This window comes from Thalia democratica, chromosome 2 (assembly GCF_965202585.1).
Source record: "Thalia democratica chromosome 2, ktThaDemo2.hap1.1, whole genome shotgun sequence".
Taxonomy (NCBI): Eukaryota; Metazoa; Chordata; class Thaliacea; order Salpida; family Salpidae; genus Thalia; species Thalia democratica.
Window position 1 is genome coordinate 12,661,710 of NC_139166.1, and position 60,948 is coordinate 12,722,657.

Below are 60,948 nucleotides of genomic sequence, written 5' to 3' on the forward strand. Positions count from 1 at the left end.
AAACCAAAACAGCTCAAAAACAAAAGTTAGAAATATATTTTAAGAATTAAAAAATAGTCTTAATATCACAACTCCAATTATTTTATCACAAAAGCTAAGAAGTTATTTGCTTTATTAAGCTTTCTGTTGAAATTATAAAAATTTTGCGTACCTACTAATAAATTTAAAAAAATTAGGAATAATCTATGTAAATCAAACGTTTAAAATTGAACTTTTATTAAAATAACAAGTAATAAAAACTTTTAAATGATATTTTTTAAATGCTTAACTGTCTGTTTTATAAGTTGTGAATTTTATTATTAAAAAGTTTAATATTAACTAGTTTATAATTGAAAAACATACTAGAGTTGCATAAGAAGGTTTAAGAGATAAAAAGTTACTTATTAATATACCAATTTGTAATTATTAGTTTTAATTAAAAATATAAATAAATAAGTTTGTTTAGTTTACAAACGAACTTTATGTTTCTTAATTATACACATTTAGAAAAAGAAAAGAAATTTTTCAAAAGTTTCTGCTGTACTTTCTCGACAATAAAAATAAAATGTTGTAGGAAACTTGTTTATTGTTAAGAAGAAAATATTAACTATATAAAAATAATACTTGCCGCAATCAAAGAGTTTCCAATTGACAAAAGGACATTTTGAAATTTTTATTTGTATTAACTAGATTGTATATGCTGTTTTTACATGATTGTTATGTTCTTACTTAAACGAAAATGTTCTTAAAAAACCTATAGACAGTAAACTATTTTTTTTTAAACTAATTTGTTTTAATACAGTGGTTTGAGATATAACAACTAACGAGGAAAATATTCTTGCAACTATTTATCAAAATAAAAATTTTGAAATATTATTACAAGTTTATATAATATATTTTTTAATTTATATGTAATTTACAAAAATAAATGCTAATTTATGAAACTAAAATTCGTTTAGAATCAGTGAAACTTATGAGTTTATATCTTTTTAATAACTATTACCGTATAAGAACTATTCTGATTTTTTTTTTATTAGTTTTGTTTAAAAATACTTAATTTATTGATTACTTCTAAAATGTTTAATAAATACAAAAGTATTTATAAAAGTTAGACTTCAATATTTTGAATTTTATCATACGTCTTAACTATACTAGCTAACTATTCAAAACAAATTGTAGTATTTGTTAATTTTTGACATCCGTTTATTTAACACAATAATAAAAACACCAGAAATCCAGCTGCGAACATTAACAATACAAGTGTTATCTTTATGTAAAAATCAACAAATAGATGAAGATTTGCAATCACAAAACACAATCATGCATCGATAAACCAGAAATATAAATTATATTTAATTAAAAAACTTCTAATAAAGCACAATATAAATTTAAAGCAAAAAATTTATGGTAGCAACAAAACTACTTTAATTGTTGACTATTGATGACCGCTTACTCCGTCATTTTCACTGTAGCTTTGGTAATTTAGCACAAGAAAATCTGTAAACATCCTGGGTTGCCTCGCAGACGTCTTCCGACCACACGTCATTTTCTACGTCATAAAGAATAACCGATGCGTCTCCAGAACAGAAAAAAACAACCTTGCTTCCAAATGAAGTGACGTCACTTCTGTAAACATTTGACAAAAAATCTGCAGGAGGCTTGCGCAACAATACGAATTTGCCGCAACAAGCATCGAAAACTTCGAAACTATTTAAAAGAAGACCGCCAAACACGAACAATTTGTTCTTGTGGGCAACCGATTTGTGGAACACTCTTCGTACGACCATGTTGGGCATGTTTGTCCATGTATCAGCAATGTGATCGTACGCCTCGACACTGTTTAATCTTCCATCGTTGTTGTTGCTTCCACCAGTGACGAAGACTCTTCCTTCGAACACGGCGCACGATGCGTACTTCCTCTCCGAGTTCATTTTGGCAGCTTCCCTCCAAGTTGAGTTCGCCGTGTTGAACTCGAGACAGTTTCTAATTGTGTTTCTAGAACAGTAGCGTCCTCCAATGCAATATATTTTATCAATAAACGAACACGCACTAAAATAAACACGGTCGTCATACATTCTACTCACAACGCTCCAAGTGTCAGTGGCAGGCGAGTACCTTTCAATAGGCGTCACCGGGTCCCATCTATTTTTGTCCATGTCATAGCGATTGTGGTCACCACCCAGCGCGTAAATTTCACCCTTGATGCATAAAACATCGTGATTTATTCGCGCATGATTCATTTCTGACAAGTTGCTTACTTTGGAAAGATTGTTAGCGTCAACAGTAAAGCAATCTTTGAGAACTTGATAATCTCTTCCAGAATCTGTTTCACCGCCGACAACAACAAAGCTAAAACTATCTTGGCTACAGTGCCTGCTATTAGACAAAGCCTTGCTAGATTTAAACTTTTTCTTGTTTCTTATAGTTTTCTTTATAGCGTCAAGACACTCTGAGTCCTTGACTATCCACATATTCTTGTCTACCATATTGTTCAAAGCAGGTTCTGTTAGCAATGAAAACCGAACTCTTTGCAGGAGATACTTCGCATGTTTACTTCGCTCAATACTTTTATGATTCAACCAGGCATTCATTGCATTGAATACTTGCAGCTCCGAATCAATCAGTAACTCAGAACTGTTTAATATTGCAGCTACAGACTTAAAATCTAACTCAAGAAAGTCTTCTGAATCAGCAACAGTTGTAAACCAACGTTCAATGAGGCGTAAAGAAGTTTTGAAAATTTCTTGGATACTAAAAAGTTTTGAGATGGAAAGCCACTTTAGAGTATTTAAAACTGAAACTTTTATTTTTACTTGTTTGCTAATTTGGTTTGCTGTTCTTTCATTCAACAAAACTTTGTTCACTTTTAAAAGTTTTATACTGAGTTCTTCGTTAGCTTTCTTATTTTCTGAGAAAATTTTGACAATTAGTATTATTAATTTCCAACTTTAATGCTTTAAAAGTATTGAAAATAATTAAACAAACGTTTATATAAACTTTTATTTCAAGTACTTAAAGCCATAGTTAACCAACGACCAGTTATTGTATTAGTTTGATGATATATTAATAATATATATTTAATTAAACTAAGAAGTGTTTAGTAAAACTTGTAAAACTTTCATAAGCACAATAAAATTCAATCATTAACTTTATTACATATTTTCTTCTAGTTATAAAATATAGATATTTTCAAAGGTAGTTGATTTATTTTTTTAATTGATGAAACAACTATAAATCTTTATCATTAAAACCTATATCATTTAAAAAATAATTATTAAAAATTTAGAGTTAACTAGCGCGACGAACTGATAGTGATTTATTTATTATTTAGTTTCGGTTGGTAGTAAAACAACAAAAATCTTGAACATAACTACAACAGACCTTATATGAGATAAAAACTTTAAAGTTTATCAGTGCATTTTCTAATCATTTATCAATTAAATTGTATTGTTTTAAAAATACAATTGTAACTCTGCGATATGTAAAGTAATAATTTTTGTGATACATTTTTAATTCTGTGTAAAAAACTAGATTTTAATGATACTTTTATTTTATATTATGTACAATATTAATTTTTTATTATATTTTTTGTTTTAGGTTAATATTAATTTTTACTTTTTTTTTAAATCGACCCCTAACGGCTGGTTACTCAGACTTTAGAGATTTGGTTTTTTTATTAAAATCAATTTTTCAATTTACAAACAAAAAATAATATTTAAGATCATCTTAATACTAGTACTTCACAAAAAAATATTTTAAAATCTTAATAGAAGGTTTTTATTGAAAATTTTAAATGCAATTTTGCTTTAAACCTTTAAATTAAGAAATATCTATCTTCAGTAATAAACACATACATTCAAAGAGTAACTGTAATTATTTATTTTGTTTGTTAAACCACTAACACTTTATAACTCAGTATTTTGGAGAAATTTTTTTAGGTTTATACAGTATTTTAGTTAGTTTTACTGTAATTGTAAGTTTGAACATTAATGACAATTAGTTAATAACTTTAAGTTCTATATCTATTTTATAAATTACTTTAATAATATAATAACTTGATTTTAAATGTAAAAAAATAACAATTTTTTTTTTTCGAGCTTTATCTACAGCGTAGATGTATATTTATTTCTTAAACAAATTGATTATTTTGGCTCAAGCCTAAAGGTAAAAAAAATAAACTTTTTTGTCCTCAGCTTGCAACAAATTAGAGGAATATATAGCAACTACAACAGCTAGATTTAAAAATTATTTTCTAATTAATTTAACAATGACCTAAAGCCTATCATTATGTTTGTTTCAAAAATGATGTTTTAGTTTCTACACTTTTGAATGTAGTTGAATTGCTATTATACTTTAGTGTTATAATTTAATTAATTTCAGTTTATATAAAAACCACCTAGATTCACCACACCAACTTTCTGCCTGGTATTTTCTTTACACAGATCGAGAAAACCAAGCTTTTTGTTTTTTGCGAAAATCTTCTCATCAGTTGTTGATGAAACTAGTTTTCGTTTCACTATACTTTTGCTCATAATTTTATTTTAAAGTCTGCAATATTAAATACTATTTAACATAGAATAACCTTATAGTATTGGTTGCGTACACTCAATATATTAATAATACTTACCATAATTCAATTCAACCTTTTTTTAACTATTATCTTATAAATACTTAATGCTACTTTGGTCTACTTTAAAATAATCAGACAGACAGTCTGAATAATGTATCTATTACAGAAAACAACCACAATACAATATACAAAATCCCTATTTCAAAATTTAAGTTATTTTATAAATAGCTTGGAAATAAATAAAATTCAATAAGTTTTAGTGTAGTAAACTATACAATAATTAAAGATTTTTTATATATTTAAATCTATTTATGAGACTGAAATTTAAGACTGAAAACAACTAACTATAGCTTATATAAAAACTGTTAGTGAGCAATAAACTATGTAAGGTTTAAAAAACTATTAAAAATTTGAATCTAACTCAAACATTTAAGTATAAACTTTATTTCTAAACAATACCTACAATAAACATGCAACCAAATAAGTTCAAATTGAACTGTTTTAGTAGATCCCACTCTCAGCTACACATTACACAACTAACTGCACAAGTATGTGTATTTGTTGAGTTTTTTCTGGAACTTCGTCAGTATATTCATGCCTCACTAATCCTCGTTCTGATTGGCTCATTAGGTTGTGGTTGGGTGGTTCAAGAGTTGACTTCCATATATGGTCATTGTGGTCTGACTCTACATACTCAAACAATGAATAGTTCAAGTAAATTAAAAGCATTTTCAAAACAGTAACCAAGTACTTCATAATAATAAAAATGGGTAAAAATAATAACCATTAGTCTTAGGAACAATATCTAAGTTAGCCTGTGTTTCACAAACGAGCATGAAATCTGAAAAATATTAAAACTAGCCTAAGTACGCCTTAATTAAAAATCCTAATTATCCTGAGTGCGGACCAACCCTGTTTTTCAAACCAACTACATGCCTTTGCTTAATTCTTACTAACTTGAATTTCACACACTAAACAGTTGGTTAGGAGCAGAAAAAAATTTTGGCTAAACTTTAAGTTAAAGTTAGTCCTTTAATAATAATCAAAGATAGAAAATCGAAATTAAACTAACACACTTATTCTGGGCTGATACCATATTGTAAATTTAAATATCTTACAATGCCTATGACAACGTTATTCTAAATAAATATTTCAAAATCAGACTTAATTATTTAAATAACGTGAGAAAAAAGACCATATTTATAGTACATTCAAGAAAAACAAGTAAAAAAATAAATAAGTTATTTACATTGCCATATCAACCTAATATACTTATATTTATATCAGGGTTACTTTAGTTTGAATCACAACCTTATTTTAAAATGACAGCAGGAGTTTAATGGTATGAATTAGTCAAACAAGCAACAAAGTAAAGTAATATTTGAAAGTGATAATCACTAAAATTCAATTTTGTTATAATTTTCAGCTATAATGCAAAGAACTTTTAAATTTTATTATCTTTTTTCTTTTTCTTCTTTGAAGTAAAAAAGTAAAAACATTATTTTGTTTAACAAATATTTTTTTGTTTCACAGGAAATTAAAACTTTACTTGTCATTGTGAGATTAAATCTTCAAATAGTTCTAAATAAAGAATCAATTTTTAGAGCCAAGACTCAAGGATGTTAGTAAAATATATAATATGATTTCTATTTTTAATCATTATAATATAAGTTCTGTTAATAAAATTGTTGTTAACTCTTAGAAAGTGAATTTTTAAAAAATTGAAAACTTTTGTTGCATTTTTGAGTTAAAATAAGTAAATTATTGATTTTTAAATGAGTATAATTATCAGACTGACTTTTCTTAAAACCAAAATGATTAGCACGAGTGACCTAAATAATAAATTGGTAAAATTCAACTAGGCAGGGTCATCTAGGGTTTTTTAAAATATCCGAAAAATAAACTGTTAAAGCCAGAAGATAAACAATATAAATAGTTTATCAGTACTACCCAAAAACAACAATATGATAACAAAAGGAATTAGGATCAAAAACAAAAAATACATTTATTAAGAAAAAATATTTCAATATCATCAATGTAGACTGAGGATTTAAGTAAAATATCATAGTTTGCCTAAACTAAAAAATTCATTAAACATTATAGGATAGCCAGAGATTTGAGAATTTTTAATCTAACTTGAGAGTGTGATGACTCTGAGTAATACTATATCTTTAAACTGAAAATTACCAGGGTTTCTTCTGTTTAAAGCAAAAAGTTATTCCGAGTGATTAAAACCTAGCCTCAGTTAACCAAACTAGTTTGATTTATACTGAGTTTTTTTTTATTAAAAAAGAAAAAAAGTAGTAGAATATGTAGTTAATCAAGGTTAGTAAGCTTAAGTTGTTATTGGTAAAGTGGTAAAATACCTTCAGGAGCATATAAAAGAAATAATGTTTAATATTCATGTTGTATAAAAAAAAGTTAACATAAAGTAAAAAATAAATGAAATCATTAAACTTGAAATTACTTGAAACTGAAACTATATTTTTACAGAGAAACTTTATAGCTTGAAATCATTATTAAGGCTTTAGAATTTCCAGATTGAAAAAGAATTTTAAGTGTGTATTAAAAGTTATTTTTTTTATTTCCAAAAAGTTAGTTTCAGTTTTAAGCATAATGCTTAAATTGTGAAAATATTACTGAGATATATATAAAATTAAGCTTTTTAATTCTTTACTTATTCCATATAATTTTAATAAAAAAGATTATGTAAAGATGTTTTTTTTTTTGAATTATTAATTGTAATAAGCATTAATAAAACAAGTTAAATCTTAGAAAATAAATCATATAATGAAATTTAGTTATTTGAAGTAAAAACTGAAAATTAACACTATCCATTTTCATTTTTTTTATTGGCTTTAAGATTCAAGTTCATGATTGTTGCTGGATTAATGAAAAAATTTACCTCGAACAAATCTATCCACATAAGCTTTGAAAGTTTTAATAATATTAATAAAACTGAAATGGTCAACAAATAAAAAAACGCAACACCAGGGCTAAATTTACCATTAAAAGTAAAAAATAAATAAAAGCCTCAAAAAACTTCTACTTTAGCAAAGTTTATAAAACTATACTTAATTACTTTGAAGTTCATCTTTGTTAAAAGTTAATTTTACAATTACATTCAAAAATTCAAGATTGTTTTTTTTATTATATAATTTAAAAATATAGATATAACATATAAACATATAAAACATATAAAATTGTTTTAAATTTAAATTTCCCAGTATTTGGGTTTAAATATTTATATATGCATACTTTAGCTAAGTAATGTAACTTGAAACACATTTTGAATACTGAATGTATTGTTTATTGAAGGACAAATAAAAGCGCTCAAAATGTTTAGTCCTAAGACCTGGTGCACTAAAAAACCTTTCGGTTATCGAGTTGCACACCACTTCGATACCTTTTAACGTCTCGTCAAGTACAGAAAATAATTTTAATTTTCTGTCCTGGATTTCCAAAATTAAGATGTCCTTGATTTTCAAACTTAAGTTGTTTTATTTCTCATAACTTATACCAAGTCCACTTACTTTAAGTGCTAAAATTAGACTGAACTGACAAAAGTACTACTTTAAACAAAACTGATATTTAAAAGTTAAACCTGCTCTTCTTGACTATTCATCAGGACTAAATTGCCAAAACAAATTCGAGTCGTACTTTTCAATTATCAAAGTCTGTTATATAAAATTTTTACTTTTGAGTAATTTAAAAAAAAAAATACAAAATTAACAACAACTCAAGTTTATAAAAACCAAAATACTTTTATTTTTGATTATGTAGTTTAGTGAAAACAAAAACTTTTGTAACACCCTACAAAACAAAGAAGTCCTGAAAAAATAAAAACAACAAAATTGTAGATCACATTGTAATAAAAATGTAAGTAGAACATAAATAAAATTGTTAGATTAGAGAGTTTAAATGAACAACGTCATTTATTAGCAATAATGTAGCCTGGTAAGGTTGTAGTTACACAAAAAATAAATAGGTGTGGACGCTGATCGAATCCATGTTTGATCAAAATAGAAATGTCCATGTTCGAGTAATTAAAAGGCGGTTCTCCACAGAAGTATCGCAATCATACTATACAGCAGGGTTTCAAGAATGCCAAATTTTACTCTTTTTACTGAACACTGAAGGCTTAATTGATGTTTATATGTTAAATTCAAACAGTCACGTTCCAGTGTTTTAACAAAAACAAATGTAAACTATACGGCAATTTTTCGTAGCAGTATACAAATTCAAACACTCAGGAGTAGGACATACTTGCCATAATAATGTTGCACTAGTTCTAGCTATCAAACTAAACGTTATGTTTTGTGATTTTTTATTTAATCTCAAAACTTGAAGCCTATTGTTCTTTTTTAAACATGAGTAAAGACAAAGAAAAATACTAGGATATATTAACAACAATATTTTGGTCGCTCAAAAACTATTAGACGCAATACATAATTTCAATTTTTAGCTAGTTTTTAAATGAAATAAATAGTTAGTTAAAGAAAACAAACATTTATTTAAGAAGCAGATACCATTATTTTTCTCAGTAAAAGATAATGTATGAAATAAAAGTAGATCAACGATAATTTACATATCTTTTACATCACCTTAATGTAACGTAGCTGTTATTTAATGCAATTACTTAACTTCTTAGTAAGTACTTTATATCTTTTTCCTTTAAAACTATGTTCAAATTAATAACATAACAAATACTTTGATAATTAAACTTCAATTTAACTTTCGCATTCATTCTATTAAAAGTTTTATATTATTAAAGACAGGCAATTTTTAAACAAATACAAAATACTCACTTAGTTTAATTTCACCAGTGTTTGTTTAATAGGTTTTGTGCACAGTTCGCAGAACTCAGTTTTTTAATGTTTTCTACAATAACTGTCACATTGTTGAAATGTTGATAATTGTTTTATTTGTTCTTAGATGTATCCTTCAACATATCAAACTCAAGTTACCAACCATACAACAAACCAAACTCACCAATTTTATACGTAAACTACAACTCCAACCACCCCCGACAAATACTAAAACAACTACCCGAAACAATAAACAGAAGACTAATAAAACTATCTAATAACGAAGAATCCTTCAACAATGTAAAAAATGAATACCAAAAAGCATTAAATTCGGCCAATTATAAAAACACCTTAAAATACGATAAAACCACTTTACCAGAAAGAAATAAAAAACAAAGAAAAAGAGACATAATATATTTCAACCCACCATTCAGTCTAAATATAAGTTCAAAAATAGGCAAACAATTCTTAAACCTGATTACTACATCATTTGACGAAAACCACCCATTCCATAAAATATTCAACCGAAACACAATCAAAATATCTTACAGTTGCACAAATAATTTCAGAAGTAAAATAATAGCTCACAACAACAAAATATTAAACAAAAGCAATATAGACGATAAAAGCACCACAAAAGATAAACTTTGTAATTGCCGTAAAGAACCTTGCCCTTTAAATAACGAATGCCTAGTGTCAAATATAATTTATAAAGCAACAGTAACATCAAATAAAACAACAAAGCAGTATATAGGGTCGACAGGAAATACCTTTAAACAAAGATACAGAAACCACAAATCATCATTCAACAATATTAACAAAAGACACACAAAAGAACTAGCGAATTACATATGGAACTTAAAAGATAACAATACAGACTACAAAATTAAATGGGAAATATTAAACAGGACAAAATTAAAATTCAATACTAAATTCGGCTGCAAACTATGTAACTTAGAAAAAATAGAAATCGAAAAATCAGATAAGAACGTAACACTAAACAAGAAAAGCGAAAGACAAAACATATGCATCCATTATCAAAAATACTTTTTTAACAAAATTAAAACCAACTGAATATTAAAACAAAATAAAATCGAAGCGGCAAACACGAGTATTTTATAGCATTTTATAACATTTTTCCCAACAGCTTAAAAAGTTTTTCTAATAGCTTAAAACATTTTTCCAAAATAACCTTTTTAAACTTTCCTAAAAAGCATAGAATAACATTTACAGCGTATTTCAAATTCAACTAATCGTACAATAAACTGTACCATTACTACGTCATAATTACTATAAAAAATTCTAAAATCGAAATTTCTGTTCATTATTATAATAAACTACAACTCACTGAAGATCACATGAAATTTTACATTTCAATGTGTAAAACAGCTGTATGAATTATAGTTTTTATATAATTAAATAAATAAATATATAACTTATATATATATATTTATAAGTATACACATAATTGTAATTTTTCGATGTATAACTATTCAGTTTAGTCTGTTATAATATATTTTATTTAGATAGCTAAATTTACTAATTAGTTTATCCATTTTTTTGAACATTAAAAAGATTTATGTTAATTTTTAATATTGCATAATTAACGAAAAACTATATTACAACAAACTAAAGTAAGTATGGCATTGACGCTAAAAACTTACATATTACATGTATTCAAAACATTTTAAATACTTACAGTTTTTAGTTGCATAAAAAACCACAAAAAGCAACCAAATTCAAACAAATTATTAAAAACTGATTAGTTAAAACAACAAACAGAGTAAGTTATTTTGTTCCAAATGCACGTGTTAAGACCTTTCTGCTTTTGAATAGAACAAAAAGTAAGGATTTATAATCCGACCTGCAAACCAATTCAGTTGTTCGACTTGACTGCCATCAATCATGTAAATAGTCATGTCGTAGAACAAATACCACTGATTTCTAATTTTACAACTCGACATGTAGTGGCCAGAGTTCGAACTTTCTCCAATGCGATAACAAACCGCCTACAAATTGTATTCCGTTTCTGTACCTGTTTCAAAGTATTCATTCAACTTGAAACTGAGAGGGAAGCTGACCTCTATTTTGTTCAAACTTTCATTGCTATACAACAGTTGGAAGACTAACACCGGTGGAAAACCTATTACTTTTGTAGTTTCCAAAGCTTTATCACAACAGCTATTCTTCTTTATTCCTTGACAGTATAATTTAATTTCTTCGTCTTTTTCGAAGTCTTTCACAAGTTCTTTCAGACTAATGTGACTACAATTTAAAGAAAAACCAAGCCGAAGATGGTCACAGTCTTTTTTAACCCGGTCTCTCGGTCTTGGATTGTTACAGTTTTCGTCAAATATGTAACCAGACTCAACTTTGCATTTAAACAAGTTTTTTGCTTCATCACCAAAACTGTCGCGTAGTGTCATCAAAAACTGGTCTGCATCTTGCTGTTCACTGTTATTAAAGTTTTGATACTCTTCTTTTTAATGCTTTAATGAAATCTTCTGGATCAATTGCTACCTTATCACCTTTCATTTCTTCAACTTAATCCGCGAAATTCTTAGCTGAACTGCCTTCTTGCAAAACAACCTTATTTTGTTCGAAACAGTCAACTAACTCCACCGTGTTAAGCATGCATTGGAGCATGGCGTTTATGTAGCAGGTGTTGGTATAATAAATCATAAATAATACTGCAATCCGCACACACCCCTTACTTTAGTGGTTAGTTTGCTTAAACGTTGCATGATTCCAGCGTTCCGCTCATTAGTTCGCCATATTTTTGGCTGTGCAGAAATATCACCAAGATTTTTCGCTTTTGGACGTTTACCTGTGTTTTTACGAGAAAAGCCTCGTCGTTTCGCTTTTGTTGCTTGGACATTTGGACGGGTTCTTCCAGTACCTCCTATCTCAATACCAATGTTTTCATAATCATCAGACGCTACAGCTGTATTAGGACTGAACAGAAGTTCCTCAATAGCACAGACAACGTCGTAGTTGCCATTAGACTCTGCAAACGCGCACAAATCCCTAATTGCTTCATTCAGATTGTTTTCGTTTTGTTTTTTTGATTTTTTCGCTATCATCTCGTAGGTTCTACTTCTATTCTTTAACTTGTACTTGACTTTCAAGTCTTTAGCCCGGCCTAAAAGCTCAAATATTGCAGAAGCTAGGCTGCTTTGAGTTTTGCAAAACAGATTGAACTGCTCAATGACATTTCCTGGAGCGCAACCAAAGATAACACCGTTGTTGACTAACTTTATTTCGTCTAACAAAGCCGCTTGTTGGGTTGTTTTTGGGTTCTTACTTTGGTATGAACTTTTTGCCATTACTTTAAATTCACAAATACCTGATAATAATAAATTAAAGTTTAAGATGTTTCTAACTGCATGACCATGTTGGACATTTAGGTGAAATTATACTTATTTCACTTCAACTGTCCAAGTATCGATGCATGCATTAGAATAAATTTTAAAACTTTTAATTAAAAATTCTTTTTAAAAGACAACTTTCAAATAAATAATAACAACAGTTCTTTAACTTATATTTTAAATTCTACTCGATATTTTTTGATTGAAAAAGGCAAAATAAATACAATTTTGTATTCATTAATTGCCGTGTGCAAAGCCAGGTGAGTATGTAAGCTGGCTATTAAAACCGTACCGAGACACCTGCAGATTCCGACATGCATATTCCAACATGCCGAAACACTTGCAGATTCCAACATGCCAAGACACCTGCAACTGTCAACATGTCAAGCCACCTGCAACTGTCAACATGTCAAGCCACCTGCAAAAGAGAGAGTAAAAATGTATGAAAACGGTGAAGCACATCTACAAACAGGTTACTGTACCTCAACTACCCTACGGAGCGGACCTAGGCCGCTTCAACGGGGCGACTCTTCCTTTGTGGAAGTATTTGCAGCTTTTCACGTGAGATTTCGAGGCCGGAGACGTGAATGGCAGTACGATACAAAATAGTTAGCTTGGGACTGCGCGGCCGCAAGGTTAACTACAGAACGATATAAAACAGCTTACGTGAGACTTCGAGGCCGAGACGTAAGCTGTGGTACGATATAAAACAATTTTGATAGGATTTCTACGTTCATAAATGTCGTATTTTCCACCATTTTTCGATATTGAAGTTCGTATAAGATTAATGTCTAGAAAATTTAAGTGTCGCGCACCATTTTGTAGGTTTTGTTTGTGAAGGCAATAAATTATCGATAGTTTTTGTTGTTTATTTTATTACTAAATTAAGTTGCTATACCTATTTATACCCGTTAAAAATAAAGATATTTTAATATAACTTTATTTTACATATAAATAAATATGGTATACAATAACCAAAACAGACTTTTCTTTTTCGGGCTTTATAAAAAACTTAATAAAATGCTAGTTTTAGCTAATTGGTATATTTACCATAACGCCACGGTTATTTAACTATGTAGTAACATATTTTTATTATTAATAAAATCTGTATTAAAACCACGGTTACATGACATTTCAAATTCTTACAAAACTTTTAAATTAAAAAATAGTCATGTAGGCCTAATTACTAAGATTTTTCTTAAATATGATTAAAAAATATATTTAAAACTTTTCTTCAAAATAATCAAAGCTTTAAGAATTTCAATAATCTAAATTTGAATTATCAGTATTTTAGCTCTAAGCCACTTAAAACAATTAACTTTTGAGAAAAATATCAACTGTAATCATAAAAGGTTTAAATCATTCAAAAAAATTAAAATTACCAGAACATAAATTAAATTGGTATCATTGTTAGTTTTTACGTGAAAAGCATTTTCAAACAAATAAACTTTTAAAAGAACTTAATAGAAAACTTTGGGTTTTAAATATCAAATAAATTTTGAGCTTCATAAAAATATTAAACTTTTATACAATTTTACTTTGTATGATATGAAGTAAACAAACATAATCCTTAATGATACTTGAAATTTTAAAGACACTTAACATCAATTATTAAGCGTTTTAACTAGAAATACGAAGAGTGAAAAATACCCTAAATATATTTTACATAGTATTAAGTTAAAATGATCATGGTTGCAAATATAGAATTAGTTTATTTTAAGATGAGTAGTTTTATCATTAAAAGCATTTTTTTAATTACTTCACAACTTATAGTATTATTTAAACATTTAGTAATAGTATGTATAAAACCAAAACAGCTCAAAAATAAAAGTTAGAAATATATTTTAAGAATTAAAAAATAGCCTAAATATCACAACCCCAATTATTTTATCACAAAAGCTAAGAAGTTATTTGCTTTATTAAGCTTTCTGCTGAAATTATAAAGATTTTGCGTACCTACTAATAAATTTTAAAAATTTAGGAATAGTCTATGTAAATCAAAGGTTTAAAATTGAACTTTTATTGAAATAACAAGTTATTTAAACTTTTAAATAACATTTTTTAAATGCTTAACTGTCTAGTTTATAAGTTGTGAATTTTACTATTAAAACATTTAATATTAACTAGTTTATAATTGAAAAACATACTAAAGTTGCATAAGAAGGTTTAAGAGATAAAAAATTAATTATTAATATACGAATTTGTAATTATTAGTTTTAATTAAAAGTATAAATAAATAAGTTTGTTTAGTTTACAAACGAACTTTATGTTTCTTTATTATACACATTTAGAAAAATAAAAGAAATTTTTTTAAAGTTTCCTGCTGTATTTTCTCGAAAATAAAAATAAAATGTTGTAGGAAACTTGTTTATTGTAAAGAAGAAAATATTAACATTTTTAAAATAATACTTGTCGCAATCAAAGAGTTTCCAATTGACAAAAGGACATTTGGAAATGTTTTATATAAACTGTATATGCTGTTTTTACATGATTGTTATGTTCTTACATAAACGAAAATGTTCTTAAAAACCTATAGACAGTAAAGTTTTTTTTTTTTTTAACTAATTTGTTTTAATACAGTGGTTTGAGATATAACAACTAAAGAGGAAAATATTCTTGCAACTATTTAATAAATAAAAATTTCGAAATATTTTTACATATTTATATGATATATTTTGAAATTTATATATAATTTGCAAAAATAATAGAAATTTATGAAACTGAAATTCAGTTAGAATCAGTGAAACTTATGAGTTTATATTTTATATTAACTATTACCATATAAGAACTTTTTTGATTTTTTTTATTAATTTTTTTTAAATACTTAATTTATTGATTACTTCTAAAATCTTTAATTAATACAAAAATATTTATAAAAGCTTAGACTTAAATATTAGGAATTTTATTATACGTCTTAACTATTGATAGCTAATTATTTTAAACAAACTGCAGTTTTTTGTTAATTTTTGACATCCGTTTATTTAACATAATAATAAAAACACCAGAAATCCAGCTGCAAACATTAATAATAAAAGTGTTATCTTTATGTAAAAATCAAATAAAAGATGAAGGTTTCAAGTATTATGTATGAGCAAAAAAATTTCAAAGCTATAATAAATAATATATATGTTAGCTTCGAAAACATTGCAATGGTTTATGTGTAGAATTAAACAAAGAAGTTTTAGGTTTTAGACTTTACCAACGAGAAGTTTAGGTTATTTATAAGGTTACTAAAAAAAACAAATTCTTCCAAAAAACACAATCATGCATCGATAAACACAAAATACAAATCATATTTAAATAAAAAACTTCTAATAAAGCACAACAAAAATTTAAAGCAAAAAATATACGGTAGCAACAAAGATACTTTTATTGTTAACTATTGATGACCGGTTAACTCCGTCATTTTTACTATGGTTTTGGTAATTTAGCACAAGAAAATCTGTAAACATCCTTGGTTGCCTCGCAAACATTTTCCGACCACATGTCATTTTCTACGTCATAAAGAAAAACCGATGTGTCTACAGAACAGAAAAAAACAACCTTGCTTCCAAATGAAGTGACGCCACATCTGTAAACATATGACAATAAATCCCCGGGCGGCCTGCGCAACAAAACAAATTTGCTGCAACAAGAATCGAAAACTTCGACACTGTTTGTAGGCCGACCGCCAAACGCGAACAACTTGTTCTTGTGGGCAATCGATTCGTGGAACACCCTTCTTTCGACCATGTTTGGCATGTTTGTCCATGTATCAGCAATGTGGTCGTACGCCTCGACGCTGCTTAATCTTCCGGCGTCGAAATTCTGCCCTCCAGTGACGAAGACTCTTCCTTCGAACACGGCGCACGATGCGTACTCCCTCGCCGAGTTCATTCTGGCAACTTCCCTCCAAGTCGAGCTCACTGTGCTGAACTCGAGGCAGTTTCTGGTAACGTTTCTAGGATAATATCGTCCTCCAATGAAATATATTTTATCAATAAACGAACACGCACTAAAATAAACACGATCATCATGCATTTTACTCACAACGCTCCAAGTGTCAGTGGCAGGCGAGTACCTTTCAATAGGCGTCACCGGGTCCCATCTTTTTTTGTCCATGTCATAGCGATTGTGGTCGCCACCCAACGCGTAAATTTCACCCTTGATGCATAAAACATCGTGATTTATTCGCGCATGATTCATTTTAGACAAGTTGCTTACTTTGGAAAGATTGTTAGCGTCAACAGTAAAGCAATCTTTGAGAACTTGATAAACTCTTCCAGAATCTGTTTCACCGCCGACAACAACAAAGTTAAAACTATCTTGGCTACAGTGCCTGCTGTTAGACGAAGCCTTGCTAGATTTAAACTCTTTCTTGTTTCTTATAGTTTTCTTTATAGCGTCAAAACACTCTAAGTCCTTGACTATCCACATATTCTTGTCTACCATACTGTTCAAAGCAGGAACTGTTAGCAATGAAAGCCGAACTCTTTGCAGGAGATATTTCGAGTATTTACTTCGTTCAATACTTTTATGATTCAACCAGGCATTCATTGCAGTGAATACTTGCAGCTCCGAATCAATTAATAACTCAGAACTGTTTAATATTGCAGCTACAGACTTAAAATCTAGCTCAAGAAAGTCTTCTGAATCAGCAACAGTTGTAAACCAACGTTCAATGAGGCGTAAAGAAGTTTTGAAAATTTCTTGGAGACTAAAAAGTTTTGAGATGGAAAGCCACTTTAGAGTATTTAAAACTGAAACTTTTATTTTTACTTGTTTGCTGATTTGGTTTGCTGTTCTTTCATTCAACAAAACTTTGCTAACTTTTAAAAGTTTTATACTGTTTTCTTTGTTAGCTTTTTTTTTTTCTGAGAAAATTTTGACAATTATTACTACTAATTTTCAGCACTTAATGCTTTAAAAGTATTAAAAATAATTAAACAATCATTTACATTAATATTTATTTTAAGTAGTTAAAGTTATAGTTAATCAACCACCATTATTATACTAGTTTATTGATATATAAATAATATATATAAATTAAACTAAGAAGTATTTAGTAAAACTTGTAAAACTTTCATAAGCACAATAAAATTCAATCATTAACTTTATTACATATTTTTTTTTAGTTATAAAATATAGATATTTTCAAAGGTAGTTGAATTATTTTATTTTAATTGATAAAATAACTATAAATCTTTATCATTAAAATCTATATCATTTAAAAAATAATTATTAAAAATTTAGAGTAAACTAGCGCGACGAACTGATAGTGATTTATTTATTATTTAGTTTCGGTTGGTAGTAAAACTACAAAAATCTTGAACATAACTACAACAGAACTTATATGAGATAAAAACTTTAAAGTTTATCAGTGCATTTTCTAATCATTTATCAATTAAATTGTATTATTTTAAAAATACAATTGTAACTCTGCGATATGTAAAGTAATAATTTTTGTGATACATTTTTAATTCTGTGTAAAAAACTAGATTTTAATGATACTTTTATTTTATATTATGTACAATATTAATTTTTTATTATATTTCTTGTTTTAGGTAAATATTAATTTTTACTTTTTTTTTTTAATCGACCCCTAACGGCTGGTTACTCAGACTTTAGAGATTTGGTTTTTTATTAAAATCAATTTTTCAATTTACAAACAAAAAATAATATTTGAGATCATCATAATACTAATTTTTCACAAAAATAATATTTTAAAATCTTAATAGAAGGTTTTTATTAAAACTTTTAAATGCAATTTTGCTTTAAACCTTTAAATTAAGAAATATCTATCTTCAGTAATAAACACATACATTCAAAGAGTAACTGTAATTATTTATTTTGTTTGTTAAACCACTAACACTTTATAACTTAGTATTTTGGAGAAATTTTTTTAGGTTTATACAGTTTTTTAGTTAGTTTTACTGTAATTGTAAGGTTGAACATTAATGGCAATTAGTTAATAACTTTATGATCTATATCTATATCTAGTTATCTAGTTAATAACTTATCTATCTATATCTATATCTATCTAACTCTATCTCTAGATATCTAATTTTATATCTAATTTATAAATTAATTTAATAATATAATAACTTGATTTTAAATGTAAAAAAATAACAATTTTTTTTTCGAGCTTTACCTACAGCGTAGATGCATATTTATTTCTTAAACAAATTGATTATTTTAGCTCAAGCCTAAAGGTAAAAAAAATCAACTTTTTTGTCCTCAGTTTGCAACAAATTAGAGGAATTTAGAGCAACTACAACAGCTAGGTTTTAAAATTATTTTCTAATTATTTTAACATTTACATAAAGTCAATCATTATGTTTGTTTCAAAAATGATGTTTTAATTTCTAAACTTTTGAATGTAGTTGAATTGCTATTATACTTTAGTCTTATAATTTAATTAATTTCATTTAAGATAAAAAAACCCATCTAGATCCACCACATCAACTTTCTGGCTGGTATTTTCTTTACACAGATCTTTTTATCTTTTGCGAAAAACTTCTCATCAGTTTTTGATGAAACTAGTAATCGTTTCACTATAATTTTGCTCATATTTTTATTTTAAAGTCTGCAATATTAAATATTGTTCAGCATAGAATAAGTGTAAGGTATTGGTTGCGTAAAATCAATATATTAATAATACTTACCAAATTTTTTTACTTACCTTTTCTAACTATTATCTTATAAATAATAAATGCTACTTTGGCCTACTTTAAATAAATCAGACAGACAGTTTGAATAATGTATCTATTACAGAAAACAACCACAAAACAATATACAAATACCCATTTTAAAATTTAAGTTATTATATAAATAGCCTGGAAACAAATAAAATTTAATAAGTTTTAGTGTAGTAAACTATAAAATAATTAAAGAATTTTTATATATTTAAATCTATTTAATAGACTAAAGTTTAAGACTGAAAACAACTAACTATAGCTTATATAAAAACTGTTAGTGAGGAATAAACTATGTAAGTCTTAAAAAACTATTATATATTTTTATCTAACTCAAATATTTAAAGCAATTAGAAATACAATTTAATACAAACTTTACTTTTAAACAACACCAACAATAAACATGCAACCAAATAGGTTCAAATGGAACTATTTTAGTAGATCCCACTCTCAGCCAAACAATACACAACTAATTGCACAAGTGTATGTAGTTGTTGAGTTTTTTTTGGAACTTCGTCAGTATATTCATGCCTCACTAACCCTCGTTTTGATTGGCTCATTAGGTTATAGTTTGGTTGTTTAAAAGTTGACTTCCATATATAGTCATTGTTGTTTGACTCTACATACTCAAACAATGAATAGTTCAAGTAAATTAAAAGCATTTTCAAAACGGTAACCAAGTACTTAATAAAAAAAAACTTGGGTAAAATAACAACCATTAGTCTTAGGAACAGTATCTAAGCTGACCTGTGTTTTACAAACAAGCATGAATTCTGAAAAATATAGCCTGAGTACGCCTTAATTAAAAATCCTAATTATCCTGAGTGCGGACCAACCCTGTTTTTCAAACCAATTACATGCCTTTGCCTAATTCTTTCTAGCTTGAATTTCACACACTAAACATTTGGTTAGAAGCAGAAAAAATTTTGGCTAAAACTTAAAGTTAAAGTTAGTCCTTTAATAATAATCAACGATAGGATATAGAAATTAAGCTAACACACCTATTCTAGGCTGATACCATACAGTAAATTTAAATATCATACTATACCTATGACAACGTTATTCTAAATAAATATTTCAGACTTAATTACTTAAATAACGTGAGAAACAAGACCATACTTATAGTACATTCAAGAAAAACAAGTTAAAAAAATTAATAAGTCATTAATGCACTTTCCACGTCAACCTAATGTACTTTTATTTATATCAGGGTCACTTTAGTTTGAGTCACAACCTTATTTTTAAATAGCATAAATCAGTCAAAACAAGTAACAAAGTAAAGGAGTATTTGAAAGTGATAATCACTAAAATTCAATTTTGTTATAATTTTCAGCTATAATGTAAAAGCAAAGAACTTTAAAATGTCATTATCTTTTTTTTCCTTCTTTGAAGTAAAGAAGTAACAACATTATTTAGTTTTACAATTACTTTTTGTCTCACAGGAAACTAAAACTTTACTTGTCATCATGAGATTAAATCTTCAAGTAGTTCTAAATAAAGAATCAATTTTCAAAGTCAAGGATGTTAGTAAAATATATAGTAAAAAATTGTTGCATTTTTGAGTTAAGATAAGAAAATTATTAGTTTTTAAATAATTACTTTTATCAGACTGACTTTTCTTGAAAGCAAAACGATTAACACGAGTGACCTAAAAAATCAATTGGTAAAATCCAACTACGCAGGGTCATCTAGGGTTTTTGAAAATATCTAAAAAATAAACTGTTAAAGCCAGAAGATAAACAATATAAATATTTAATCAGTAATACCTCAAAATAACAATATGGTAACAGAAGGAATTAAGATCAAAAACAAAAAATACCTTTATCAAGAAAAAATATTTTAATATCATCAATGTAGACTGAGGACTTGAGTAAAATATCATAGTTTGCCTAAATTATTAAAAAAAAACATAAAACATCATAGGACAGTAGAAATTTCAGAATTTTCAATCTAACTTGAGAGTGTGATAGTGATAACCCTGAGTAATACTAAATTTTTAAACAGAAAATTACCAGGGTTTCTTCTGTTTAAAGCAAAAAGTTATTCCGAGTGACTAAAACCTAGCCTGAGTTAACCAAATTTGTTTAATTTACACTGAGTTTTTTTTTAAACAAAAAGAAAAAAATTAGTAGAATATGTAATTAATCAAGGTTAGTAAGCTTAAGTTGTTATTGGGACATTGGTAAAAATACCTTCAGGAGTATATAAAAGAAATAATGTTTAATATTCATGTTGTCTAGAAAAGTTAAGATACAGTAAAAAATAAATGAAAGCATTAAACTCAAAATTACTTGAAACTGAAAATATATTTTTACAGAGAAACTTTTTAGCTTGAAATCATTGTTAAGGCTTTAAGATTTCCTGAATGAAAACAAAATATAAGTGTGTATTAAAATTTTTTGTTTTTATTTCCAAAAAAATTAGTCTCAGTTTTAAGCATAATGCTTTAATTGTAAAAATGTTACTGAGAAATATATAAAATTAGGGTTTTTATTTCTTTACTTATTCCATATGATTTTAATAAAAACGATTATGTAAAGAAGTTTTTTTTTATTAATTATTAATTGTAATAATCATAAATAAAATAATTTATATCTTAGCAAATAAATCACATGATTAAATTTAGTTACTTGAAGTAAAAACTGAAAATTAACACTATCCATTTTTTCTATTGGCATTAAGATTCAAGTTCATGATTGTTGCTGGATTACTGAAAAAATTTTCCTCACACAAATCTATTCACATAAGCTTTGAAAGTTTTAATAATAATAGTAAAACTAAAATGGTCGACAAATAAAAAAAATGTAACACCAGGGCTAAATTTACCTTTAATAGTATAAATAAAAAAAAAGCATTAAATTTAAATTTATTTTAAACTGAGATGCATTACTATGTTTTCAGAGAAACATTTTAGTTTGAAACTGTAATCATTGTTAAGGTTTTAAGATTTTCTGATTGAAGAAAGACTAAATATGGGTAGTAATACTTTTTGTTTGGATTTCAAAATAATTAGTTTCAATTTTTAGCATAATGTTTTAATTGTGAAATATATTACTGAGATCTAAACTGAAAATTAACACTATCCATGTTTTTTTCATCACTTTAGAATTCCACTTTATGATTGTAGCTGGATGACAGAAAAATTTTATTCACACAAATCTATTCGCATAAGCTTTAAAAGTTTTAATAGTACTAATAGTACTAAAATGGTCGACAAATAAAAATAAATGAAACACCAGAACTAAATTTATCTTTACTGTTGATGTATATAGCTTGAAATAAATATAAAAGTCTAACTTGGTTTTTTTAACAAACTTTAAATTCTATGCACCTTTAAATAAGTTTAGTGCACCGCAAAAGTTTTGTGAATCCCAAAAACAATTAATTATGAATATTTCTTCCTAATTTAGCAGAACAAGAAAGTATAATTTTATTAATAACTATAAGATAGAAAAATTTTATTCACAAAAGTCGGTAGTACATCCATGCTACTTTAAATAACTCTAAGTTTAAAAAAAAAAATTTAGAAAAATAATGTTTCAGGGAAACTTTAAAATCACTATTTTAATTCATAATAAATATTTTTTACTTAAATTCAACTTAAATTTTGATACTTTTGTAAAACCTGTTGTAAGCACATAGTTAAACTTTTAAGCAGTTTGACTAAGTGACATTACAAACATATATTTGCTTTTTTATCCTAAATCGAGATAATAAACATCAAAAAACTTCTATTTTAGCAAAGTTTATAAAACTATACTTAATTACTTTGAAATTCATCTTTGTTTAAAGTGAATTTTACAATTGCAGTCAAAAATTCAAGATTGTTTTTCTTCATTATATAATTTAAAGATATAGAAAGTACAAAACTATTTCAAATTTAAAGTTCACAGTATTTGGGCTTAAATATTTATATATGCACACTTTAGCTGAGTAAAGTAACTTGAAACACATTTTGAATACTGAATGTATTGTTTATTAAACGACAAATAAAGGCGCTTAAAATGTTTAGTCCTAAAGCCTGGTGCACTAAAAAACCTTTCGGTATTCGAGTCGCACACCACTTCGATACCTTTTAACGTTTTGTCAGTACAGAAAATAATTTAGATTTTCTGTCCTGGATTTCCAAAATTAAGATATCCTTGATTTTCAAACTTAAGTTGTTTTATTTTTATTAAGTTACACAAAGTCTACTTACTTCAAGTGCTAAAATTAGACTGAACTGACAAAAGTACTACTTTGAACAAAACTGACATTTAAAAATTAACCTGCTCTTTTTTACTATTCATCAGGGCTAAATAGCCACAACAAATTTGAGTCTTACTTTTCAATTATCAAAGTCTGTTATGTAAAATTTTTACTTTCGAGTAATTTAAATAAAAAATCACAAAATTAACAACAACTCAAGTTTCTAAAAACCAAAATACTTTTCTTTTTGATTATGTAGTTTAAACTTTTGCAACACAATACAAAATAAAGAAGTCCTGAAAAAATGTAAAACATCAAAACTGTCGATCACATTGTGATAGAAATGTAAGTAGAACATAAATAAAATTGTTAGATTAAACAGTTTAAATGAACAACGTCATTTATTAGCAATAATGCAGCCTGGTAAGGTTGTAGTTATACAAAAAATAAATAGGTGTGGACGCTGATCGAATCCATATTTGATCAAAATAGAAATGTCCTTGTTCGAGTAATTAAAATGCGATTCTTCACACAAGTATTGCAATCATACTACACAGCAGGGTTTCAAAAATGCCAAATTTTACTATTTTTAATGAACACTGAAGACTCATATGTTTGTATGTTAAATTACAATATAGTCACGTTGCAGTGTTTTAACAATAACAATTGTAAACTATACGGCAAGTTTTCGTAGCAGTATACAAATTCAAACACTCAGGAGCAGGACATACTTGCCGTAATAATGTTGCACTAGTTCTAGCTATCAAATTAAACATATGTTTTGTTATTTTTTATTTAATCTCAAGATTGAAACCTGTTGTTTTTTTTTAAACATGAGTAAAGACAAAGACAAATACTAGGATGTATTAACAACAATATTTTGGTCGCCCAAAAACTATTAGACGCAATACATAATTTCAATTTGTAGCTAGGTCTTAAATGGAAAAACCAGTTAGTTAAACAAAACAAACATTTATTTAAGAAGCAGATACTTTTATTTTTCTCAGTAAAAGATAATGTATGAAAATAAAAGTAGAACAACGATAATTTACATATAATTTATATCACCTTAATGTTACGTAGCTGTTATTTAATGCGATGACTTAACTTCTTAGTAAGTACTTTATATCTTTTGTCCTGGACATGACTTTGAACTGTATCCTAGTGTATGACTCTATAACTGAAAGGTTTTTTCGTACACTTCGAAAGGTTCTTGGACCAAATATTTGAGCGCTTTTTCTTTTTCGTTCCTATAAAACACATTCCATTTAATAACATAAGAAATACTTTGAAAATTAAACTTCAATTAAACTTTTGCAATCATTCTGTTAAAAGTTTTATATTATCAAAGACAGGTAATTTTTAAACAAATATAAAATACTTACCTAGTTTGATTTCACCAGTGTTTGTCTGTTAGGTTTTGTGCACAGTTCGTAGAACTCAGTTTTTTTATGTTTTGTACAATAACTGTCACATTGTTGAAATGTTGATAATTGTTTTATTTGTTTAAAAATACTTTGATGCTTATTTATTTAACTATATTTAAAAATATTTTAATTTTAAATAAGTAAAATATTTTGCTTAAACGAAGTATAAGTTAATTCGTTGCTGTATACATAAAAAAATATTGAGTGCTGAGATCTATATAGTTTAAAATAAAAAATACATATCTCGCACTTAGTAACATTGGGTTTTAACAAAAAAATAAGACTATAAACTTATGAAAAAACAGTCGCAATTAGAAAAAAATAATAATAAAATAATACAAATAGTACCATTAACATATATTTTCAAATATGTAAATATTACAAAAAATACTTCAAAAACTTGAAGTCAATTATAAACTATATTAATCATAAATACAGCGTTCACACTTAGTTAATAGAAAATTCTAGGTTTGAAAAAAAAATTCTTTATAAATTCCTGATTTTAGTTAAATATCTGTATCTTTTAGAAACCAAGCAAAAAATATGTATTTGTTTACTTTTAAATATAAGTTGCTTATCTAACCGATGTAACTTTATGATAGTTTTATTTAAAATATTTTTTTGTTATTCTATTTTGCTTAAGAGCAGCAAACAGGAAAGTGACTTTCAATGCTACTTTAAATAACTATCTTAGAGAAGTTTAAAAAACTTTGTTTAAATTTACTGATGAAATTTTCAGCATTTATACTGTAGTGTAATACTCTTCTAACAGTTAGCTAAAAGCTTTTTCAAATGCTGAATAATTGTCAACTATAATTGTAAATGCACTACGGCAAACCTTCATTATAAAATGTATTTACTAGGACATGCTAATATTTAAACACTAATCAAATTCGAATCTATCTACGTTTTAACTTATTAACTTTTTTCGGTTGTGGCTGACTGATTAGTCCTAATAAGGACGAAACCGGTCTTATTCTACCGAAAGCTTTAAGTCTGATGATCGAATTGGTATGATCAAAACTCACGTTAACATTAAAAAGTAATTAAATTTTACTAAAAAAAAAGAAAAAGTTTAACATGGCCTCAAAGAAAATAATATACATTTTAGAAATGTCACAAAGCTCAATTCTTTTTAACAGAATTTTAACATTTGCAAAATGTCCACAATATATTTGTATTTTGTAATTTGTTTCCCGATCTTTGCTGCATCTAAAGACTTTTTAAACTAAACTTGATCTTTCAAAAGAAATGTTGGTAAGTTCTGAATTTTTCATAGATACAGAACTTCAAGCATAAGAATAGCAGTTCTAAGTGGCTTGAGTATTTATGATAGTACTACTTACAACTACAGTAACCTCTCGCTTATTTACGCACATTAGGTCCGCAGAAAAAATGCGTAAATGTATGAGAGATCGTAAAGATACGAGAGGTACCAAATATACTTACTATAATGGCTGTTCTTTAATATTGCTTCTATTTAAAGGAGACTGGGATTTTCTTACTTTTAACAATTTGTTTACTTTATTTATAAATATGAAAACAAAAGATAAAACTATACATATAAAAAAAATTAAAGATTTGAGTTTGTATAAAATAATAATGCTTAAAAAAATTACTAATTCCAATAATAAGTAGATTTTTAAGTAATAGAAAATTAGTGATATGTTTACTAAAAAAACAATTGAGATTTGTGTTTAGTGCAAGATCTATATTTATTAAGTATCACTGCTACTTTTTGCTAGGAAGTTTCATTATATTTCTTTAATAGATGTTTATGAATATATAGGGCAAGAGTGCTGTATTATTTATATGTGTTTTAAAATCTCATTATACTTTCATTATTTAACACAGTTATATTTCTTTCAGAATTTTAATTTAATCTCTTATTGTTAACACAATTTCTGATATACTGAGGTATAACTAAATGTTTACCAATTAGTCAAGGAACATAAGTCTAAAGATATAGAGAGGTGAGGTAGCATTAAAAACATTTTTTAAATTAAAAATATACAAAAAACCTAGTTTTTGCAATATTAAAAAAAACCTAGTTTTCTAAAATGCGTAACTAAACGAGAGTGCGTAACGTCACGAGTGCGTAAAGATGCGAAAGGTTACTGTATATTTATTTTGTGGTTAATAATAGTATAGATAATCAACCAGCATTAAATACATAAGTAGTGAAGTTAAAACAAAAGATTTATATAAAAAACAGATCAAATACTAAAAAAAGCGAATAAATATGGAGAAATAAATGAAAACAATTTTTTAAATATACGGTAAAGAATAGAATATACCGTAATAATTAATATATATTTCAACATTTGTAAATATTCCGTCGGAAAATATCCTTACACAACTGCCTTTGGTAATTTTGTGATAGTATCTGTTTTTTTTTTGTTATGTGTATAAGTCATTAAATTTTAAATTAAAAAATAGAGTTTAGTCTAGTTTGCGGGGATTAACCTCTCTTCTAACTGAAAATTCAATTCTAATCAATAACTATTATGGTAATCTTTAACATAATTTATAATTGAAATAAACTTATTTACTTTTCAACTTCTAAAGCCAAAAATAGTTTAACATATTACTATCTTTTATCAGCCTATAATACAACTGGTCTTTGCATAAAGTCTATGTAAAGTACGTAAGAATCGTTTTCAGTTAATCACGCGGAAAACAGTTTTAAACAATTACATCCGGGGTGTCTAGTAATGATGGTAACCTCATTAAAAAACAGTTAACACCATATATATTTATCAGATAAATTTTGAGTTTTTTAAGTTAATTGTGATAATTGTTAGGCAATATAACTCGGAAAGTTAAATTGGAGCTAAACATTTATTTAAATATATATCAAACAAAAAATTTATACAGCCGTTTCGTATACGAGTATAAATATCTCATGTATTTCTCAATAAAGCTCAAGTTTATTAAACATGGTTTACCGAATTAATTTAAATGTTTTTTATAATTTTTATAAGTTTTATAACTTCTAAGTAATTTTATTAGAATTTAATTTTTTTATACGTAAAATGATGAAGTATTAATGAAGATTTTTGTGCAGTAGCTAAGTTTGAATAACTCGCTAATTTTATTTTTGCTACTGGTTTAAGAATCTGTGCATTTTGAAAACGTTTTAGTGATTGAAAAAGTTTTTGCGCGCACACGGGCTGTTCTAGACTTGAATAAAAAAATTTAATTAAAAGTAATCACTAAATCTTTTTCAAAATGCACAAGTTCTTAAACCTGTAACACAACTAAAATCAGCGTATTTTTCAAACTTAGCTTACACCACAAAAACCTTCATTATTACTTCATCATTATACTTATAAAAATTAATTTCTAAACTTCTGTAAAACATGATAATAAACTTGAGCTTTACCGACGAATACATGAGATGGAAATATTTCATATACGAAACGGCTGTATAAATTTGTGGTTTGTTATATAACTAAGTAAAAGATATTTACATATATATATATATATATATATATATATTATTGTAGTTTATAACGTATAACTATTCAGTTTAGACTGTAATATTTTACTTCTAAGACAACACCAATGTACTGAACAATTTATCTATTTTCTTGAATATATAAAACAGTTATTTTGATTTTTTTTATTGCATAATAAACGCAAAACTGTATTACAATAAACTAAAATAAGTATGACATTGCTGCAAAAAATATACATATTACATGTATTCGAAGCATTTCAAAAATTTTAGAGAATATCAGTTTTGAGTGAAATAAAAGACCAACCAAAAGCACTAAAAATTAGAACAAATTATGAAACACTAATTTAAACAACAAACAGAGTAAGTTATTTTATTTCAAATGCATGTGTTAACCCCTTTCCGCTTGTGAATAGAACAAAAAGTAAGGATTTAGAATCTGATCACCAAACCGCTTCAGTTGTTCGACTTGATTGCCATCAATCATGTAAACAGTCTTGTCGTTGAACAAATACCACTGATTTCCAATTTTACAACTCGCCATGTAGTGGCCAGAGTTCGAACTTTCTCCAATGTGATAACAAACCGCGTACAAATTGTATTCCGTTTCTGTACCTGATTCAAAGTATTCATTCAACTTGAAACTGAGAGGGAAGCTGACCTCTATTTTGTTTAAAATTTCGTTGCTATACAACAGTTGGAAGACTAATACCGGTGGAAAACCAATTACTTTAGTAGTTTCCAAAGCCTTATCACAACAACTATCCTCCTTGCTTTCTTGGCAATAAAATTTAATTTCTTCATCTTCTTCAAAGGCTTTCAAAAGTTCTTTCAGACTAATGTGACTACAATTTAAAGAAAAATTAAGCCGAAGATGGTCACAGTCTTTTTTAACCCGATCTCTCGGTCTTGGATTTTCACAGTTTTCGTCAAATATGTAACCAGACTCAACTTTACATTTAAACAGGTTTTTTGCTTCATCACCTAAACTGTCGCGTAGTGTCATCAAAAACTGGTCTGCATCTTGTTGTTCACTATTATTAAAGTTTTGATACTCTCTTTTTAATGCTTTAATGAAATCACCTGGATTAATTACTTTCTTGTCACCTTTCATTTCTTCAACTAAATCAGCGAAATGTTTAGCTAAACTGCCTTCTTGCAAAACAACCTTGTTTTGTCCAAAATAGTCAACTAACTCTACCGTGTTAAACATGCATTGGAGCATGGAGTTTACGTAGCAGGCGTTGGTACAATAATACAATCCGCACACACCCCGTACTTTAGTCCTTAAACGTTGCATGTTTCCAGCGTTCCGCTTATTAGTTCGCGATATTTTCGGCTGTCCGGAAATATCACCAATATTATCCCTTACTGGACGTTTTCCCGCGTTAGTGTTTCTACGAGAAGAACCTCGTCGTTTCGCTTGTGTAGCAGGGATATTTGGACGGGTGCTTCTATTGCCTTCAATCTCAATACTAATGTTTTCATAATCATCAGACGCTACAGGGGTATTAGGACCGAATAGAAGTTCCTCAATAGCACAGACAACGTCGTAGTTGCCATTAGACTCTGCAAACACGCACAATTCCCTAATTGCTTCATTCAGATCTCTTATGTTTTCTTTTTTTGATTTTTTCGCTTTCATCTCGTAGGTTCTACTTCTATCCTTTAACTTGTATTTTACTTTCAAGTCTCTAGCCCGGCCTAAAAGCTCAAATATTGCAGAAGCTAAGCTGCTTCGATTTTTGCAAAACAGATTGAATTGCTCAATGACATTTCCTGGAGCACAACCAAAGATAACACCGTTGTTGACAAACTTTATTTCGTCTAACAAAGCCGCTTGTTGGGTAGCTTTTGAGTTCTTACTTGGGTATGAACTCTTTGCCATTACTTTAAGTTTTCACAAATACCTGATTGAAATTAATTAAAGCTTAAAATTTTTTAACTGAATGAATTAAACAACCTTTATTATCTTAGCACTCTTAACTAAGTTTTTAAACTCTTGTTATAATTAATTGCTAAATTTATTACATTTGTATAAAATCTATAATAACACCACAGTTACATGACACCTCAAGCTCTTATAAAATTTTTTAATTAACAAATATCCATATAGGCCAAATTACTAAATAAATATTTTTTAACTTTCAATTTTCTATAAAAAATTCAAGAATTTTAATACTCTTTATTTGAATTATCAGTACTTGATCTTTAGCCTCTCAAAACCAGTAATTTTTGAGAAAAAAATATTAATCATAATTTATTCTAAAGATTAAAATTTTTCAAACAAAATCAAATCACATGAACATAAGTTGAATTGTTATCAATGTTAGTTTTCACACGAAAATTATTTTTTAACAAATAAAATTTTAACAGCACTTAGTGGAAACTTTTGGTTTAAAATATAAAAGCAGGTTTTAAGCATCATTAAATTATTAAACTTTCATGCAATTTTACCTCGTATGGTTTAAAGTAAACAAATAATATTTTTATTGATATTTTAAACTTTAAAGATACAATTGACATCAATAATTAAGTATTTTAACTAGAACTTTAAACAGTAAAATATAACAAAACTGTATTTTTACTTAGTAGTAAGTGAAAATACTTTTGTTTAGTATATTTTAATATAAGTTGTTCAACTTTTATCGTCACTTGACAACTTTAAGTGTTTTTGTAAACATTCTGTAACATTATTTATTTAAAGTAGCTCAAAAATCAAAGGCTAAAATATTTTTAAGAACTAAAAATATCCATATTTACTAGAAATTCGATTTTTTTCAAAATTGTTACGAAGCTATTTGCTTTATTAAGATTTCTGCTTAAATTATAAAGCTTTTCCGATTCTTCTAATTAGTTTTTAATAATTAATAATGATCTATATAAATAAAGCATTACATCGAAATTGTATAAAAAAAAGCATTAATCAAGTTTGAAAATGTTTAATTAGATTTTTAAAAACATTAAGTGTTTGTATATTTTTTAGTTTGTAAACTTTAAAATTAAAAGTTTAAGACTAACTGGTTTATTATTAAATTTTTTTTTCAAAGTCTAATAGTTTAAAAAATACCTTTTGTTATATCAATATGTAACTAAAGTTGTTAGTTGAGCGTGTAAATAGAAAAAGTTGTTTAGTTTACAAAGAAAGTTTCTGTTTATAAACTATGAAGAAAAAAAAATTAAATATCAGTTTTCACAAAAATTATCCTGCTAATTAAAAAATAATCAAAAATATTTTAAGAAAATTGTTTACTGTAGAAACGAACTTAGTTTATTAATATTTTGCCATAATAAAAATATTTTTAATTCAAAAAGTAAATTGAAAAATGTTTATTTGTTTTAGAATTTTTTTATTAGCTCAATATAGTTTTAAAAGTTGTGGAATGATCAATATTATTTTGTGAATAAATTAAAAATTTTAAGTTAACTTGTTTATATCGTAACGACTAAAATTAAAACTCTATAAAGTTTAAAATTGAAGAAACTGTACTTTTTTTTAATGTTATTGCATAAAATAAGAAGTAATTTATGATATTATATAGAATTTCTATACGAACAGTTCTAACTTTTTTTTGAAGTAATTAAAAATATAGAGGTTTTAAATAATGATAAAAGTACAGATATTAAAAATATTTAAACTACTTAGTAGACTACTTTACGTGACCAGACGTTTTAATGTTTCTACAAATTGTTAGATGTAAAAATTAAATAACTTAACATACTTGAAATATCGTAAAATTTCAATACATTTCATGAAAACAACTTAACTTACTTATGCCAAGAGTTTGCATGTTATTTTATATAAACATTTCTTTGTAACAAAGTATGTTTAATACTTGAAAGTTTTTCTCTGCATTATGTCTCTACTCTACTCGATAATTCGTTTTAAACTTTAGCAAGCTTGCCATTTTAATATACAGTAATTGCAAAAAATTACTCGTTGATGAAATTTAAAATTAATACAAAAAAAAGTTTATTAAGTGTTCAGTTTTCAGTTGGCATAGCAATATTGGCATAATAGCCACTCTACAGTGCAGTTTTTAAAAAACAACCTTTTTTTTAATTGTCTTTAAAGTAGCTTTATTAGAAACGAAAAATACCGAATTTGTATAAGAATTAAAAAATATTATAAATTTTTTTTTAATTATAACATTTATATATTTTTTTAAAAACAGCGTTTAAAATTTATAATGTTTAGTTTTTAAGTGGCTGAAATTATTTATGTAAGCTCTTTTACAGAATTTAATTTTATAAAATTTAATTGTTTTTAGAACTAGTAAATAATTTAAAATAAATTAGTAAAAAAATCTTACCACAATTAATTGTTGTTAAAAATTTTTTTTGCTCTGCAAGATGCTGCTTGACTTAAGCATAAATGAAAAATTTATTTTCAAAAATTGTCCCTGGTTGTAAATGGTCCCTTTTTGGCTTTTAAAAAGTGAGTTTTAGTTGAATATTATCACAAAGTAAGCTGCTACCTCTTTTCAATAGTTTCTTGTAAACTCTGTTTAATAAAAGATGGGTGATTCATATGCTCAGGTCAGATATAGTTTAGTTATTAATATTTATATTAAAACTTATTTTAAAAACAATGATTGTTAGTTTTATAGGTAAAAAAAAATCTATTGTAGATTTATGTTTTTCATATTATTAAAATTCATTTCTGTTTAAAAAATGTAATTATTGTACATAAGCATATTTTTCAGTGGTTGAACATAGCTTTAAGTGTTAAAATTGAATTCAATATTTATATATTTAGGTTTTAAAATTTGTCAGATCATTGTATATCAATTTGATAATCAAATTGTTAACAAAAGTCATGAAGATATCTGTTTGCAATTTTTTGATGTATAAGTTTTTATAATTTTTTCAAGTTGGTTGAAGTTTGCAGTTTCCCACTTATCCTCTACCTAGACTTAAGAATTGAACTTTTAGTTCCTTTAAATTAAGTGTTGCCACTTTACCTGGAAACCTGGAAGAACCTAGAATATGACAACTAAGTCTAATAGAAACTTTTCAAAACCCAGAGTTTAACAATAAAGTGTTCAGTATTAAAATTTTGATTATACTCTGAGAATTTATCATTAACCTAAGGATTTTTTATCATTAATTTTTTTCAAATTATAAACATTTATAAAAGAGCTTTACAGAAATTTTTAATGTTTTTAAATTATTAACACAGTTTCTAACCTTAAACTCTAATTTTATTTAAAGTTAGACCCAAATACATGTACTTTAAAAAGCCTGGAAGAAATTTGAAAAAGCTGGAAAAGTTTCTGAAAAAAGTGGCAACCCTGTTAATTAATTTAGTTGAACTACTGTATATGTTCTCAGCACTATTTTAGCACCACTCAACACTTATGACCAATTCTTTTTTAATAAGTTCCAAAACTTAAATTTAAAAATGCTGATGTTTGTTCAGTTTTGTTCAATAATACATAGATTAATTTGTTTAATTTCTGCTTTTATTATATTGTTGGGTATATATTTAAAATTTTTATATTATTCAAATTGACATATTTCGATAAAATATGAATAAAAATCTCAGTGTTGAATGTTGATTAATAACTATGATTTGAGTTGTTGTGATCAGCACAATTAATTCAGCTAAAAATTTAAGTAAAAAAGTCTTAATTTAAGAGTTTTTAAAGTTGTGTGGAAATGCATAAATGATATTTTAAGTAAATTCAACCCATATGAATATTTCCCAATAAACTAATTAAGACATGTTTTTATTCAACAGCTTAAACTTTTTGTCTAGTTGAGTTTTTACCTGAAAAGTTTTAATTTATTAAAATAAATAAATGATGATTTGTTAAATAATTTGTTCATTTTACCTAAATTAAATTTTTCTAGCTTTTTAATATCCTCAAAATCATAATAAAAGTTGTGTCTAATTTTTTTTTGTTTTGTTTATACTCAATATATAATACTTATCCAAAAAGGATTTAAAAGACTTGACATTCAATTATCACATTAGTTTTTCCATTAGTTAAAGTAAAAACAAATAATTTGAATTACTTTGTAGTGAGATAGTTTCAATTTGAGAAAACATCTTTATAAATTATTCAAGCTATTTTAAAAACTACAGTTAAAAAATTTTTATCATTAAAATCACATTTTTAACTCACTATTTTGTTTTTCTATTCAGTTAACAAGCAGAAAATAATCCTGATAAGTTTAAAATTAATTATAAAAGTACTCATAATTGGATGGATGGCTGGGCATAACTAGTTCCATGTAATCAACATTCTATAGCTTCAACATTTTATATACTTAATATTTAATTTAATAAGAAATTAAATTTGTTACACAGATCCGTCTTATTGATGCCCACGGTCACTTGCTTGGTCGTTTGGCTGCCACTGTAGCCAAGGAACTTCTTAATGGTGAGTAAAATTTAGTTGTAAAATATTTTTGAGATGATTGGAGAGTAGTCATCTATTTATTGCTTGTATTTATGAGAATGTTTTTTTTGGTAATATTTAAAAATAATTAAATTCCTTCAATTTTTCAACAAAAATCTTTTGCTATTTTAAAATTGCTACCTAATTGACTTAATAGTTTGATACCAGGAATAAATCTTCATTATAAGCTGTCACAATGTGTTAAAGGTGATTTTTCTCTGCTGGCATGGTTTAAATACTAAGCATATTTGAGTTTTATACAATACTATAGAAATGATCTAGCTAATATATAAATTGAAAATTTCAATTTTAACATAATAAAAATTACCACCAACAACAGCAAATTATCATTATTTTTTGAATAACATATAACACACCTTCTAGTTCTAGCTGGCAAGCAAATAATGATTGTCAGTTCCAAGAGCAGTTAATAAGTCAAATGTTAACATATTTAGAAGGTAAAATCAAGGAACTCTTCTCCACACTTGATGCCTAACAAAATGGCATGCAAGAACTATATAAAGAGTTAACATGTTCACAATGTATTCAAAAAAAGTTATATTTAAAAAAAGCTGCATATTATTTATGACTTTTTGTATTTATCATATTTCTAAATAAAACTTTAAAATTAATTAGCAATTTTTCTTGTTCTTTTATTATCTTAGTATTTTTCGTTTTACTCAAGTAGTTCTGACATAATATAATTTTAACAATTTCAGACTTTTTTCAAACAAATTTATTTTTGAATGTAAACTATAATTAATTACTACCATAATTGGTTTTAATTCAAAATTTTATGTAAAACTAAGATGAACAAAGTAGATTCTAAAAAAGTTTAATTATAGTTGTTTTCTTACCAATTTATATTGATAGCTTAAAGTTTTCAAACCAGAGTCAATCTTAACTTTTTTACAAAAAAAAGACAAACCCTTATAGCCATAATTAAAACACATAGTAGAAATTAGAACTTGAATCCACTAAATTATATATGGCACACACAATTATTGCTAATTTAAAATTATTTTCTTAACAGGCCACAAGGTTGTCTTGGTCAGATGTGAAGGCCTCCTGATCTCAGGAAACTTCTACAGAAACAAGTTGAAGTACTTGGACTTCTTGAAGAAGCGCACCCGTACCAACCCCAAGAAAGGTCCATTCCATTTCAGGTTGGTAGAGTTTTGTTTTCATGATTTGTCGTTGTCCGTAGGACTTAGCTTTTTTTAAAATATACTTTCACAATTTCAAAACAAACACATTTTAATCTAGTAACTGGTCTAATTATCTTTTGTGTGAAGAATTTAAAATGTTGAAGATTAAGTATTTATTAAATAGAGTAGAATGTATAGTAGTAGTTACAGCAATATTGATATTATTTTATAAATTAAATTGCTGAACTCTTCAAAAATTTAAACCATAATAAAACTTATCATAATTAAAGTATAAGGAATAATTTTCAAACTTTATAGTTAAAGTAATTTTTAAAAACAATTCATTATTTATATCTAAAATTTTTACTTCAAATTTTGGTTTCACAATTTATTGTTTTAGTTATTGTTTTTAGAACAATATCCACACTTAAATTTTCATACAAATACCAAGTAGAATGTAAGAATAGCTTACTCTGTAAAAAATAAATAATATTTATATGAATTTCAATATTAAGTCCTAAAAATGTCAAAGTTGTAACAAAGTTTACAAAATTTGTCTTCACTTTTCTAAAAAGAGTTTACTTAATTTATTGCTTTTCAATTCCCAGCATTATTATTTTGGTTATCTTTGAGTAATAATTTTTTTATAAATATGATTTTGCCTATCTATAGTTTTAAAAATCATACTATTTTAAATTGAAAATTTTTATATATAAATAACTATAATTTACTATCAAATAATATGATTTTCAATAAAATAGAAAGAAAAAACAGTAAAAATATGTTCAAGTTTTAAAGCTCAATAGCCATTATTTTTTAAGCATAAAATAACTAATTATGTAGGTATAATGTTAAAAATAAAACTTGTTCAGAAGTAATTTACATATAGCTAATTTCCAACATGGCCTTCATAAATAAGATAAAGTTGTTATAGAAAATGAAACATAAACATTCAGCCTTTGACAACATAAGAACAATAAAAGTATATATGAACCAAAGTCAATATAAACAGAATTATATTGAGACCTGAAATGTGTTATATGTTAAAATTATAACCAAAATTATGGTGGCAACTAAACCTGGAATCCTAGAAAAACCTAGAATTTGACAGTCTAGCTAAAATACCTGGAATTGGAGAAATTTAAAAAAATATAAAAATTTAAACAAAAATCACTGAAAAACCTGGAATTTAAAAAAACTTATACATCTTAAGTAGTAAAATTTAGATAAGACACAAAATCTATAATATAGTTGAAAATTTTCTGTCGTCATCAAAACTCTTAAATTAAAAAAACTCATTTAAAGTAGCTTTTATGTGTTTTTCAATATTGCTACTTGATATATTTTTCACTTCAAACTTAATTTTAAACTGAAGTATAACAAAAAATAAGTACTTTCAAAAACCTGAAAAAAAATACGCAAATAACCAGTGGCCACCTGTAAAGCATTAATAGGCATTTAGGTGAATAAATATACTTACAAAATTTATACAACGCTCGAGTTTAAGTGAAACTTTATCTTATTTAGCATGTAGTTCTATAGATATATATCTTGATGCATATAGTTTTAAAATTATAGGGTGAATAAGTGGTTCAGATATTTTAAAAACTAAATTCAATTTTTGTAGAAGCAAATATGATAGTTTTTAGAAATAGAAGTCAATAACTTTTTTGACAACTTTTGAAACTTATTTCAACAATGGTGAATACATAAGTTCAAAAGTATTATTTGAATCATTATTAAAAATTTTCTATGCTCAATTTAAAGTTTGGATAATGATACATGTTATAAATTTTAACTAGATTTTTGAGTATATATTTTATTGTTCTAAGAAAATTTTAATTTATTTTATAGTATAACAAATTTAAGCAATCTTTTTTATAATCATTATTTAGCTTAGCCTGTTATTTATTTGAAATATTACTTGTATTTTGTTGAAAGCAAATATAGTTTTATTTTTAGTAATGCATTAAGTACAATATTTTGATATATCATTTGCAATTAAGTATGTATTTTTATCTTACAAACATTTTCAAACTTTTCATCATGGTTTCTTCCTTTATAAGGGAATCTATTAAATTCATTGTGATTTTTCAATTAATAGTTAAAATAGTTATTATTACAAAAATCAGTGTGCGTCTATTGTAAATTAATTGTACTATAAATAACGAGAAACAGATATATTTATACTGAGAAGTTTTAAAAATGAAAGTACTTTAATTAGCAAAATGCTTGATTCTATAGTTTTTGAGAGTTAGTTGCGGTCTTAAGTAAATAAGTAATTTTGAATCAAGCTTAATTTTATCTTCATTTTTTTGAACTACCAAAAATTTAATTTAAATAGTTGTAAGTAAAAAAAAGTTGTTACTAACATCTTGATAACAATTCACCACTATAAACTTGAAAGCTATGCTTGTTAATGATGATCACAACCTACATTGTTTGAATGTTCTATCGTGATTTCAACCTAAAACTCTGAAACAAGCAATTGATATATCAATTATTAAAATGACTTGATCAGACATCAGTAGTGATAAACAATTTTAATTACAGAGCTCCATCCAAGATGACCTGGAGAGTGATCAGAGGTATGCTCCCACACAAATTGAAGCGCGGCGCAGAAGCTCTCGACCGCTTGAAGGTCTTCGATGGTATGCCAGCACCATATGACAAAGTGAGTATAAATTATTAATTACTTTCATAAGTCTTGAACACTTTTAATAGATTTTTAAACTTTTTAAAAGTAACTGGACCACAAGTAATTAACAAAAAAAAGTAGTTTTTACTGATCTAAAACATAAGTGTGCCAAAATTAATTTCTGCCAATGATGATATTTACCTACATTGTTTGAGTGTACTACCGTGATGCAAACTTTTAATAACTGAGGCAGTTAAACTCTAAACTAATAATACCGACATGTTTTGAATAAATGATAAACCATTTTTATAAAACCACAGCAAAAGAGGATGGTCGTGCCATCTTGCATGAAGGTCGTCAAATTGAAGCCCCACCGCAAGTACGCTCCCATCTCCAGGCTCGCCCACGAAGTCGGATGGAAGTACAAAGGCATCATCGACGCCATGGAAGTCAAGAGGAAGGCCAAGTCCGCCCAGTACTTCCAGGCCAAGCAGAAGAGAGCTGTAAGTTTTAAGAAAAGTTTTTTATGAAGGATGTTTGTTTTCAAAGAGAATAATTTTTTTTCTGCCAATGATGATATTTACCTACATTGTTTGAGTGTTCTACTGTGATTCAAACTTTTAATAACTGAGGCAGCTAAAATTTAAGATAAAATATCAAAAAAATAACCCACCAATAACAACATTGTTTCCATATTTTAGTACCGAAAATTTTTAGTCTATTGTAACTGAACTTGTGTTAATTAAAGAAACAAAAGTTTTTAATTGTTATTTTAGTTGTACAATGTGTTTTTTAAATAAATCTTGTTTAAAACCTTATTGTGAATTTGTTTCAAGTTCTTCCACTCATTTTATTTGACCAAATGTTTTTCAAATCAACTTGAATAATTTTAACATGAAAGCACATGTTTAAAAATCACCATTTAATGAAATAATTAAACTTATTTATTTTTAGTGTAGTTAATCAAGCTCAAAATATTTTCTCTCAAATATCGAAAATTACCAGTTAATACTCTAATACATTTTCTTATGTAAAACGTTACCTTCCCACAAAATCATTAAAACTATCTAACACCATGTAATGCATGAAACTTTACAATACTGTGTATGTAATAATGTTATAATTTTACAACTACAGGCCGTCCGCAAGCAAGCCATCGCCAACGTGCAGGACAAAATCGCAGACTTGGACGCTCAGATCGTGGCCATGGGATGCAAAGCTTGTTAAAAAATATTTTTACTAGTCAATAAACCTATACAAAATTACGTGTGGTGGTCGTCTCTAAATAAACTCTTTAGTTAATTTATATAGAATTGTTTTATGAATAAAATAAGATCATTGATGGGGCTTTTCTACAATAAAAAATAAATGAAGTTTCCTTATTTTAGTGGGTAAATTTAACTTAAACTGCTAAAGAATAAGATTTTGTTTAAATGAAAAATTGTCGATATTAAAAGTCTTGGAAGCATTAGGAATTATTTAATTGTTTTGTTGTGACTTGTATATTTGTCTTAACTAAATTTTTTTTATAAGGAACATTATTTTTGAGTAAGCTGTTATTCACATAATAACTTATCAATCAATTTGATTACACTTAATTTTTTATGCGAGGATGCTAAATATATTGGATTTTATGTTGTAATTTGATTTTGTTAATGCTTTTAAATGACTGGGTTTTCTTCAACCGACCACTTTTATTAGCTAGTACAGTAGACTACCGCTAAAGTACGCACTTTTTTTGGTACGCATCACGCCTTAAGTACGCACTTATCAAGAAAGGTAGAATGGCCAACCTGCTGAGTTAGCCTAAGACTTTCACAGATTTTAAACTAGGGTGAGTAATCCTGACTAGTCTAAGTGGCCAATTGTGACAGTCCTGTTGTTAAATGTTAATAAACTAAATACTTATGTAGTGGTTGAAGAAAAGTGAAAAGAATAATGATATTTAAGCTGTAATGCTATTAAGTTAATAAATCTAGATGACAAAGCTAAAAAAACCTACAAATACAACATAGTTAAGTCATAACTTAATTTAAATGTACAAACATTGATGTTTTCAAAATGTTTGGTATCACAATGTAGTTTGGTACTTTACTTTTAACAAAACAAAATATGGCTTAATATTCTTTTTTATACAATTGACTGACATTGACTTTCTATATTAATAGTATGTATTAATTATGTAGAAACTTTTAATAGACAAAATAAATAATTTTAAAATCTAATAAAAAGTTTTGCAGATTAGAATTATGTATTAAATGTTATTTAAAATAAAAAGACTTGTTTATTTGGCTTAATTATTTGGTGGCTAGTTGTAAGAAAGAAAACAAACAACTAAAGTTCATATTATACTATGTCTCCAAAAAGTACGCACTACCCGTGCTAAGTACGCACTTTTTGGACGGGTTCAATTTGCGTACTTAAGCGGTAGTGTACTGTAATTATACTTAAGTATAATAATTAATAGCTAGTAAGTCAACATCGTGAGTCAATAATTTAAACCTAGTACAGACCAAAGTTTATAACTGCTTGGTTGTTTTATTTTGTGTTAAGTGCCGAGCATTTTAGAATAAGGGTATATGGGTGAGACCAGAAGGCCAAAAAACCTTGAAATTTAATCAATTTTATAAGTTTAGCAGCAATATTTTAATTTGATTATGTCTACCAAATAGATTAAAGTTCTTCTAATTAAGAAACACATAAAAAGTAGTTTGTAGTAACCTCCACAATATTGTAAAATTACTTCGCACAGTTTTTAAACTTAGCTTAAACAAAAAATAAACCCAAATCATGTACTTTTAAACACTTAAAGATATATCTCAAAGAAGTTTTGCAACCCTGGTTAGATGAAGACTTACCAGCCATGGTGAAACCATGAATTATGTTGTCTTTTACGTTGCTAGGCTTGTTAGTTTTTAGTTTGATAGACAAAATTCCAGTCCCAAATCATTTGTCGACAGGCATTTGGTGGTTGCGGGTTAAACTTCGAAATTATTGTGACTTAAAGTATAATCAGATCTATAGCAGAAACAAAGTTAAAGTTTTAAATTTTTTGAAACCCATTACTGTTTTTCAAACCTCAAAATAATTTTGGTAAGTTTCAAAAATTTAATCGTAGGCTACATCCTATTTAAACAATCGAAAAACGCCAACAAATGTTGTTGTAGCTACTATCAATTACTATTTTAACAAGGACACTGATGTACTTTTTTTAATAAAGGTTGGCGTTTAGTTTGTTAGAGGTTATAATATGTAAGTTCGGTATTGTATGTTTATAGTTAAGGAAGATTTTTATTATATAATTGATCCCCGGGATAGTAAACTTAGTTGAAAATACTAGTTTAACAAATGTTCCGACAGAGTTTTTTTCTGAAATAAACCTTTGTCAAAGGTTGATAGAACAGTCTAAATCTTAAACAATTAATAATGCAACCACTATAACAGCTGACTAAAATATTGTAATTTATTTTTAGGTTTTACAAAGGTAAAAAGAAATGAACTAAAATATTTTAAATGTTAATCAGGGTTTTCCAATTTTTTAAATAACCGTCGAAGAAAATTAAAAAGCAATGCCTCCAACAATATTACTTCAAAAACTACCATTAAAAGTACCTTAGACCTTTTTTATTCTCTTCACCAACTCCAGAACACCTAGTGTAAGTTTCAAATTATGACTTCATGGCCCCTTTGCTGCTCTTGGCCCCTAAATTTCTGTCATGACCCAAATTATACTTACCAGTTATGTTAATAAATATAATGAATATGAAAAATCTAGATTAGCTAATATTCACAAACTAATTTGCATGGTATATTGAGGTTCTATACATCAAAGCTTGTAACTCAGCTGTACTTTTGAGGATTTAAATAAAAACTAATTAATAGTATTAAAATTTGCACAACTATTTAAAAAAAATCGCTGACTATAGACTTAAATATATATAGATAAAGTATAATCTAAGATACTTAGTCGTAGGTTTTTTTTGAGATAGAATATTCTTTTGCTTTCATAATCAAGTTTAATAAAATAAAGTTTAGTTACGGGCTTATTAGTTGAAACTCATTATTTTTGAATACCTCAAACTAAACGTAGTAGTTTTGAACTTTCTACCTTTATTCGTTCTTATAACAAGATTTTAGAAACAAGTCAATCTTTAATTGAAAAACCTTAAACAGAACTAATCAGGTATTATGTCCTAAACTATAAGGGTTATAAGGCTCTTTTTACATATAATAAAAAGAACATTTTAAACTTGTTTTAAAGTTTTTATTAAATAGCTAAGCATTAGATATTTTAAATCTGTCTGACTAAAGTTAGAACAAAAAACGTTCTTGAAGTATATTTTTAATATTGAAGTCTATATAAACTAAAAAATAGCTTTATATTTTTATTGTTGATTCACTAAATTTCAACTGATCAAAATTAAGGTAAAACTAAAAGTTGTAAAATCCTTACATTTTAAGAAAAAAAATTAATTGGGGACAACAATATTTCGAAAAGTTTTACTTTAAGTTAAAGCATTTATTAAAATCAAAATATAATAAAATAATCATATAAAGCAAAACCCTTTACTAACACGCAAAAAAGAGAGAACAATTGAATATTCTAAAAAACAATCTTAGTCCTGCTTTTCTACATTACTTGTCTCTTAGCTAAAAATCCATTTTAAGCAAAAAAAACAAATGTTTGTAGGGCCGCAGTTTGCAGACTCTTGGTTTAGACCAGGGGTCGGCACTCGGCAAACTATGACTCGCGTGCCAAATGCGGCCCTCAAAGCCAAAATCTGCGGTCTGCGAGGTAATTTCTAGCTTAAAACATACCTTTATAGAAATAGTAATAAGATAAGTTTTTGTGGTGAAAGCTTAGAATTAGGCTATTAATTAAAAATTACTTATTATTAGTGCTCTAATACTATTTATTTATCACCTTTTTAGTTTGTAGATTTCTATGTAGATTACTCTACATTTTGAAAAAACTTCGACCCGCGGAAGACTACTTTTAAACATTGCGGTCCGCAACTTATATAAAGCTGCCAATCCCTGGTTTAGTTTAGACCATCTTGAAACTGTAAATCAGAGTATATTAAAACTTTTTAGAATACATCTGTATGTATCGTAATTATAACAACAAATAAAATCTTCGTAGAAAAAAGTAGAAAACTTGAAGTAAAAAAAGGTACAATAATTGTGTTTTAATAGTAGTTAGTAATAATTATGTTATAGTAATGAATATATAAAACTTTTTAACCATTATTTTTCCTAAGTTTATTGTATTAAAAAGCTTCTAAAATAATTTACGGTACTGATCTGCACATTGTAGTAATCGTTTATTACATTAGCAGTTGACATTTGGTTCAGATTTTATTGTATATGTAAAGTATTGATAAATTATATTTGGCTATAGAGATCAATGCAAACTTGAGCTCGTAAAAAAATTAGTTGTTTAGATCTTTTACTGTCAAAAAAAGTAAAATTTATAAGTCAAAATTTTTTAGAATTTTTGTCGAAAGTTTAATTGATCATTTTCCCTTCCTAAATTCTTTTTATAAAGGAACATTTTTTATAGAATTGCATTATAATATTTAAAGTTTTACATACATTTATCATTTGTTGTCTCAATTTGTAGTAATAAAAACTTCTTATATGCTAAATGATACATAATAACACACCTTAGATATTATTTATTACAAACAATATAATTTATAATCTATCACATCTGCAGTATCTTTAAAATTTTAGTTCAGCTTATGAATAATTTAAACTTGAATCAATGTAAAAACCAATTGTTTGGAGTGTTTTATTATAGAAGTATATAGTTTAGAAAATAAAAAGTTTTTAGGATCTTTTTGCAAAAGAAGAATTACTTTTAAAGCTTTTTTTCTTATTTTAGACATTTTAAAATAAATTACTTCTTCTAAAATTTCTATAACACTTTTTCAGCTTTGATTGTAAGTTTTCAATTGTTTTTAAATTCAAGAAAATAGAGCTTCCAATTCAACTTAAATACAGAACATACAAAATTTATAAAAACACGTTATGAGTTAGGATTGCCTTACAAAGAATAAAAGATAAACATGATTAAAAAACAAGGTAAACTATAACCATTGCAAGGTATAAAGAAAGTTTTAATTAATTAAGTTTTCAATTATTCCTATGAGCTTGGACAGTATAATTTTCTATAGAAGACGACAACCCTGTAAAAGCGTAAAAATTAAACTATTTAGTTAAAAAAGCTAGAATAATAAAACTTAAAATATAATAACTGCTTATTTATCAACTTCAAATTTACTTGACTTCAATTTTTTTTTTTTAACACTTGCAAAATATAATCTATATTTCTAAATCTCTAGCTTTTTTTAACACTTATCCAATTTATCTTCAAGTTAACAAAACTAAGTTTTTACAGTTAGGCTTGTTGACAAAGCTTTGGTACCAAACTTGCTATTTTAAACACTAAATTTGTCTCCAAACTTTTTTTTGAATACCTTTTAAAAAACAGAAAGTGTTTGAAAGTTCATTAGTAAGTTTACTGCAAATTTGGTTTTGAGTTTGTACAAAGTCAAAAAGTCTTCGAAAACTTTGTGGAAATTTTATTTAAAAGCTCTTTACTCGTTTCATATTAAGAACTACTAAAAACTGATCATAAGATATTTTTTTATTGTTTTGTAACAATAACTAGCGAATGTTTTTGATATTTTTCAGCAAAACAAGTTAAGTTTTTTTTCTTCCAGCAAAAGCTTTTATAAACAAAAATCTGCAAATAAACACTTTCCACAACATTATCTATGTTTTTACTTTTTTGAACAAAACTATTTTTTTCTTCTTCTCAAGTTAATTTTTTTTTGCAGACTTTTCAAACTGATAGAATCTATGTTTCTTTAATTTTTTTTTGTTGACACCAGTCGGCAGTACTTTATAGTCTGTTTGTTAGCAAAAGTGTTTTAGAAAAAGTTTACTAGAATGTTTATATTAATAAATTATACTAGAAAACGTTAAAAAACGCTTTAGAAAAATTGTTTATAAAACTATATTTTAATTAGCTCTAGTACTTACTCAGACTTTCAATAGCACATATGAAAATACTGATCGGACTGGATCTGACCCGCGGACCGCAGTCTACCTCACCCTGCCTTATGAGATATTCCTATATAAAGCTCAAGATTTCTGTTAGTGTACATAACATCTTTTTCCGTTAGCATTTATTTTCTGTTAATACATAACTTATTTTATACTGCATTGAAAGAAATAAAATATTATAGAACTACAACAATTTCATAGTGTGATAAATTAAATATTAATAATAATGTTATATATAGATTGTTCATAATTAAACAGTAGCAGTTTAAGTTGTTACTAACCAGCTAGAACTATATTCCTATAACTTTTTGAGAAAGACAATAGTTTAAAGGTATACTATCAAAATCCATCCGGCTTTTTAAATATTTTCTTTATGGATTAATTTATATATATATATATTTTTTGCATTTTTTAATGTAATTTTTATTTATTTTTCACTATCACTGTTACCCCTAAGCCTTACCCTCGATCTATTAGTGATTCTTGAATTTGACTGGATGAATTTTGACCGGGTGGATTTTTAACGTGTTCCATTTTAAAACTTTCTTGTTCTTTAGTTTTTACTTTTTTTGAAATTTGTAATATAAAACAAAATTATGGCATAAAAGTACGACTTGTATGTTTAAAGTTTTTTTAATTGATAACTCCTTTGTTAATTTAATTTTATTAAATACTAAAATATACATTAATTTTGTTTACGGTCCAGCAAGAGACGTTACACTGTATCCAAATGGTGCACGCCTTTATAATCGGAAGGTTTTATCGTACACAAAGACCTAGAACCAAATACCTTAAGCACTTATTTTCGTTTAACTAACAACTACGTCAATTTGTAATTTGTTCATGACAAGTATAATTTTGTAACACATCTAAAAGTTTAACTAGAACTTCTGCTTGGTTATTCATCGATTTTAAAAAGTTTGAAACAGAACTACTTTGTTTTGAAGACTAAAATTAAGTTAAAAGAAGATTAAATTTAAGTTAAAAGCTTGTTCATTAAACACTTTAAAGAAAATGTGCTCATTCATTGACATAGTTTAGTCAACACTGAACGAAAGTGTAATTGATCTTTAACTAGAAAGTTTTATTAAGTTTTTGATTATAAAAATATTTTCGAATAATTTTTCAATGTTTGCTTAAAATCTTTATTTAAATAAATAATACAAATCTACATGTACCTGCGGTTATTTTATCTAGTTATTATTCTTAAATTTTCTTTTTAAACTTTTTTCATGTCTTAAGAAAAAAAGTTTCAAAACTTCTTTAATTTTTTAAAAATTAATTTTATAATGCTTTTATAATGCTATTGATACTGAACCTAAAAACTGATATTAGTTAATCTTCAACCTAATTTAAATAAAGGTCAGTAAAAAAAAAGGTTGTTATTAAAGTTTGGTTAAGTTTTAAAAAGAGACAGAACCTTAAACAGAAATGTTTTTATAATTTGTAAACGAATTCAAGTCTTTCAGTTGTGACAAACAACAAGTGTTACATTACTTATAAAGTTGTTATAGTAGAAACTGTAGATATAGGTATCAATCCCCAAGAGGAAAAAAAAAACAATACAAATAATAAGTTTATTTTCAAATCAGGAATTTAGAAACTGTTATAACTATTACTCTTTAAAACTAAAAGAAAAATAGAAAAAGTCTATATTTGTGCTTAGAAATACAAGTATATTTTTATGAACAAAATATTTATATTTGAAAAATGCTACAGTGGAGTAACACTTGAACATTACTAAATGTTTTTACCATATTTAGATCAGAAAATATTTAGATTAGACAATCTTGTTTTTGATGTACTTTATAAAGCTTATAAAAATTAAAATGTAAATACTGACATTGCTAAAAAAAATAACGTTTATTTTGTTTAGAATAAATTATAAATTATATTAATGTTCAAATATTTTTTATTAAAAAAAAAGTTTTTTGATTTAATATCAGTTAAGATATTATATAAATGTTTTTTAATTGCAATATAACCATATTGTACAGCTTACATATTGTACATATATCAACACTGTACAGTTTTTCTTATGTACAGCTTAGAAATTTTCATATCTAGCCATAACTTACCAGTATTACTTAAAACATAACTTTTAATAGTTATAAAACATAATTTTTTTATTTAGGTAAGTTATTCCTTAAAAAGTAAAGCAAAGCTTTGATTTTTGTTGACCTAATAATAGAGATTTTATCAAACATTAGTTTGGATAAACTCTAAATTTTTATCAAGTATTTAAACTTTTTACAATTGATAGCATATCATAGAAATTTGGGCCTGATAGTAAACAAAAAATGATTATAAAATAAAAGAAAAAGTTCCTGTGAATGTAGCTAAAAATAAGTGCCAGGTTAAAACCAAAACATTTATTGGTATGTTTATTATAAAAATAGTCATTTGCTTATAGTCTTTAGAAAATTTTTTTTAGTAGTTAGTGTTCAGTTCTGATTTTAGTAGATTTATAACTGGGTTATAAATATTGTTAATTCATTCATACCAATTATAGTTTTTTATTTTGTTTTGTATAATGTTAAATTACTACTTAAAAGCTTGTAAAATGTTTGGTTGTAATTGGTTTTAGGATTGAGTATTTTACTATTTAAATTTAATACTTTCAGAGGTACTTTTTAACATTATTTTTTCGGGGTTTCCCTTGATAAATTCAATTCTTTATGTTAACAGCGCTACTAGTTTATAAAAGTAGCTAATAAAAAACCAGAAAAATAAATAAAAAATAGAAATTAATAACAAAAAAAAAAAAGAATAAAAGCTACCGATCAATGGTAAGGGTTAGGGATAACAGCGATAGTAAAATAAAAGTAAATATATAGCTAATAATAATCTTTATTAAAAAAACATTGTAAGTGTTTTTAACACTTATGTTAGTATTAATTGAAAAAAATGTAAAGTTGTTTGATAATTTTTTTTTTAGTTGTACAGACAGTATTTAAAAACATTGGTTAATATAAAAATAAAAGACTTGATCTTTAAAAGTGTTTTTTTTTCTTTGTTTAAATTAAGCTAGTCTATTTAGCTTCTAATTATTTATACATGATAAAACAAAAAAGTATTACAGTATTACCTTTTACCAATATAACTAGCCTGCTTTTATTTTTGTTTGAAAGCAATAGGTATTTGAAAACAATTTAGTGCTAGAAAAATGTAGGTTTTTTAAATCAACTGTTAACTTTATGTTAAACTTAGTTTTTCAAAGGTTTACAAATGATAATAACTGTTTTTCAGGTTGTTTTAATTCATATATATATGTCTGTTTTACTTTTTAATTAATTTTAGAATAAATAAAAATCATGTTTGTATAAACAATGATAAAATTGTCTATTTTTTAATAATAGTTATTTTTTAATTAGTTCAGACTTTTGAAACTATTTAAATCCTTATATAAAAAAATTAATAGCTAAAATCTTTTTAGTTGTTTATAAAAGCAGAAAATATTTACTAAAAAAATGGAAACTACAATCAACCAATAAGTTTTGATGTCTACCTTTTTTATTACACTAAAATTTAAATATAAATATTTATTTTTAAAACTTATCACTATGTTATAATCAAGAGTTTTTTACAAAATATTATCTTTGAGAAAAAGAAGTCTTTTAATACATTCGATTGAGTAAATGCCTTAAAGTTTAAGCGTCATTTTAAATTCACCTTATGAAGTTTAAAAATGATTTCTATCAATTTGTACCATTCCAATTAGGTTTTCTTAAAACTTGCTATGAAAATTTTACAAGTTGCCAAAAAATTGAATTTTTTAATCCTAAACCAGAAAAATCTAAATTGATTAAAAATACTTATAAAGTTTTTAAAAGGTTACACGCTTTTAAATTTCTGTTTTAAACACTTATAAAAATTCTTAACCATTGAAAGAAAAAAATGTTTGTAAAACTTTTTGTTAAAATAATACAGCAATTTATATTTTTTAATTTGTGTTATATATAAAAATATAACTTATATGAATACTAGTTGTAAATATTGTCAGTTTCGGATTACTGGAGATAAAAAAGAGTTACAAAATTTAAACAGCCGTTAGGTACAGTATTTTAAATATATAAATAATATTTTTAAACTTTCTGTAAAAAAGTAAAAGTTTTTGTTTTTAGTTATTTGTCAAAACTTTTGATAATTACAACTTTTTAAATTGTTTAAATTGTAAAACTTTTTGAACATAAATATCATAAATAGAAACAAATAGATTAATAAATTTTAAATTCATTTATAGTTTTTATTAGTTTTGTAGAACTTAAATTTTAGCTTTTAAATATATAAAACAGCTTATTGCACGAAACTGTTTTATACGATTAATGGTTTTTATTTTATCAAAGACTATAAACAGCTCTACATCTACGGAGTCTGTAAAAATTACAATGTTTATTAGAAAAACAAATGCAAAAAATGTTTACTATAAGTGTTCAGTCAATTTTTCATTAGAATACAAAATATCGTGTCAAGAAAAACTAAATTTAAACATAGTTAAGTAAAATTTAGTTAAAGAAAAAAAGTCTTTCTTCAGATATAAATCCTTATCAAAGTACAGTACAATGTAAATATTAAAAATTAGTTCTCGAACTACTATTAGAAAGAACTTTTAGCCGCTAAGTTAGATAAAACACTTTTTAGTGTTTCAATATCTGATATTAAAAAGTATAATTTTAATCATAAATAGCCTTTGATTTTTGTTTTACGATTATAATCATTTATTACACAAAAGTTATATCAATGGGTAGTTAAAAGATTCAACTGTTTAAGTTTATCATGAAAATAATTAATACTTTATGTTGTTGTTGCTTTTTTTTAAAAAGTTTGTTAATTTATTTGTTTAGACCGGAGTTTTTGTTATAAACGAATAAGTTTAGGGTTAATGTTGAAATTTTAAGTTTAAACTATTCACGTTAAGATATCAGAATCAGATTATTCGTGTTAAGATTAAGGGACAGTTTTATTAGTCTGTAATAATAAAAATGAGTAAAATGTCCAAAGTTAGAGTGTTTTTTATAAAGCAGCGCGTGAGTTTATATTTTTCAAAACTTGAATTGATAAAAACAAACTTAATGATGTAACATTAGCTAAATAAAGTTTAAACCAGGGTTTCCCAAACTTTTTTAAAAGGCCCCCTTTAAAGTAATTGAAAAAGCTATGGCTTTCTCTCACAAGATTACCTAAAAAACTACCATTAAAAACACCTTAGATCTTTTTTTGCTCTTCACTAGTAACTCCATAATATCTAGTGTAAGTTTCAAATTATGATCTTATAGCCCCCCTGTGGCTCCTTTTCTAGACATGCCCCCCCTGCCCCTTGCTGCTCATTGCCCCCTGAATATCTGTCATGGCCCACTTTTGGAAACATTGGTTAAAATAGTTTATTTATTATTTACATAAGAATTACGCCAACAACCTATTCTATACATTTTTTTACAAAACTAATGATTATTGATCATTTTTAACTAAATTTTATACTTTTTCAGGTCTTCATTAATAAAACACACATTGTAAATGGACTACGGTGTTGTTGGCTCCTTAGACAGCCTAGCTAAAAAGGTAAAAAAAAAACTTGTAGTTAATAAGTTTGTTTTAAAATTTACTAACTAGTGGATTTTAAAGTCTTTTAAGTTTATTAAATCGTTTTTTTAGGAAATTAAAAAAAAAGAAAATTAACGCGAGTCGAAAATAGTTTATTGTTTAAATTTTATTATAAAACTACACCTCGATTCGACACAAAAATAAATTTATCATTTTATTAAGTAATAAAACAAATAACTATAGCAATTGTTTGAATTTTTTTTTTGGTTAATTATATACGGCATCTACAGTTTAAGTGAAAAGTTTATAAATGTAAATTTTCTTTGTTTTTCAAACATAGCTCATCTCCAAAATGTACCAGTTTTTATCTAACGACCGAGGGTAAGGGTTAGGGGTAACGGTGGTTAAAAAAAATACTAAAAAAAAAAAAACAACTTTTGTGCCTTGGGGGCCATGAGTAGTAAAGGAGCCATAGGGGGGCCATGAGGTATTAATTTGAAAATTACACTATAAACAAGGTTTTAGGTGTTTTTAATGGTAGTTTTTTGAGTATCTTTGTTGGAGGGGGTCATAGCTTTTTTAGTTTATTTAAAGAAAGCTTTAAAAATAAAAGTTTTGAAAACCCAGGTTTAAACTTTTTCCAAGTAGTGTTATCAAAAATATCTCCGTGCAAAATTGTCTGCTCGTGCAATATTATCTTGGTGCAATTTTATCCTCTCTTGCAAAAGTGTCTTCATGCAAAAGTATCTTCGTGTAATTTTGTGCCCTTGTGCAATTTGTATGCTCGTGCAAAATTGACAGCTACCCATTTATGCAACAAAATATAGTTTCTTTTAAATATTTCTTTTGCGTTGTAATCAGTTGTTCCAATGTAAAACACCAGTTTTATTTCCTCCAGCATTGAGAAGTTTAAACATGTAAATTTTATATTTTACTTCTTACACATGCTGTCTAGATAGCAAAGTACAATTTTTGACATCAAAGCATTTAGCTTCAACACAACATATTTTTTAATATTCAAATAAAAAGTAATATTCACTCCGATGAACTCATTGAGCGAAACACTATAAAATAGTTTTTGATAAAATAACTACTAATCTTAACTTTCTTTCGCTAAATTTGAGTAAAACTATAATATTAAAAAACATATTTTCTCTATATTTTTAACTAACAAATGATAAAAAATCGGCCAAATGAAACACGTTAAAAAAAAATTTTTTTTTGATAAAAAAATATAATATAAACACAAAAGTAAATTAAATGTGTTTATTTAACTAACATAAACAAAAACATCGGCGAAAGTCCGCAGAGCAGAAGCCTGGACTCTCGTATGCCGTGAGACAAGCTCAAGTTTAAGAATAGGGTTGATCATAACGATTCGATCATCAGACCACAAGCCCTCGCTAGAGACCAACATATTTAACATCTATTTTAAAATAAAATCAACAGAATATGGTAATAATTTGAGCACGGGTTACTGCATGCTAGCTTTCGTACATAATATTGTTCATTATTAATCTACTTGTATAATATTTGTATTGATATAATGACATTACGTGCTTGTGTTCGTATTCAACCTTATTATTATTATATTTGAATTAATACATTTACATATTTATAACAATATTCAAAAAACAAGCGATTATGGAATATATTTCAGGATAATATAGTACATGTTTATTTTATATACAGAAAATAAACATTATTACAATATTTGAATAAATGTATTATAATCTAAATTAATAATGTTAACAGATAAGCAATTATGGTACTGCCTGGTCCATGGGTTACTACATGCTTGTTTTCGTATACAGAGCTTTTGTAGGAACTATTATGGGAGAAAAAGGTTTGTATTCTGAATAATAAAAAATGTATTGATTTAAGTAATAAAACATAAAAACAAACTACTAAGTGATGTTTATTTTTGAGCTTTGTGATAAATTGTCGTTTTTAAGTTTGAATATTTTTGTCATTCTTTATTTACTTGAAAAATGTAATTTTTTAATAACTTATGTTTTTTTCATTTATAAAAAAACTCTTACTATGTTATGACGTAACAAAAGTATAAAAAATAATAATTAACCATGTTTATAAAAGTTAATATTCCACATGTTTTTGTCATTTATCTGCTGAGTTCAGCAACTTTTAACGTCTAAATACTCAAAAAAAATTTCTATGACGTAACAACTACAACGTGTCAACTATGACGTCACAGTGTACAGCGGTGAGTGGATGGAGTGCTCAACTAAGGATCCCGGATGCGAGAGCATGTGCTTTGACGAGTACAGCCAGCCATCCATGATCAGATTTTGGAATTATCAGGTATTGTAATTAAAAAAAATAAATATTTTAATTTTTTATGTGTGCTTTGATGAGTACAACTATGTTAAGGTAACTAAATTATTAACATTGAATGATAAAATATTTTATTAATTCTTTGATAAATATAACCTTTAATGTGGAGGATTTAAAACTACGAGGTATTAAAATTACAAAAATCTATACTTAATTTTTGAAACATCTTTTGATATGTACTTAATCATCCATGTTAAGAATTTGGAGTTATCCGGTTGATAAGTAATTATATATTTATTAATTTTAATAATTATTAATTTTTAATTAATTTCTAAATACAACCAACCAAGCATGTTGGTAATTTGGAATTAACAATAAATTCTAAAATGTTTAATCTTTTATTTTTTTTCGATCGATACAACCAATCCAATACAACCTTGGATTTATCGGGTATTTATATAATAAATATACTTATATATTGTTTGTATATGTCTTAAGGAGTGCAACCAAGCTTCCTTGTTGAGAATATGGAGCTATCAGGCATTAAGATTAAACAATAAAACATAGTTTCTTTTTTAATTGTTTTATAAAAATAAGTATTATTGATTTGTACTTTGACGAGTACAATCAGCCACCTATGTTGAGAATTTAAAATTATCAGCTTTCAATGCAATATAATATCAAAACGTTTAATTTTTTAATAGTGTTTCGACGAATACTTTATACTGTTCCTCGCAGTTTTGACACCCGTGGCATTATCTCACGCACACGAACGTCACTGCCATCAAAGAGGCATTAAAGATTTTTAAACGAATCAACAAATAAAAACTCTTTTTTATAGTTTTTACGTTTTAACCAATTTTAAAAGGAAAATGAAAATAATGTCATTTTTGCACAGTTCCTCGCAGTCCTCACACCCATGGCCTTGTTCTACGCGTACGAGCATCATTGTCAACTAAAATAATAATATGATAAATGTTTTAAACAAATATTTACATATATGATATTATTTACAGTTCCTCGCTGTCCTCACACCGATGGCGTTGTTCTACGCGTACGAGCATCATTGCCAGCAGAAAGCAAATGAGGAGGAGCAAAGAATTAAGGAGGAGGATGAGGAAGCCGAGAAGGAGTACAACAGGTGGAACGACGAAACAGACGAGGTAAGATGCTTAACTGTTGCTGAAAACAGTTTTTTTCTTCATTTAGCTGATAAACTTTAGCTTGTGCTTGTATTTTCATGTGTCTAGTTTTAATGGATTTAGTACAAAAAAGTATAAAGTTTCGAAGCGCTAGATTTAAGAATGTTTCTTTAAGATGCTTTCAAATTTGTTTCTTTTATATTATTTACTTATTTATAAATATGAGGAATATGACATAGTGGAACGATGAAACAGAAGAGGTGATATTTTTTCAAATTGGTTTTGGTTGTCCAAAACTTATTGTTTCAAAAAAAAAAACTGTTTTGAAATTTTTAAATACTAATTTAACGAGTGGTATAGTTAGACTATATAAAATTTAATTTCTTTAACTCATCTCTTATTTTCATTTGTAATATTTTTACTTTCCAATTTAAACAAAGTTGTAGCTTGAACTCGTGGCTTTTTATTAAAATAAAATTCAAATACCTATTAAAACTTTATTTCATGTTCACTATTTTAACAAAGCAAACTAGAATTATCCTAAAAATAACTTATTAAAAAGTAAATACTCTTTACTATTTTTGGTGAACAACTTCTTTAGTATATCATTTATAAATCATTTGTATTTATAACTTGATAGTTTTTGATAAAATATTTTAATTTATAATTTATTCTTATAGGCGGGAAAATTTGTACCTGAAGTAAGAAAGAGAGTGTACAAATACAAGACGAAGTATGATGCAGACGAAAAACACGAAGTTAGTGCACACTTTATAAAGTAAAGTTTTCTGTGCACACTCAATTTTCTGAAACTTGTGTTCTACGTAATAAAACGATCTGTACACACAAAGTTTAAAAAAATTAAAAAAAAATTTGTTTGCTTTTTACTCTTTTCATCAAGTCGAAAAGCACGACATTGGATCATACTGTTTAAAATAAAGTGTCTTGTGCACACTTAATTTTTTTAACCTTTATATAGAATTTATTAATTAGCAGTTATGTATGGCTAGTTCACACTAAATAAAATAGAGTTTTCTGTGCACACTAAATTTTCTGTTCACTCTAAATTTTTTGAAAAACTTTATTTGTTTAACTTATACAAAGTATTTTAATACTTTTTCAAAATATATAAAGTAGCATTTTTGACAAGTACGCTGGAGGTGAAAAACACGGCGTTAGTGCACACTGTTTAAATGAAAACAGTTTAAATGAAAAAATATAACTTTCTGTGCACACTAAATGTGTTGAAACCTTTACATAAAACTAATTTTAGTGTTTTATAAATTTTTCAGAACAAAATTTTGAAAAAAAAAATTATTTGATAAGTTTTCAACTTTAATATTTTTTGCATAAAAAAACTTCAATTTCAATAAATACAAGTACTTTGTTATTTTTGTCAAAATCAGTAGCACAGCTGTTCATAATTACCAATTAAAACAGTTATTTTTCCAGATTGTGTCCCACAAATGGCTGAGGTGGGCCTTCATATTGCACCTGGTGCTGAGGCTTGGGATCGAACTGTTCTTCTGCTACTTGAAGATCAAGCTCTTCACCTACGAAGTCAGTTCTTGTTTTTGTTTTGGTAAAACTTAAAAAAAAAGAATGCTTTCAAGTTGCAACAGTTAAAAAAAATTCAGAATAAATCATATCCGAAACCCTTTAAAGTCTAAACGTACATTTTCTAAATAACGTAAACTTTTTCCGTATACAAACGAAAAACTCTAGCTGAATATTAAAAATCGAACTTCTTTAACAACAAAACAGTTTTCACAGCCAAAACTAAACACAACCGTAACGATTCAAAACCAAAATATTTGTAAAAGGTTTACATATGCAGTATTTCGGCTATCTTCAGTCATGGCTTAAACATTTTCGCTGCCAGTAAACGATTGTGAAAACAGGTTGAAGAATGTCAAACTAAATGTTGTCGTTGGTCGTGCGGTGCAGTCTTGTGTGAAAAAAATTATATATGCTATTTGTAGCGCATTCAAGCCTCGTTAGCTTTAGTTTGTAGATTTATTTTTGAACAGCTGTCGTTGTTTGTATATACTTGCTTTGTGAAGTCCGTAGATGGTGAGAGAGGCTCTCCATTTTAACTTTTTATGAAATTTTTGGCCTGTTATAAATTTTTATACAATTAAATTTTATTTTTTTATAATGTTTTATGAGAATTACAAATATAGTACACTAAACTACAAACTTTGTAAAGCTACTGTTTTTATCAGGTATTATAAACATAAATAAATTTAAATGTATTCATATACATATATATGCTAAACATGATAAAAAATTGTATTTTGTGAAAAATAATTAAAGTTAAGCATTTATATCTTACACCAACATTCTCCGTGACAGGGCAACAGGCCGGAACGCGATGCTTACGGGCCGAGGCCGGAAGACAAAATTTACGAGTTGGGGCCGCAATACTACGTCAACATGGACGTGCCCGGCAACTACTTGTGCGGGAAATCCCCGCAGCGAAGAACACAGGCGGTGGCTGACGCGTGCGCGAAAGATTTGAGGGCGAACGGCGCGGTGACGTGCTTCGTCGAGTTTCCCAGGGTAAAGTTATTTTAATAATTAAAAATTATATAAAAATTATATCTATTTATATCTATTTATAAAAGAAATATTCTCAAAGTATTAGAATCGTAGAGTTTTTATTGGTAAAGTTATTATTTTAATTTAAAAATTTTCGAGGTAAAACTATTATTTAATTAGAAAAAATATTTTCGAGGCATAAATTATTATTTTATAAGAAAAAGTATTTTCAAGGTAGAACTATTATTTGAAAAGAAACTTCAGGTATTAGTAAAATTTATAAGTTAAAGGTATTATAATGTTTTAGCAATTCAAGGTAAAATTTTGATATGAAAAAAGAATTAAGGTGTATAGAATGTTTTTTTATAAATAAGAAAAAAAGTTTAACACGTTTAAAACTTTCTTGGAACTATTTTTGTAGGTACATAAGTTTATTTAGCGCTTTTCGAGTTTTACAAAATAGTTTTTTTATTAAGTATTTGCCAAGTTATTTGACGGATAAAAAAAAGTATAACTTTACAGATATAGGTGTTCAAATTTTTTTGAAACTATTTTTATTAGGTATATACCTTTTTTTACTCTATCATGCTTTGTTGATTTTAACAAAGTTATTTTATTATTACAGTTTTTTACTTTTTTGGAGTTCTTTATAAAAAAAATTAAGGTTTTCAAAAAAAAAGATTTTCTCAAACTTCCAATTTTTAACAAAGCCTTTTTTTATCTGACCGTTTTCTTAAATAGTTTTTACCAACTGAATAAAGTTAGCTATATTTTACAGCTTTTGCATTTAATAATGTTACGAACTTCGTTAGCTAATTATAGTCAGCTTAATTTACCTTTTACTTTATTTTGACTCATTAAAATAAAAACAAATTCATTCAATTGCAGGAGAAAACATATTATGTGAGGTACATGAATACAGTGGATATTTTGTGCGTATTAGTAACATTCATTGATATTCTGCTGTGCCTAAAGAGAATGCTCTTACACTCTAATGTAACGTGAGTATATCATTTTTAATGTTAATTTTATATTAAAAAAAAAACGAAAATGCATTGCGACTAAATTCTATAATAGTGAACTTCGGATCTACCAGTTTGTTTATGGATTTTTAAAAAATATATTCTCAATAATAAAATAAACCGTTTTAAACGTTCTTATATCATTGAGCTCTCACTATTTATTAAGATAATACTTTCTTAATAACAACAAGTTAAATTTAGTTTATGGTGGCCCTTTGTAACTTACAGTTTTGTTTTAAATAACCAAATCAAAAAATCATATAACTAATAAGAAGAGCAATGCTTTGTTTTAAAACTAGTTCATTAGTTGAAATTTCTCATAACTTATAATAAGAAAATTATTTACAGGTACATTAACTATCGTTATAAAAAACAAGAAAATTTGACCAAAAGTATTAGAAGGTAAGTTTACTCTATTCTTTAAGCTTACTCACATGAAACATAAATGTAGTTTAATACAATTATGAAGATAGTTGATTATTATAGTAAGGGTAAAACAACAAGCTATTTTAATAATTTTACAACTTTTTTTTACCAACTAGGTTTGAAGGAGATCAATTAGAATATTTTTTAACACTTAAACTTACTTAATAACGTTATTAAACTAATAAAAATTGTTTTTAGCTTTAGTTATGTTAACTAATTTAAAGATTAAGTGATATTCAGCATAACAATTTTTTTACTTAATAGTTGACGTTTCTAAAGGTGAAGGTAATAAGTTATTTTTATTAATTTTAAAGATTATTCTCAATAAATGATGAGTATAGTTCAAATTTACTGCGCAATAGTATTTTCAAATATTATTTTAAAGAAATTACATCTTAATTCATTATTTTTTCAAACGAACGTGAATTAAAAGCATGAAAAAAACCAAAACATTTAATTATATTAATTTTTTTAGGTTTTCCTACCCAGAAATAGTTGAATTGTCAAGCATAAGTGGTTATTATGACAAAAATGACTGCCCTGACAACAATGGCTACCTTGACAATCGTGGTTACCAGGGTCCCCATGACTGCAGTTACCATGGAAGCCACCGTGTCAGGGCTTAAGTAAATTTTGAGTCCCCAATTAATTTTTGATTCTAAGAAATCTGAGTGTATTATAAATATTGTGCCGCTTAGGTGACCTGATTACGCTTTAAACTTTTTAATACTTAATTGATTTAGTTGTGTCTAAAATTTCAAAGTACAAGCTCACTTGTTTATTATTTGTTATATTATCTTACTTTATTTTTTGTTGCCCAACGTTCGACCCGGGCATCAAACCTAAGCTATTAAACAGAAAGCATGAAAAGAAAAATTTTCAAAAGTTTAACTATAAAATAAACAAGTAAGTATTTAGTTTATCATTTATATACGCAACATAGTTGTTTTTCTCTATTATAAATATAAATAAAGGGGTTAACATATGAACAAAAACTTGTTATATAAAAAAAAGATAAATATAATAAGGTTAAAATCACAAAAAGTTTAGTTTAGATAACTTATAAATAACCTGTTAAAATGTAAGTTTATTTAAAAACGTTCAAAAAGATTTAGGGCTTTCATTAAAATCAAAAACGACGATGAATTTAATAAAACATTAAGATACTATCAGGTGGAAGCTAGTGTATAATTTTTTTTGTTAAAACTAACCATCAGCAGTAGCTAGTTGCAATTAAGTTAAGTTATCTAGGTAATTTATGAGTTTATGATCTTTTATATATTCTATTACTATTAACAATTATTTTAAATAAACAAAAAAGTTGAAGTTGTATATAAACAAATCTATTACTTTTTGAGAAACTTTATTCAAGTTACTTGTCTGTTCAAAAAAGAGATATGCTAATGAATATTAAAAAAATGTACATCATTTTTATACTATTTTTTATTTATATATGAGTTTATATATTTTATTTATATATGAGTAATTTATGAGTTTATGATCTTTTATATATTTTATTACTACTAACAATTATTTTAAATAAACAAAAAAGTTGAAGTTGTATATAAACAAATCTAATCTTTTACAAAAATATTACGGTGGTGTTAAATTCTTTTGTCCTTTAATTGTTAGAAAAAAATAAAAGTTCAATTTTATAAATAGAGCAATAAATTATTTTAAATGTGCTAACCATACATAACTTTGTTGTTTTTATGAAAAAAAATGTTTTAAAAAAACCCAGAGACAATGAAATAGTTCTTTTTTTAATTTAATGTTTAAATTCAGTGGTTTGAGGGTTTGACTAAAGAAAATAAACCTTGCAGCTACTTATTTTGCTTTTTTCGGTCTGCCGTTTGTTTAACAAACTTATTAAAAATTAAATAATACAACCGTTGTCTTTATCATAACCTTTATATTATAAATCCGACATCAATGAAAAGATGCTATAAAAAAATTAAAGCTATATAAAACGAAAAATATGTTAGTTTTATAACATTACTATGGTTTATTATAGAAACAAAGAGAAAAGTTTTAGATTTTAGAATTTAACAACGAGAAGTTTAAGTTAATTTTAACGTTAACATTAAAAAACGATTGCTTTCAAAAACTATACGGTAGTAACAAAACTACATTAATTGTTAACTATTGATGACCGGTTATTCCATTATTTAGTTATGGTTTTGGTAATTTAGCACAAGAAAATCTGTAAACATCCTGGGTTGCCCCGCAAACGTCTTCCG

General features: G+C 26.2%; 2 protein-coding genes and 3 non-coding genes across 5 annotated transcripts; all 5 read left to right on the forward strand.

Annotated features, from left to right (window-relative positions):
• Nucleotides 1-32,943: 32,943 nt before the first annotated feature.
• Nucleotides 32,944-39,932, forward strand: LOC145849847 (large ribosomal subunit protein uL13-like). The gene is made up of 6 exons (XM_082954924.1): nt 32,944-33,013; nt 34,791-34,863; nt 35,915-36,047; nt 38,583-38,703; nt 38,988-39,170; nt 39,805-39,932. Exons 1-6 carry the CDS (start codon nt 32,993-32,995, stop codon nt 39,892-39,894), a joined length of 621 nt encoding a protein of 206 aa, XP_082811050.1. The 5' UTR covers nt 32,944-32,992; the 3' UTR covers nt 39,895-39,932.
• On the forward strand, nt 38,441-38,515 carry LOC145830312 (small nucleolar RNA SNORD34). The gene has a single exon (XR_014369650.1). It is a non-coding gene; the product is annotated as a small nucleolar RNA SNORD34 (small nucleolar RNA).
• LOC145830311 (small nucleolar RNA SNORD34) lies at nt 38,847-38,922 on the forward strand. Its single transcript, XR_014369649.1, has one exon. It is a non-coding gene; the product is annotated as a small nucleolar RNA SNORD34 (small nucleolar RNA).
• LOC145830309 (small nucleolar RNA SNORD34) lies at nt 39,230-39,307 on the forward strand. The gene has a single exon (XR_014369647.1). It is a non-coding gene; the product is annotated as a small nucleolar RNA SNORD34 (small nucleolar RNA).
• Nucleotides 39,933-51,255: 11,323 nt separating the features above from the next.
• LOC145850063 (gap junction beta-7 protein-like) lies at nt 51,256-59,334 on the forward strand. Its single transcript, XM_082955209.1, has 10 exons — nt 51,256-51,300; nt 53,038-53,128; nt 53,498-53,604; nt 54,594-54,740; nt 55,400-55,477; nt 56,172-56,279; nt 57,075-57,281; nt 58,149-58,261; nt 58,631-58,684; nt 59,184-59,334. Exons 1-10 carry the CDS (start codon nt 51,256-51,258, stop codon nt 59,332-59,334), a joined length of 1,101 nt encoding a protein of 366 aa, XP_082811335.1.
• The last annotated feature ends 1,614 nt before the right edge of the window (nt 59,335-60,948 follow it).

Excerpts from the sequence above, each read along its gene's own strand:
- LOC145849847 (XM_082954924.1), top strand. The coding sequence starts at position 32,993 with ATGGGTGATTCATATGCTCAG. Across the intron at positions 34,864-35,914 it reads AGCCAAGGAACTTCTTAATG|GCCACAAGGTTGTCTTGGTC; the intron begins GTGAGTAAAATT and ends TTTTCTTAACAG. Across the intron at positions 39,171-39,804 it reads AGGCCAAGCAGAAGAGAGCT|GCCGTCCGCAAGCAAGCCAT; the intron begins GTAAGTTTTAAG and ends TTACAACTACAG.
- LOC145850063 (XM_082955209.1), top strand. The coding sequence starts at position 51,256 with ATGGACTACGGTGTTGTTGGCTCCTTAGACAGCCTAGCTAAAAAG. Across the intron at positions 55,478-56,171 it reads ATGCAGACGAAAAACACGAA|ATTGTGTCCCACAAATGGCT; the intron begins GTTAGTGCACAC and ends TTATTTTTCCAG. Across the intron at positions 56,280-57,074 it reads TCAAGCTCTTCACCTACGAA|GGCAACAGGCCGGAACGCGA; the intron begins GTCAGTTCTTGT and ends TCTCCGTGACAG.